Here is a 67,843-nt window from a genome sequence, read left to right as displayed (position 1 = left end):
TCTCCTACTTGTGAGCGCCGCCGACCCTCCATCCACGCACCGGCGACACTCCCGGTAGACCATCTGGAGTTTCCTCTTCCGTTGAGCAACCGATCTTTCTCCTGCAAGCATCTGGGATATTGCATCGGTGACGAGCTAAATATCTAGGTATGGAGTGCCTTGATTTTTTTCTTTTCTTTTCTATTCTTATTGTTACGTGCATGAAGTAAAACTTTAGCAAGATGGCACTGCGAGGTGTTTGGCAACTTCAGAAGCTGATAGTGAGCTATTGTGATTGGGGAGGAAGTAGCAGGGGGATTAGGTATAATTCTTATTGTTTTTCCTTTCGCCAAAGTTATCTGTTGCATGAGTCCATGTAAGTCAAGTTCACCTTTCCTTGCACCTTGTCAGTATCATATCTATTTCATGTAGCTTAGATTTTTTTTTTTTCACGGTAATATATCCATATCCATGTTTGCAGCGCTGCAAGTTTTGGTTGAGTTTGTGAGTTTTGCCAGTGTGTGATACCTGAATTCATGATGATGTTGTTTTTATTAACGACGTATTTACATTTCATCCCTTTCAAATGTTAATGTGGTTTAGATTCATGTTGATTCATGGGTATTTGTTATGCATTGTTAGATCTGTTCATTGGCAATTTAATCCTGACACTTGTCTATCTCCATAACAATACTATGTATCATAGTTTATAATGGTTCCTGTATTTATCTTAGAAGAAACTCTAGTTCACTGGATGCTGCTTCCATGGCTACGTTAACAGGCCAAGAATGTTTAATGGTTTTTTTGGTGTCATTTGACCAATTTGTGGATTCTAAACTCTAAACTTTTGAATTACTGACTGTTGGATTAACATGTAATGTTCGTCCCTGCTATTAATCAATTTCAAATGGCTCAAGTACATAGTATTGTCATGGGAAATATTTCCTTCCACCACAATCTTTATGCGACAAAGTTTTTCCCTAGGCTATTATGAATTTGGACCTTGCTCAGATTTGAACATCTCCATGTCGCACTGGGGATACATTCTTTTATTGTTGTTTTGAGATATTTCTAGGAACACATTTTGTTATTCGCTTAAATTCCATTCTTTTTCATCATCTCAGTGGGGCATTGTATCATTCACTCTGATACTCACATTCACAGTTGGCAATATTAGTCCTATGATTTCATTGACCAGATTCAGACAATTGACAGGGCCTTTATGGAAACACATCTGCCAACCTTCAAGGAAAAGAATCCTCAGCTAGAGGTAGTTACACAGGTCATTCGAAATCAACATCCTCACCTGCACGGCGTCTACAGTAAGAAATTCTTTGCTTTTAGCACTCTGTACATGCACAAACATGAGCTGAAACTTTTTCTTCTGGTGCTTCCACACAATTTGGTTCAAGCAATTAGCTTGAAAGAGCCTCAAGTTAATTATTTTTATGTTTGTTCACCGGCTTGCAGAGAACCATAGAGAACGAGTGGTCTGTGTGAGAAATTTAACGCCGGAGGACGTTCTGCTGCACGCCACCAGACTAAGGAATTCACTGGGAAGGAAAGTCGTGAAGCTGAGAACAAGGCATGTCACAAGGCAACCCAGTGTCCAAGGAACATGGACGACTGCACTCAAATTCTAGGTTGGTGTCTTTTTCTTGTGTTCTTTCTGCGATAAAATGATGTCGAACTTAACGACGTTATCATCCATGTTTATATGGTCATGGAGTGGGATTCCTGCATAAACTTATGAGATAATTGCGAATGACTTCAATCATAACCCAGGCAGATAGCTTCTGTCAACTTCTACAAGTATCAGATTTAGTTAATCTGATGGAGAAGGATAAACTACTAGTTAATTTTTTATTGTACAGTTATTAAGGAGGATAACTATATGGTTTTATCATGCGCATTTGGTGGATCAAGCCTGCTACAACGATATGACATTGAAATTGAGAAAATTTAAAAGGGTGTTGTTTTACTAAATAGTTAACAGGATGATCGATTTTAGATTACTATTGGAATGATATTTTAATTTGTATTTTCTATCAAATATACTAGCCTTCACTCGCCCACCAAAAAAATTGAATAATTCCTAAAATATTGGTCAAGCATCTCTACTAAAAATTAGGATTGGCATTTTAATATGCATGGTAGTTTACTTGTAGATCCTTTTCTTACAAAATTATAAGGGCAAAAATCAAAAGGATGTATAATTATTTAATTATGTTTTATTATATTGTTTTTATTATTATTTCTCTTTTATACTTTTGATTTAAATCTTGAATTGAAGATGTGCTATAATAATTATGAAATTGTAGTTATTATAATTATGAATGTAATTTTTATCTTAGATTGAATATCGAAATTTATTATTTATATTTATATGTCATTCTCACTTGAGGTTTTGGAGGTTGCTCAAGATGAACTTAGATGATTGTCTCTCTCATTGATACAAGACAACTTTCCTTTAGGTATTTTATTATTCCATTAAGAATTTGTATTGTAAGATGAAGATTTCCTCAAATTTATTTTATGAATAATAATATACTACATCAAATTTATTTTATTTTTGTTAGAGCTGTTCATGTTTGTTCTCTTAGTCGGTATTGCTTTTTCAACTAGAATAGTTTACAGATTTACTTTTTATCATGATAAAAAAATAGAAGTAGTTTTGTTTGGGAAGTGTAACTCAGCCAACTGTTTACAACTGTCCAATGCAGTTTGTTGTCTGCCTGACAGTTGACTCAGTTTTCTGATGCTGCATGTTCTCGGGCAGATAACTGAACACGGCAATTCAATTGTGGAATCTCGCAGCTAATAAATAGTTTTCTGATGCCTCTCAAATAATTGCAGCTAACTTTTTGTTGGATCCGACACAAAACTGCCACCTCAAATCTAACCTAAATCTTGCTGCGGTCCATGGAATCTTGCACAACAAAAGTAAATGATTTCTTCTTCTTGTCCTTCTCTCCGCATTGCTGATTATGATACAAAGAACAGCTGGTTGATTTTGGAGTTCGCGGTGGTTAGATACCATGGAGACGGTTAAGAACGTGCTTAGCAGATGGGGGAAGAAAGTCGGAGAGAAAGCAAAGGCCGCTGATGCCTTATCAAGAGATGCATGGCAACACTGTGAGTACCATAAGTTTTTGGATGACTTCTCGCATAAAGAGTTTGATTTTCTTTTTGTGGGCACTTTTCTGAATACTTTTCTGCTTTTGAAGCAAAGGGTGTTGTTTGATAAGATGAAATTAGTAGTGATCTACAAAATGATGGATTTTTTTTTCTTCCAATTATAGCTTATTTGATCTTGTTCCATATTAAGCGGAAGTGTTGGTGTCATCAACCAAATAGCTCCTGCCTCAATGAATGGAGATGAGACGATTCCATTAGGATCACTCGTGGCTGTTTGTCCATGTGACAATGGCGTTATAAAATGCATGCACACAATACAACCTGTAACTAAAACATAAACATTCAATGGAGCAAATAAATAATCATATTTAATCGATAAAATTTATTTAAGAAATCTAGTAGCTAAATATTACTTAGAGCAATCACCTACTTCCCTATTTGACTCCTATAGTCTTCTCCTGAGCTAAATTGAGAGGCAAGACCAAAAAATATCCAGCTACAAAAAAGAGGAAAAAAACTTGTAAGAATGCAACAGTATGTGTGTAGTAAAAGGGTTAGCAAAAAGTTAGTAGGAAATGGACTAATACAACTAACTATACAGTCAATAAAATGATCTCATGTACACCGTCTTATATTATTTTTAATTAGCCTTTTCTTTTAAAGCAAACTTGAGCATGGTGAACCTCTAGATTATCTTATCATGACTTTATCATGGCTACCCTCCAACCAAGATCCACGTGGTGGCAAGAGACGTGGGTAAAGCTATGAAAGGCTTAATTTTGCTACAATGTCTTGCTCTCTTTAGTTTCATCAATTCAAAACATTGTTGTGACAACATCAGAAGCCACTCGACATTGTTGCACTTTCAACAAGCAACAAACATGTTCTTTCCTTTCCACCTTATTTTGCATCTACAATCCTCTCATAGCGTTCCCATAATAAGCCCTAGTTTTGTCCATTTCTGTGTCTTGAAGGTTCTTCCTCCTAAACCTTGATCCCATGCTATTATTATTGGTGAACAAACCTTTGCCACCTCCTCCCGCGCAGACAACAAGCTTGGAAAGTGCTATGCCTATTTTGTGCATATGGAAGTGGTTCCGTTTATATAATTGTAGTGCTTAGCCTTGAAATTTCTTGCTCGTTTATTTAGAATTTGTTGTAAAACATTTGTTCTCCTTGTTTAGGGTGGTAACTACAACAAGAAATTTATCAATGTTTTGGTACCTAATAGGAGGAATTGCCAACTGTGAACCCTAGATAGCCTCTTATACCTATATATGTATCATTGATGAATAAGATATTTTTTATATGCACCTTTACATATATGTGTATTTACATATAAGTTCATAACACTTCTCGCAGGCTAGTTCAAATATATTGTAGAAATTTAGCTTGTTATAAATGTACTAGGCTTTTTCAAAGATCTAGTCAATAGTTCCATTAACTTATCATTAGAGTTACAAATCAAGTGGTGATTTCCTTAGTTTTCACTATCTCTCATGTTAAGTGAATCAATCTCTAAGTGCTTTGTTCACTTATGAAATTTTGGATTCAAAGCTCTATCCGTATAACCTACCCTACCTCAATCATTAGTTGTTTAACCAGATGGGCTTACATATTGCTACGATTATGGCACCATGCTTTGCCTTTGCACGTGATCTAGCTATAATAATAGCTAGAGTACCTCTTAAGAGAACATAAATTTAGATGTAGATCGTGCTACTGTATGTGAACCTGCCTAATCTGTACCAAAATAAGATGACCTTGATGACAAAATAAAATATCTTTCCCTTCGAGTATTTTTTGGAATCTTAGATTTCGTAAGGCTACTAACCAATGGTCATGATACAAGTTCTCTAAGAATTGACTATCACATTAACAATATATGAAATGTTTGATTTGATTGTGAGATAGTTTATGATCCTACCAACCTTTTGTATTTCCTTGGATCATTTAGTGGTGGATCCCCCTATCCTGATACAAATCTAACATTAGTGTTGATGGAGTTAAATTTCCAATTGTGCAATTCTGATGGAGTCATCACTAGTGATGATAATGTTATCCATATAGGTTCCTAAATTATAAAATAGTATAGAAGACTAACTGATCTGTAGTACTCTTGGCCATGTCGTGTTACATAAGAGTTGAGTTGAATTTTCTAAACAAATCATCAAAAATTATTTAATCCATGTAGTGATTTCTTTAACATAAACACAAGACTACTGTCCTCTTGATAATAAAACCTAAAGGTTTCTCTATATAGAACTCCTTAGAAAGATCATTGTAAAAGAAGACATTCTTAATGTGAAGGTGATAAAGGGACTGGTGGAAGACAACAATAAGGATAAGAAAAGAAGGACCGAATTGATGTTGCCCACTAGGGAAAATATACAATATAGTCAATGCCATAAATCTCAATGAAGCCCTTAGTTGTTAGATGAGTTTTAAGATGATCAATAGTGCCATCCAATGGGCATTTAATTGAGAAAGCCAACATTTAACCGATAGTAGACTTTCTTAGAGGAAGAGAAACTAACTCCCAAGTATCATTAGAGTGGAGAACATCCTTTTCATTAATCATAACATGCTGCTATTTGAATATGTAATATCTTAGAGGCATTCTTAAGAATTGACTATGAAGATAAAGAAGTCAAAAGTCAGAGTATTTAGATGACAGAATGCATAGGATATACAACAACAATAATAACCAAACTTTATCCTATTAGGTGGGGTCGGCTATATGGATTCTTTCTATACCATTTGGTTCTATCCCCTACTATATCATCATTTATATTTAAATAAAATTTATCTTATTTTATTGTTGCTAACCAAGTCTTTTTTTGGTATTATTCTTCCTTGTTTGATGTACACATTTGTCATAGTTTCACATCGCCTAACTGGAGTATCTATTAGTCGTCTATGTATATGTTCGTACTATCTTAAACGTGTCTTCTTGAGTTTTTCCTTAATAGGTGCAACCCCGATTTTCTCTTTAATATTTTTATTTTTTATTTTGTCTTTCATTGTATATCCACATATCTACCTTAACATTATCATCTCTGCAACTTTCATCTTCTGTTCATGTGCTCTAGTTATAGCCTAACATTCAACTCCATATAACATAGCAAGTTTAATTGTTGTAAAATTTTCCTTTAAGTTTTAGAGGTACTTTACGATCACAAATAACACCTGACGCTCTCCTTCATTTCAACTATCCTGTTTGTATTCTATGTAAGATATTTCTCTCTCAATCCCTCTATCCTTTTGTAGAAATGATCTTAATACTAAAATTCTTAATTACAAATAATTTATTATCTCCTATCTTAACAATTATCTCGTTACGTCTAAAATTATTAAACTTAAATTTCATATATTCTATCTTTACTCAATTAAGTCTAAAACCTTTCACTTTTAGCGTTTTCCTATAAGATTCGAGTTTAGTATTTTTTTTCTTTTCTTCATTTACCAAAATAATATCATCTGCAAATAACATGCATTGTGGTATCATATCTTCGATGTGTCCAATGAGTTCGTTTATGATTAATATAAAAAGATAGAGACTTATAACTAATCCTTGATGTAATCTTATCTTTATGGGGAATGCTTCAGTTAATCCGCCTGAAGTTTCACTTTTGTTATATATATATCTTTAATTAGTTCAATATACGTTATACTAACACTTTTCTTATCTAAAATTCTCCATATAACTTCCCTTAGGACTCTATCATAAGTTTTTTCTAGGTCGACGAATACCATATGTAAGTCTTGCTTCTGTTGTCAATATTTTTCAACTAGTTGTCTGAGAATTTGTATAACTTCTAATTCTATCGGAATATCATTTAGTCCAATTACTTTTCCATTTTGTATGCCATTTAAAACTTGTTTTACTTCTGAAATTTAAATTTACGATACAAATTTAAATTTCTATACTTATTTGACCTACTTAAATTACCTAAGTTAAGTTGGTCATTTAAACCTTCATTAAAAAGTTGATGAAAATACCTCTTCCATCGCTTTTTTATTGTTTTATCATTTACTAGTACCTTATTGCATTCATCTTTAATATATTTTATTTGAATAAGATCTTTTATCTTCCTTTCTCTCACTTTAGTCATTCTATAAATATTTTTTTCTCTTTCTTTTGTATCTAATTTTCAATATAAATATTCAAAAGTTTCATTCATTGCTTTCTTAGTCTGTTTCTGGGCTGTATATATTTTTTAAGTTTTCCTCGTTCTTACAACTATATAATACATTATAGGCTTTTTGATTTTCTTTCACTTTCTCTTGTACTTTCTCATTTCACCATCAAGATTTTTTATTTGGTGGTGTACATCCTTTTGACTCATCGAGTGCACTTTTGACTACTATTTTTAACTTTGATATTATCTTATCCCACGTCGTATTCGAATCGTCGTATATTTCTCCTAATACTTGTACTACTATCTTCTTTTTAAATATATTTTATTTTCCATCCTTTAACTTCCACCACTTAATTCTAAGAGTCGTGTATATTTTTCTTCTATTAATACTATGCTTGAGGCGTTTATCCAATACTACTAATTTATGTTGGATAGTTAAGTTTTCTTCAGGGATAACAAATCTTCTTCTAGTAAAATCATTTTAGTTGGTGGAATTTTGTAATACCTAATCTAGGTTGTCCCATAATATAGATTTGGCGTGTTCATCTAATCCTACTTGAGGTGTATATATGTTAATTATATTAATAGTTTCTTTCACTACCACTATCTTAAGAGCTATAATTATATCCCCTTTTTAACTACTACTAATTTTATCCATTGGTGAATTATCAACAACAATACCTATTTCATTTCTTGTTTTAATTCTTCTCGTATATCATAACTTAAAATCCGAATTCTCTATCATCTTTGCCTTATCTCCTACTCATTTTATCTCTTGTACACACAAAATATTAATTCTTCTCCTAATCATCGTATCTATTTCTTTCATTATTTTATCAGTGAGTGTTCTTAGATTTTATGTTCCAAACCTTAAACAATTAGATTTTTCATAATATTTGTTCTTACTCAACCTATGATGTGAGAACTCTTGCATATTTAACACTATATCCGAATTCTTATGGAGATGTAGTGGTCCTTGTCAAGACGTTGCAGTCGGACCCTACAACGCATTCCTTACGAGGAACATCCTAGTATTAGGATAATAGTTTAATGAATTCATTCATTGAATATTTGTCTGTAAGTCCATGTTGGCTAGCAACCTAACACACAACTCTCGCTCTTTTTCAACTGGGCTTGGGATTGGCTTTGGCAAGGTTGCAGAATGCATAGGATATAAAGGGAGAAAATGAATGAAAATTAGAACACGTACAAGAGTACCTTTATAAAAAGCAATGGGAATGCCCAAATTAGAAGAGGGATTTAATATGATGACCGGAGGGCGGGAGAGTTTTAGGGAGCCCTTAGATTTTTGTTATGGAGCTATCATTGATTGTACACTCATAAGGGAGGGCCTATAGGTGGTGAGTTAGTAGCAACAAAGGGTGGGTAGAGGTCTACTAGTGGTGGATCGGAAAGGATACCAAAGTAGAAATAGGGAAAATTTCCTGTATAGACCCAGCTAGAGATAATGTAAAGGAAAACAAAGGGAACTCGAAAATAGAGAGGCATGACGTGTCTCAAGAAAGTAACAACGATAAGATAACTTATAGTAGCCAAGGGATATTAGCTAAACATAATAAGTGCATCTAAAGATCCATGGTAGAAGATAATACATAGTATCTAATGTAAAGAAAAGAAGATAGTGAAGGTAATTTAACCATAGAAAATAGTGGATGATATATAATAGATAAGATAATATAATAGTGAAAATAGAATCACCCTAGAAAGAAAGAGGATATGCATATGTTAAAGTAGAATCCAAATAATCTCAATGAGATGTTAGTTCTTTTATTCTGCTACATCATGTTGCTGAGGTGCATATAAACATAAGGAATGATGAACATTACTACTCGGTAAAATTAATTGAAAAGAATGAGAATAGAAAAAATCTAATAAAAAATAGAGAAAAATTTAGAACAATTTTTCATTAGAAAATACTAGGACAGTCCGAGAATAATTTTTGAAAAAGTGATGAAGTATTTGAAACTAAAGGTAGAACTAACTTGACTTAAACTTTGAACACTTGAATGAACCAAAGGGTATAGAATCGTTGCAGAATAAAACTAAATTACTTATAAAAATTTTATTACCATTTTTAAAAGATCTCCTCGTTTTTTATATAATATCAAAGTCCTCATTTTCATTGTCGTCATCGTCATCGTCATCGTCATCATTGTCCAAGTCGTCGTCCAAATCGTCGTCGTCATCGTCAGATTCATTATCATTAATTTCACTTGCATCCACATTTATTAAAATTCCGCTGGGATCTCGTAATGTTGAAATGATATATTCTTCCGTCTGGAATGTGTTCCTAACTTCCTCTTGTTGATATGCAATGTCTTCCCAACGTTCCTCAATCTTTTTCCGTGCTTTAGTTTTACAAACAACCCACCAATCATTTTTGTCACGTCTCAAACTAGGATAGGAAGCATAGAATACCTGAATAGCTTGTTGTGCCAACACAAATGATTCATATCTTTTATAAAATCTCTTATGATTTATTTCAACTAAATTATAGTGTGGATGCACCTTCATTCCTCTAACAGGGTCAAACCAGTGACACATAAATAAAATAACTCATATTTCTGGTCTGGGGTATTCTATCTCTATAATTTCATCCAGCAAACCATAAAAATCATTGCTTGCACTGCCTCTATCATTATCTGATGACTGAACACATACCCCACTATTCATTGTACTCTTTCTCATTCCATATTTTTTAGTATGAACAATATATTCATTTATAAAATATGCTGGCCAAGTGCGTACCAATGCTTTTGGACCCCAAGAAAGATGAAATAAAAATTCCTGCTCAAGGTGAGTTTGATTATCATGAACCTAAAACCAAAAAAATATGTTTAAAAATTTGTATATGTATAAATAATAGTACACTAATGATTGAATACTTACATATGATTTGAACCACGGTATAAATTCTTCATCACAAAATCGATCAAAATCTTGTGCTGACACTACAAGAAAACAGGACTTCAGAAACAGATTTTTAAGACAGAATTAAAATTTGTTTCAGAGTTAGATAAATTAGAGACGAAATTGCTACAAAATTATTAATCCATTTTATTTTAATAAAATGTAATATTTAGAAAAAAATTGAGACGTAATTAAAAAAAATTTGATACGAAATTATATATAAATTTTTATAAACAAAAATAAATACGAATTATAAATGAAACTTAAGACCGTATGATTTTTGTCAAAACTGTAGGGTCCCCAAGGATGTTTGTATCTCCACAATGACATGATATTGTCCACTTTGGGCCTAAACCCTCATGGTTTTGTTCTTGGGCTCTCCCCAAAAGACCTCATTCCAATGGAGATACTTTCCATCCTTTTAAACCCATGATCTTTCCCATGTGTTTTAGATGTGGGACTATGTTTGCACCTTTGCAACCCAACAATCCCCCCTCAAACAAAGGACCACAGACCCCCCCTCAAACGGAAAGCCTCCGTTTGATGTCTGAATCTTCGACCCACCAGGACTTCCTACCCCTCGGTCCACCCTGACCTACTAGGACTTCCTGCCCAGCCGCAACCAGGACTTCATGCCCCTCGGTCTACCCGACCTACTAGGACTTCCTGCCCAGCCTTAACCAGGACTTCATGCCCATCGGTTTATTCGACCTACTAGGACTTCCTGCCCAGCCGCAACCAGGACTTCATGCCCCTCGGTCTACCCGACCTACTAGGACTTCCTGTCCGGTGTTTGGTCCTCTTGATTCAAATACGGGAGCCCCTACTTCCTTTGTTTTTAAGGTTCAATCCACATGGTTAGATCCGGATCATGGCTCATCTGGCGGTTAGTCCGGTGAAGAGCGGCCTTGCTCTGATACCAATTGTAGGGTCCCCAAGGATGTCTGTATCTCCACAATGACATAATATTGTCCACTTTGGGCCTAAGCCCTCATGGTTTTGTTCTTGGGCTCTCCCCAAAAGGCCTCATTCCAATGGAGATACTTTCCATCCTTTTAAACTCATGATCTTTCCCATGTGTTATAGATGTGAGACTATGTTTGCACCTTTGCAACCCAACAAAAACATCCATTTAAAATTTAATAAAAATTTAAGATGGAATTAAAATCTATTTCAGATTTAGATAAATTAGAGACGGATTTGCTACAAAATTACTAATCCATTTCACTTTAATAAAATATAATTTGAAAAAAAATTAAAACAAAATTTAAAACAAATTTGATACGAAATTATATATAAATTTTTATAAACAAAAATAAATATGAATTATAAACAGAATTTGAGACCGTATAATTTCTGTCAAAACATCCATTTAAAATTTAATAAAAATTTAAGATTGAATTAAAATCTGTTTCAGATTTAGATAAATTAGAGATGAATTTGCTACAAAATTACTAATCCATTTCACTTTAATAAAATATAACATTTGGAATAAAATTGAGACGGAATATAAAATAAATTTGATACGTGATTATATAGAAATTTTTATAAATAAAAATAAATATGAATTATAAACCGAATTTGAGACCGTATGATTTTTGTCAAAATATCTATTTAAAATTTAATAAAAATTTAAGATGAAATTAAAATCTATTTCAGATTTAAATAAATTAGAGACAGATTTGGTACAAAATTACTAATCTATTTCACTTTAATAAAATATAATATTTAGAGAAAAAAATTGAGATAGAATTTAAAATAAATTTGATATAAAATTATATATAAATTTTTATAAATAAAAATAAATGTAAATTATAAATGAAATTTGAAACCGTATAACTTTTGTCAAAATATCTGCTTATAATTTAATAAAAATTTAAGACGAAATTAAAATCTATTTCAAATTTAGATAAATTAAAGATGAATTTACTATGCAAATATTAATCCATTTCACTTTAATAAAATATAATATACTATAAGAAATTTGAGATGGAAGTTAAAATAAATTTGAAATGAAATTATAAATAAAAATTTTTAAACAAAAGTAAATACTAATTATAAATAAAATTTTAAACTATATAATTTTTATTAACAAATCTATTTAAAATTTTGAGACAGAAATAATTTTTTTTTTCAAATTTATATAAAGCAGAGATAATTTTTAAAATAAAATAAAATTTGATTCAAATTTTATATAAGTTGAGATGAATTTATTATGAAATTATTAATTTATTTCACTTTAATAAAATTGATTTGTTTTTCTTTATTAGGGGAAAGTATAAATTATTACTACTAAGATAATACAAAAACTAGCCAATTGAATTATAATCACTCGCTTATGGGGCATAGTTAAGTTGGTTATGATGAAGCAGATTTACTGAGGTGGGCAGAGATTGAATCTTGACAAAGCCAGAAATTAATTATTTTAAATATTTCTAATTTATTTGAAATGTGTGATTGTTTGTTATAATCTAATATATATATGAGAGATATAGGAATATTGCACAAGATAGTAGATAGGCTTGGTGTCTTTGGATGTCAAGCTAATAGAAATATTAGGTGTAGACGGATTTAATACAAAATTAGAGATAAAATTTATATACAGATTTATAAACAGAATTTGTATTTGAAATTAATTTCATTTGACAAATTAAAAACAGATTTATAAATAGATTTCAATCCGTTTTTGAAATTAGAGATAAAATATTTCTGTCTTAAAATTAGCCATGGGGTTTTTAGTAACGGATTTTTGAGACAGAATATTCTGTCTCAAAACATTGTTTAGAGACGAGAAAATGATTTTCAGAGACAGAATTTTTTATCTCTGAAACTATGTTTTCTTGTAGTGTGACATTTCAGAATACAGTTGTTAAAAAATCTTTAAAAAAAATTATAACATAAAATAGCCACGATATAAAAAATTTAAAAAATATAAAATATATACTCACTCAAAATATGACGTGACTTCTGGACAATTCAGTAAAATATATATCTGAGCTGCACACCATTCTTGACCAGTTAAATATCTCTGCTTACATTGTCTACTTGATCGACCAAGATAGTTAAAAATTAAAAATGAGTTTAAATTTGGATTAATAGGACCTTCATCATTTCTTCCTGGTTTCTGCCTTTTGCTTTTAACGCGAGGCTCAAATTAATATGATGCAAAAGTTGTTACTTCTTCTACGATATATGCATTAACAATAGAGGTTTCAACATGTGCTTTATTTTTAACCTTTTTCTTCAAATGATATAGAAATCTGCTTATCATATAAGAAGTCATATTAGATATCATAAATATATAATAAGATAAATAAATATTTAACCATTAATCTAAATTCAAAAATGTACCTTTCAAATGGATACATCCATCGATAATGGACAGGACCTCCAACTTTGGCCTCATATGACAAATGAACTAAAAGATGTTCCATGGAATCAAAAAATGAAGGTGAAAAAACTCTTTCTAAATTGCACAAAATGATTGGAATATCTCTCTCTAAAGTCTCCATGTGTGAATGTCTCAAAATTATTGAGCAAAGATCATGAAGGAAAATGTTTAACTCCGAAATTGCACCCCAGACAAAATTTGATAAAAGTTCCTTAAATGCAATAGGAATAAGTCTTTCCATGATTATATGACAGTCATGACTTTTCAAACTAATTAATTTGCATTCTTTCAAGTCAACACATCTTCCAATATTAGAGACATAACCATCTGAAAATTTCAAAGATTTTAACCATTCACAAATAATACGTCTCTGATATCTATTTAATGTATAAATTGCCTTTGGCTTTGGTTCCCTACTATTTTCATCAACATCAAGAGTGAGTCTTTTACAAATGAGTCACATATCTTTTCTTGCATTCAAATTATCTTTTATTTTTTCGGGGATATCCATGACTGTATTTATCAGATTATCAAAAATATTCTTCTCAATATGCATTACATCTAGATTATGATGGAGCAAATGACTGTACCAGTACGGTAAATCCTAAAATATACTCCGTTTAGTCCATTTATGTGTGCTTCCATATTCATAAGTTGTACCATGTGGATCTTCAATAACAGATGGAAAGTTATGGACTCTGTACTAAATCTGTTGACCTGTTAATCTCAATGGTGGAGGTGTTCTTTCAACTCTATTTTTAGTGAATTCTTCTTTATTCCTTCTGAATTTATGATTTGGTGGTAAAAATTATCTATGACAATCAAAATAACTCGCCTTCCTCCCATGTTTCAATCTGAATGATTTTGATCTCTCCATACATATTGGGCATCCTAAAATTCCAATGGTACTCCATCCTGATAACATGTCATAAGCTAGAAAATCATTTATCGTCCAAAGCAGTGCAACCTTCATTACAAACATCTGATTAGTATGAACATCATATGTAGGAAAACCCTCATCCCATAATTGTTTCATCTCTGTAATCAGTTGTAAATATCAATTAACTTTTTTAAATTTTGTGGGCCAGGAACAACCAATGTTAAAAATATATACAGTATTTTCATATACATCCCAGGTGGAAGATTATACGGAGTTAATATAACTAGCCTACAAGAATAATTTCTTCCTGATTTTAACAAATGGAGCAAATTCATCAGCACAGAGACCTAATCTTATATTCTGAGTTTCCTTCACAAAATCAGGATATGTTCTATCAAAATTTTTTCATGCCTCTACATCTGATGGATGACACATTAAACCCTCTTCTATTTGATGATTTACATGCCAAGTCATGTGTTTAGCAGTGGCTTCTGATGCATAGAGTCTTTGTAATCTAGGAGTTAAAGGTAAATAAAATAACTGACTGTATGCTTTACGTCGTTGTTGACTCTCAGTGATTCTCTTATACCTAGCTTGATTACAGAATTTGCATACATCTGCTGTAAAATACCGGAGATATGGGCGTTTTAATTGAAAATAAATTAAAATTTATATTGAGTAGGTTTGATTAATTAAATCTAATTCAATTAATATGATTAAGGTTGATGGGTTAATGGGATAATGGATATTAGAGGTTAATGGGTTATTGGATGTTAATACCCAACCCGTTAAGAAATCCTAACCGGCACTGTGCAACCCTTATTAGCGATTTCCTTCGTTGGTTTCCCCACTCGCACGAACGCGGCCGCCTCCTCTTCTCTCCTCGCTGCCGCCTCCTCCCTCACCAGCCGAAGCTGATGCCGCTGTGCCCTTCCTCCGTCGCCGCCCCTATAAACCAGCATCCTTCGCCGCCACCCTCGTCGCACTCGATCGTCGCTGCCCCTGTCGCCGCGAACCAGCATCGACGCCGCCGGATCTCGATCGGCCTCTGCAAAAGCCCGACGCCGCCAACGCTGCCACCGCCACCGCCGCGCCTCCTCCTCCCCAAGCCGCGAGACCCTCCTCTGTTTCTTATCGCGCCGACGCGGTGCTGTTCGCGCCGTCTCCGCCGAAGCCGGGTGAAAGGGATGCCCGACGCTGCCGCCCTCTCTTCCACCTCTTCCCCTCGCTGCCGACGAGATCTCCTCCCCTAGCTGCACGTCTAGCCCTCCACCGCAGCACCTTCACCGTCCACCGCCGGTGCAGAAGAGTTGGCTTGATTAGGCTTTGGAGCGGAGCTAGGGCTTGGACCGACTGGACCTTGAGGCAGGTTTGGATTTTTGTGGTTTAGGAGATGAATGTTGTTTGGAATACTTGGTTTCTCTTGGTTTTATTGCTCTGTTCCCACAGCTCGTGAAGGGGGCTGATTTGGTGTTGTTTCGGGATCGGCTCAAGAACGAGGAAAAGGAGAAACAGATTTAGGGCTTCAAGGCTTTAGATCTTGAGGTAAGTTCTTATTGAGATGATTGTATCCTTATACTTTGTCTAGTGCCGATAGGATTAGATCTGCCCTGTTTCCTTTGAATAGAGCCGTGTAGGCAAAGTTAGTAGGGTGAGCTTGAACACGATTACTGTTAGCTGGATGCTACTTTGTTTATAGGAAATTAAGCATGATATTACTCGATCAGTTTTGGTCTAGAATGTTGTTGATGCATTGATCGGAAATTATTTAGGGTTGTTGTGAATTGAGGATCTATTGGATCTTTGAATTTCTGTTGTAGTAATTAGGTTAATTAAGTTGGGTTTAATTGGATTAACTATCGTTAGGTTGATTAGATTAATCGAACCTTGGGTTAGGTTAATTTGAGGTTGAAACTACTTAGGGCTTTGGTATGATTCTATTAGTTTAATTGTTGTAATTAAGGGATATTGTTTATCCTCTTGCAGGACCTTGACTTATTTGCGGTCCTGTATTTCTGGGGTTCTAGTTGTCTATGATCATCTGATCAGGTGGGTACCCTGTACTTGGTCAATACAGGAATTCCTTTTCTGTGCATGTATTGTTGCTTTTCTATCTATTCTGTTAATTATCCATGCTCTATAGATAGTATTTAGTTGATACCCTTGATGATCACTTCTTGATACCTGTTGTTTGATCTTATAATGATCTATTTGATATCATGCTGATACCTTTGTTTCAGTAGAATTTACCCAGTTGGTACTCATCTCATTCATTGCTTATTACCTGTTGTATGATCTCCATTTGATCTATTCCTGACTAGAATAATCTTAACCATGATATCATTGACCTATGTTGATCCCTGCTGATTCTTGTTGAGCATGCTAATTAAATTAGTTATTACATGTTGGGATGATCATCATGCATCCATAGTAGTTGTAGGTGTTGGTTGTTGTTGGATCTTACCTGCACCGTGTTGTGGTGCCACATAGGTAAGAGGTTGCACTACAGTTGGGTGCGACCAGGACTGGCTACATTGTCCTCCTGCCACACTGTCCCTCCCCACTTATCTTTAGTGGTCAGTTGTTGGAGTTTGCGCAGTATGTCCTGTTGTGCGCCCCTTGTTCATTTCCGAGAGGAGTGGCTGGGGACGACGAGTGCAGACAGTGACTTGACTTGTTATTTTTGATTGCGATGGTTGATGCATATTACATGCATTCGTTGGTAGGTTATTACATAGTTTACTTTATTCATATGCTTGTGGATTGTTGCATTTATTTGCTATGATTGTTGCACTTGTATGACATTGCATACATGCTTACATGTACCTGATATCTATACCATGTTGCATAGTTGATCTTTTCGTATCGTCTCAGTTGATATACCCTGTTTGATCAGTTGATACTTTTGATACTCTGTTGATACCTGTTGCCATGTATATCTTGTTTCTTCTATACTGGATTATCCTGGTTATTATATCCTTGTTATCCTTTCTTATATCTCTACATGCACTATTTTCTGTACCTACTGAGCATTTAATGCTCACTACCCAGACCCTGTGGTTATTTTGTTTTCTTTCCAGGTAACAGATAGGTACTTGGAGCTTGGAGTTTCGGTCGGCTGCTGCTGTCTCACCTCGGAAGGTTTTCTTGTTGGTTTGTGTTTGGTCTGTCGTTGTCTCCGGTTATATTTTATATTTCGTGGACATGTAGTTATGGTTTGGATTTGGTTATGACTGTAATTATGTTGGATTGCATTGTGGGTATTCGTTACTTCGAATTTTCGATGATTTGACTTTATGGACTTTGCATATTCTGGTTATGGTGCATGTGATAGTGTTATATGGCCGTGTAGGCCTTATATCCTGTCTGGGTTGTGTAGTATGCATGTGTTAGTGGTGTATGACCGTGTAGGCCTTTATTTTATAGTTGTATGTGGTTGGGTGTATTGATTGGACAAGTAGTCCTATTCCAGCCGCCTGTGGCTGAGTATATTTGCATGTATTCAGGGAAATTGTCACGGTTACTGGGGAGATGTTGTCGAAATTTTTCGGACGGCCTTCTCGGGGCGTGACATCTGCATCTTGATCTTCTCTCTAATATATCATACAACCATCTCTGCAAACATCAATCCTTTCCATCGAAAGACCTAAATCTTTCACAAGTTTTTTCATACTGTAAAATTCAGTAGGGGCATGTTTGGTAAGAGGTAATCAGTCTTGTAATGTAATCAGGATTACATTACAAGATGATTTATTTTGTTTGGTAACATTTTAGAGATGTAATGTAATGTAATTGCATTACAAAAAAGAGCCAAGATATGTAATCTCGATTACAAAGGAAATAGTGTAGAATCTGATTACATTACGGATTCTATTTTTATCGTACCAAATATACCCTTCCGCTCCTCACCGTCTCAATCCGCACGATGCATAGCCTTCTCTTCCCCACGACGGAAAACAACCCTGACGAATGACCTCCTCGCCGGACCTCCTCTCCGCCTTGTCCAACCTCTTCTGCCTAGAGGACACCGGCGACGTGGCCTCTTGGGACGCCTCCGCCGCTCCCGAGGACGAAGAGTGGGCCCCGTGCTGCTGCGCCACCGTCGTGGTGCTGGCAGACGACACTGGACTGACCTCCCTCCTCACCGTCGAGGCCGACCATCCGCCTCCCGGCGGCGCCCACTTCGTCGCTTGCTCCCTCTTCGTCGCCGCCCGCAGCTGAGCCGTCGAGTGGATCCTCAAGGCACGCGGTCTCCTCCGTTCTCTCCATTTATTGAAAAATACAGGTTGGTTTATTAAATCGGTGTATATAGGTGAACGAGTTCTACCGATTCCGAGTGGTGACGACGTACCTCTCCGTCACCTACCTCGACTGCTTCCTCTCCTCGCATTCGCTTCCAGTGAGTTCCATTAATCGCAATCCATTCAGTCAATCGGCTGCCTTTTCGTTTAATTCCTGACCGAAACGTCGATCGATTTGGCTGGATTTGTAAATAGAAGGCAATGGAGAAAGGGGGCGGCGTAGGTTGGTCGATTTCTGTTATTGAGGTTTACTCCTCTCCTTGCCCTGCTGACGCTATCACAGGTGATCCCTCTCCACGAGCCCGATTAGGGAGGAAGGATATTATTGGTATTTTATAATAATAAAAATTATATTCCTTACTGAAAATAATGGATACCAAACACTATAATGTAATCATCTTTGTAATCAAAGATTACATGCATTCCTTCAACCAAACATAGTAATGTAATCTTGATTATATTACATTACATTACAAACTTGATTACATTACAAGCGTGATTACATTACGTCCTACCAAACGTAGCCTAGGCAAGTTGTGATCACGCGGAAGTGCCTCTCATATAACTTGAACAAAATTATTAAAATAATCTTCAGACACATTATGCTCTACCTTAACATTCAATAGTCTTGCAGTGAGAGATAATTTAGTGTGAGTGTCATAACCATCCCAAACAGGTTTATCTGTAGCACTTAACATTTTTAAAATTACTGATATGCCTCATTATTTAAATTTTCATGAGCATTTTGTTCTTGTACCCCCTCCAATGGTGATGTATAAGTAGAAAATATTTGTTCATCTGATGGAGGACAATTAGAACTTGCAAAACTTGGATCAGGAAAGAAATTATGACCTCCTATATCAATTACCATCCTCTGATATGGATTGAATTGATTATAATAACTTTGATCACCACTTACTGAGACTTGTATGTTTTATCCATAATTCTCATTAGATATAAATGGTTCACCATGATATGTCCAATTATAATAATTTGGGGTAAAACTAAATCTACAAAGATATTCATGAACTTTGTCACATTATAAAAATTTACCATTGTGACATTTTCTACAAGGGCATCTTATCTTATCTCCATCCATAAATTCAACATTAGTAGAAGCAAATTTAAAAAATTATTCCATTCCAACATTAAACTCATCAGTTAAACTTTTGAGAGGTAATCCTTGTCACAACAGATTTCCGTCACAAATTTGTGACGGGAATCTGGACCGTTCGATTTTAAAATAGAAGATTAAATTCAGGTCATCGCAATCATCCATTCAATCTACGGCCTGGATTTAATCTTAACTTTAAAATCGAACCGTCCAGATTCCCGTCACAAAATTTGTGACGGAAATCTATTGTGACAAGTAGCTTTATTATAAACTTTTATGTTTAAGTTTGTTCTTTTTATACATCCAACTCCTTTCTTTCTGTATTTTCCTGTTTTCAATTTATTAAATTATTAAACAATCATAAGATACACAACCATTACATATAAATCATTAACAATCATAAGATACATCATTCATGCCAGAACTGACCACGGGCCGGGTCCAGCCCGGACCCGACCCGAGTCAACGGGCCGGGTGGTCCATTGACCCGGTTAGCCGGGCCGAACCGGAACCGGCCCGGCAGGATGCCGAGCCGGTTCCGATTCAAGAGGGTGTGAAACCGGCGGGTTGAACCGCTGGTTCAAAATTAAAATTTTTTTTTTTGTTTTCCCGTTGGAACCGGCGGTCCCAACGACTCCGAACCGCCGATTCCAACGGCTCCGAACCGCTGGTTAACCGACGGTTCAGAGCCGTTGGGGTTTTTTTTTATTTTTTGATTTATTTTCAATGGCTAAGATCATTTGATCGTTTTTTGATCAATGGCTATGATTTAGTGTCCGTTATGATCCAAATTCTATAAATAGGGAGTTCATTTCATCATTTCCACACACTTTCTCTACTCTCTAACTTTCATTCTCAACTTCGCAAGTTTGCATTCTCTAATCTCTATGCGTTTCCGAGTTCCGACTCCATCTTTCGACTACAATGGAAGGAGGCTGCGGTGGAAGTTCTTCACATCGATTTCGGAGGGGAAAAGAAATAGCGCACGAGGACCCCAACATTCAATCCACCGATGATGAGACCGAGGCCCAACACCTTCCGACGTCCGAAACACAAGGAAGTACTGATGCAATTACTTCTAAGGTTCGGGAACATCCTCCTCTAAAATCTTCTATTTTCACTAAACATTTTGAGAATGTCACTCTTCCATCGGGAGAAATGCGTGCAAAATGCAAGCATTGCAATGCTTCCTACAAATTCCAAGCCGGTGGCGGCTATGGATCGTTAAAATGATATGTAGAAACGAAGCACCTGACAGAATATGGACTCGACTGTTCGCAAACACAATTATCTAGATTTTTTAGCGGTAGTAGTACTGATTCTGATTTATTTTTATATTCTGATAATAAATTAAGAGAGTCATTAGCTAAATTTGTTTCCGTAGAACATCTTTCTTTTAGTTTTGGATCTAAATGCACATTTGAAGATTTTTGTAGAGAATCTCTTAATCCATGTGCTAAACGTGTTCCTAGGACTACACTTGTACAATTAAAAAATTAGTAAAACAAGAAAAAAAGAATTTAATTGATGAATTTAGTAAATTAAATAATAAAGTTTCTTTATGTGCCGATATTTGGAGTGAGCATTGGCAAACTCATTCTTATATGTGTGTGACTTGCCATTGGATTGATAGCTCTTGGATCCTCCAAAAAAGGTTGATAGCTTATAGAGTTTTTGATGAATCATATATTGCCCATAACATTGCACAATTATTATGTTTAATTTTAGAAGAATATGGATTAACTCATAAAATATTTTCAATATCATTAGATAATGCTAGTTCTAATACCGCTTCTATAGATGAACTAAAATTTGTTTGCCAACCTATTATTGGTAATTTATTTTTTCATATTCGTTGTGTATGTCATGTTTTAAATTTATGTGTTCAAGATGGATTAAGACTTTTAGAAAATTATATTAAACTAATTAGAATCACAATTTCATATTTATGGTCTCATCCATCTATGATGAAACAATGGGGTAGATTTTGTAAAGCTAATAGAATGAGACCTAAAAAATTTCTACATAATGTACCAACACGTTGGAATTCCACATATCAACTATTACAAGATTCATTTCATTATAAAGATTTATTATATTTATTTTTTACAGAAAATAGGAATACTAATATATATTTATTTTCACAATAATGGAATATTTGTAGTAATATTTGTGAAAATTTAAAAGTATTTAATGATGCAACCGAACAACTTTTCGGTGTTTATTATCCCACTGCTCATTTAGTTTTAGTGAATTTTTCTAGTATAGTATTAATTTTAAATGAACATATCAATAATGAAGCTTTAACTTCTTGTATATTAGCTATGAAAATTAAATGGGAAAATATTTTTATTTAATTCCTAAAATTTATTTAGTTGCATTTGCTTTAGATCCTAGATTTAAATTAGAAGTTTTACAAGAAATGCTAACTTTATACTATGACGCTTTAATTCCTGTTAAAGATCCTTCTTCTCTTGATATAGCTAATATTATATATAATATTAAAAATTATTTATGTGATATTTATAATCAATATTATGTGAAATATGGAATACAAATTAATATTTCTGAAACACAACAATAAACTATTAGTACTAATTTAAAACTTTCAAAAGTATAACTTTTATTAAAAGAACGGACAAAACGTCCACGAGGATCCTCAAGTTCCACACAGGAACTTGAGAATTATTTTACCACTTCTTTTGATTTTAATGAAGCAGATAGTGAAAATTTCGATATTTTAAAGTGGTGGTCACAGAATGCTCAAAGTTTTCCCGTTCTCTCCGTAATTGCCAAAGAAATTTTAGCATGTCCAATGTTAACTGTTGCTGTGGAGCAGACATTCAGTGCCGGCGGCAACATATTAGATGAACGGCGATCAACTATGTCTCTCGACTCATTGGAAGCCCAAGCATTACTCGACGATTAGACTAGAGCCGAGAAAAGAATCCAAGGAATGCAACTTTCAGAAGATGAAGCCGAAGAATTTGATATTGAAGGAACGAATACAACGAGAGGAAATGGAAGTGAGTGATGTAAAAGGATGAAAATATAAAAGAACTACGTGGGCTTTGATTCCCTAACTTAATAAGTGCAAGTCCTTTTTTAAATAAATTTTAAATTTTAAATTTTTTAATATAATAATCTCGAACCGTCGTGAACTGTGAACCGAACCGTGAACTGGCGGTTCCGAACCGTGAACCGTAACCGTCTTGGGCGATTAAGGTTAAGGGTCGACCTGCCATGAACCGTCGAACTGGCGATTCCGAACCGTCGGTTCTGAACCGTGGTCGGGTCTAATTCATGCTAACTTCTTATAACAATAAATATAATTATACCTAAAACAGGTGAACACAACCAAGTGTAGCCGAAAGACTTGAAGCACATCTCCAAATAGGACATGCACAAACAAAATTGCAAACTTATTGTTTATCCCATCACCAAAAAAATTGTGGTTATTATTGGCAACTACACTAATGCATACAAGGCACTAGGGAATGCTACTAAGAGGAATAACAACACACTAATGCATACAAGGCAATAAAGAATGCTACTAAGGGATGAGACATCCTTTTAACAACACAGGACTCATTTTTAAAGATTCGGTAAAAAAAAGACGCCATTTTGACTTTTGGCCTAACAAATACATGACTTTGTTAGAGGTTTTTTTAAAGTGCCTTGTGATACAGGACTCCTAAAACTTTGTAGGGTATCTTAACAACACAGGACTCACTAGATAGTGATGCTAGAGCTATGGAGATGCATGCCTTGTCTTGCTCTTCCAACTTTTTTTTGACAAGTAGGCTAGTTCTTATCTCTTTAACTTTCTTCCGGGATACTTCCTCTTAGGTGAACGATCGATCGATCTTTCGTAAGAATAAAGCTGTCAAATGAGCTAAGCCGGCAAAGACTTGGCCTAACACATGGGCTTACGTTTGGTATGACTTGAAGTGCAAATGCTAATTCACTCGTCATGCTTAGCATTGCTTACGGGTTCGTGTTTAGACATAAATTATTAGAGGTGAAATAAGAGTGTGATTGATCATCACCTCTATGGATCGCGATAAACAAACCGACCGTATCATGTTCAACAAGGTTTGTGACATGATGGAACTCAAAAACAATAAAGTATTAAGTACTCATTACTCAAACTCTATTAAATATTTCTGTTTGACCATCACAAGTTACAAAACTTCTTACTTTTGAAGGAGGAAGAACATCCTACAGGTAAATATTTATTTCTTAGATCTCACTAGCAAATTTAGAGTTATGAACAGAATGTGTATGCTCGATTTTAGTTTGGACATAACATTACAAGTATAGAAAAATAAGCACCATCAAACATGATGGACAAAATCTAGACTGTACCTAGCCAGTCGATTTTTGATTGCTAACTCACGGCGACACCCCGCAATCGGCCGACTCGCAAGCCACCGGCAGCGGCCACCACCCCGCAACAACAAAAACCAACAGGAAGAGACCCAACAACGAAAAATAACCAAGAAAAATGGATTTTATCGTTGAGGACAATCGCCTAACACTTCGCCGTCACCGTCGCAGTCGCCGAAGGGATCAGAGAAGAAGAAATCGTCGTCGTGCAACCGCAGAAGAGCTCAGATTGGGGAGGAGAAGAGATAAATCGCGGAGGAAGAAGAAAAGGAGATCGGGGCGTGATAAAATTCAGCATTCGTCACCAAATTGGCGATGAAACCACTGTTTCGTCGCCAATTAGCGATAAATTTGAATTCGTCGTCGCCAAATATCCTAAAGTTATCATGCACGGTCCGACCACACCACCCGATTTCTTCGTTAAACTAGCCAACTTTGCGACGAATAAATGGATTCGTCGCCAAATTGGTGACAAATCCATTAATTCGTCGCCAATGAATCTACATTTTTCTCACAACCCGATCCTATAACTCCATTCTCCGTTAAATCTACCTAACGTTGCAACGAATTCATGAATTCATCGTCAATTGGTGACAAATCCATGAATTCGTCATCAAAATTAGCGGCGAAACTTGAATTCGTCACCAATTCATGAATTCGTCACCAATTGGCGACGATTTTCGCGACAAAAATGATTCCAGAAATTGACAACGAAAAAATATTCATCATAAATGTCGTTGTAAATTGACAACCAAATTATTTTTCATCGCAAATTTTATCACAAATTTGCAATAAATATTTTTCGTCGTAAAAATTCGTTGCTAATATCCTATAATTTTGTAGTGAGAATATTTGAATATAAACAATTGAATAGTAAAATGAAATGGCCATGATTTGAAAATAAAAAACATCTTTTTATTTTTGCCCAAATAAATTTGGATAAAAAATTTTAAATAACATTAAACAGCAAATCTATATGGAACACCTTTGATGATTTAAAAAAAATATTTTTTTACTTTTGCCCAAATAAATTTGGATAAAAAATATTTTAGTTTTTTACAATACTCATAAACATGTATTTCAAAAAATTAAAAACCTGGCTCAGAAAAATGAAACGTCTTCTCATTGATATCGAAATATCTCTGAAGTCTGACATGGGTTATTGTATTTCATTATTCATCATTGCACAAGCAAATTACAAATTAAAATTTCAAAATAAACAATTAAGTTAAATCCAAAGATAAATTTAATAGGTTCAAAACACTGATAAAAAAATACTACAATAATCAAGTTAATAAAGAATTAATTACATCAAAAGAAAAAAATAAAAAAAAATAGAGACGTCATCAGAGACTTATAAGCCAAAATCATAAAACACTTCATTACTTTATTGCAGAAGTTTCTCTTCATCACATGATCGGATGCCTCTCGACAAAGGAAATATACAAACCTTAAACACAGCGAAACAATCTACGAGGACACAGACACGGAGAAGAAAGAAGCAAAACGCAGCAGAGCAACCGAGCGTACGAAAGGCAACGGCGGACTGAAGGAGGGGGCAGGGAATCTGAAGCCTGAGGTAGAAGTTATTTATAGCCAGTTGAGGAAACCCTAAAACCCAATTCTTTTCGACCGGTCCACTGGCGGCTGTATGCTGCTGTCTTATATCTGAGCCGTCCGTTAATATCGTAATCAAACTAATAAATTAAGCAACGTGGCAAAAAGTATACGTTGACGTTGATCCAGACGTCCAAAAATAAAATTGATCCCCCGTTGGAGAGGATAATTCTCCGACTTCATCAAAAATTAATTTTTATTTAATGTTGTAAAAATCTATCACGTGATTACCAATTCAATCATGTTTTAGGTATAATCATCCATTTGAGTTACACCCGTTAGATTGATCCGCTCCGTTAAATAATTAAGATGGATTACGTTGAAATTTTATCAATCCATTTTAAAATAGGTTCAGATGGATTGACTTGTTTAGGCTCGCGGTGGGCTTGGGTTGGTTGATAGATTGATAAAGTTTATTTATTTATTTTAAATTTTAAAATTAAAATAGAACTCAATAAATTAATGGATTTGATCCGTCTAAATTACAATTCAAGCTTAAAAATTATAATTTAAACTTAAAAATTTCAACTTAATCAATTTAAATTATAATTTAAATTTAAAATTTTAAAATTTTTTTATTTTTTGATAGACCCGTGGGTTGTCCTGTCTGATCCGCGGCCCACCTTGGGTTGGAGATTTCTCAACCCGCTAAGTTGGTGGGTCGATTTGTCCCACGTCGTCATATGATAAATTTTTAATAAGTTGATCCACCCTGTCATGGATTAATCCGTTTGACCGCTCTAAATTTAGGATAAGAAAGTGAACTAATAGATTAATCAATAATTGGATTTAAATAATTTTCAAATTTATTATAATCAATTGTTCCTGTTGAGATCGGCTTCCGGACGCGTCGCCGGACCAGTCAGCTTCCAGGGGAAAAGAGGGGGGGGTGCAACTCCCGGAGAGAACCACCACACCGAAGAAGGAGAGAAGACCAGCCACCTGGAGGCCCTGAAACATCACCGGAGAAAGAGGTCATCCTGGCGCCGGGGAGTCCCCGGACGGCCACTCCGACGCTCAAGTCAGCCCAGTCCAGAGGAAGAAGAAGTACAGTAAAAATAAAAATACTGTAATGAAAAGTTCAGCCCAAAAAAGAGAATGAGAGAGAGACAAGGGAGAGATCGGAGCGGAGCCCCCTCCCCTTTATAACCTTGAGAAGATCTTGATGAGATCTATGCTGACAAGACATGGTCTTTGATAAGATCTTGATATGACAAGATATGATCTTGAGAAGATCTTGATAAGACCTTTTCTGACAAGACACAGTCCTCGAAAAGATCTTGATATTGACAAATCATGTCCTCATTTAATATCTGACAAAGTTGTTTAATAGAGAGAGAGAAACACTTCTAACAAGTCACATCCAAGCTAAGACTTGTCAAATCTGATTATTCTCCTTTGACAGTCGGAGGTATGAGTGCAGAGAGATGTAGCGAGACTGACTTGTGACCTGAGGAGCAGAGCTGAGCTGCTGAGTGGGCTGAGTAGAGCTAAGCTGCTGAGTGGGCTGAGTAGAGCTGAGCTGCTGAGTGGGCTGAGTAGGGCTGAGTAGAGCTGAGCTGCTGAGTGGGCTGAGTAGGGCTGAGTAGGGCTGCCGAACCGAATGGGCAGGCTGTGCTGCCGAGCCGAATGGGCAGGCTGTGCTGCCAAGCCGAATGGGCACATGGCCGAATGGGCAGGCTGTGCTGCCGAGCCGAATGGACAGGCTGTGCTGCCAAGCCGAATGGGCAGGCTGTGCTGCCGAGCCGAATGGGCACATGGCCGAATGGGCAGGCTGTGCTGCCGAGCCGAATGGACAGGCTGTGCTGCCGAGCCGAATGGGCAGGCTGTGCTGTCGAACCGAATGGGCACATGGCCGAATGGCCGAATGACCGAGTGGGCTATTCGGCCATGAAGGAGACGGAGGGGTGATTCGGCTCTTTTGAAGTAGGGGGAGAGAACCGGGTCAATCGAGACTGTGGTTGTGGCTGACCGGACTTGCGGGAGGGACCAGGATCGGACTCGAGTCAAACCAGGGGCCCCCATGGGTTATTCCCGGAACATCAATCATCGAAGGATGCATATCTAGATGATGAAGTGCAACGTTAAATCTTCAATGATTTATTTAAGTATTCATGATTTAAATTTTAATTATAGTGTATTATAAGATATCTTTTTCCGATCGAATAAAAAATTACGTGAAGTTGCACATTAATAAAAAATTTTCATGAGACTGATTGATCATTTTTAAAATTAATTAAATCGTAATGATTAAATATTTGAATTATAAAAATAAAAATAAAAATAAAATTGTTTCGGCTTCTTGCCGACGATAGCCACACCACCAGACAATAAGGGCTGCGTCAACCTGCAGTTCCACGTCGATAGGGGAGGCCTGGAGAGACAACCACTGAACGCACTGGTTAGCAGGGCGCCGGGGGATCCCGGCGTGGCCACTCCGACGCTCAAGTCAGGCAACGAGAAAAGAGGTAGCTTTAGTGAAAAAAATCTGCTTAAATTATCATACCTGTGGGGTTTATATAGGAGTTGTGGGAGCAATATCTTAGGATCTCGGCGCATGTGATTGACTATTGATCCGCTATTAATGGGGTAAGGATAACCTTGAAGGGTTTTCGAATATCCAATGGCTCGGATTTGTTGATCTTCGTCTGACGGCTCTGACCACGCGAGTTATCTTCTTTTGATGGTTGGGATTATGCTAGACCCAGTGGGGGACTTAGTATGCACTTCCCTTCTTGCTGAAAAGGTCGGCGTGAGAGCTCGTAGATATCTATTCCGCAAACGGAGGTCGGGAGTGGCTGATTTGGGAAGGGCAACTAGGATGCCTAAGTACTGGTAGCCTTGCCTCATTCGAGAGATCTCCTTAGGGATGTCCTATGCTTCTTGCTGGATTTATATCTGGAGGTAGGCAGGTGCTGCTAGGACTTTGCCCTGAGGTAGGCGCATGATGCCATGATTCCATCGTGAGGTAGGTGTTAGGATCGGTTGGTTCACTAGAGGGGGGGTGAATAACGTTTCTCGACTTTTCTTGTTCTTTCTCTATACAGAGATTAGCGGAAGCAAAAATATAAAAGAGAAAGAAAGAGATCAACGCTAACCCGGTTTGTTTACTTGGTCTCCACCTCCGCAGAGGTGACTAATCCAAGGATCCACACGCACACACACACCCGATGCACTATGAATCTTCTCCTTCTCGAAAACCTCGAAGGCGGAGAAACCTTTACAACTCTTTCGATCTCCTCAAAGATGATATGAAATAGTGTTTGTGAGGAGAGAAAGAAAGCAGAGAATGGAGAACAAACAAGTTCTCAGAAGAAGCACAAAGCAATAAACGTATATTGAAAAAGATGAGTTATTCTCGTGCAGGCTTCTTCTTATAACTCTGCAACATCAGTCGACTGGTGAGCCAGTCGACTGATGCCTTCAATCGGCAACAAAATCTCGCATTAAAGCGCATTAAATGCTTGCCAATTTTCTGCAACGTTCAAATCACAGTCGGCTGTTCTAAGACTAGTCGACTCACCATAACACCAGTCGACTGCCCAATCGACTCTTGTCTTCCTCTGGCTCGACTGATTTTTCTGTGTGCGTCTGATTTATGAGCAGTCGACTGCTGGCAGGGCCAGTCGACTGGTGAAGTTGAAAAATAGGAAGTTCAGGCCCGACAAGACGAGGCGCGCGTGGAGAGATGTCGCGACTCGGCTGTTCCCCAACCTGTACGCGCGGCACGATTTTGGGAGAGAAAGAAAAGAGAGAAAGGATGGCGGCGGTAGGGTTAGGCGGATAAACCTAATTCCAACCTCACTCTGATACCATGTTAGAAAAAAATAATATTATTGATTGATTACAAAGGATAAGCCCTTATTTATATACAAACATAGGGACTTATTCTAAACGAATTATTCTATAAAAGAATATATTTATTCTAAATATTTTAACAGGATCGATTATAGAAGGAGGTGTGGGATCCAAACTAATACTAAGGACAGGAAGAGTATCTTCATCATTGTTTGAGGGAGTTTTACTGCCACAATAGTCGTCACCACGACTGTGTGATGTAACACGGTCAGACCATGTCGAACTCTAGAGATCGTGATCATAACTATCATTGTTGTGTGGTGTGACACCGTCCAGCTATGACACACTCTATTTCTTCTCTTCCACAACCTTTAAAACTTCATCATCCTTTCCCTCTTGAAGTAAAGTATAAGAGAAATACGGAGTACCTTCAAAAAAGATGATATCACAAGTAATATATTTTATTTGTTTGCGGACAATAATATCGATAACCTTTTTGAGCATGAGAATGCCTGACAAAGATAGTTTTAAGGGCTCAAGGGTCAAGTTTATTGCACTTATAGACATGGATATGCACAAAAGCCATACATTCAAATATCTTCAATGATATATTATTGAAGTTGAAAATTTATAGATATGTTTAGGTGAGAAGAGATAAGGTGTGGTAAAGTTTATGGAGCGACTAGGAAAGTGATTGATAAAATACACGGTTGTGAGGATTGCATCGCCCAATAAATATTTTAGAACATGCATGGTGAACATAAGGACACAGACAACCTCTAACAAATGACGATTTTTACATTCAAAAATTTCATTTTATTTTAAAGTATTAACACATGAACTTTGGTGAACAATTTTATTTTCTATTAAATAGTCACTTAAAATAGTATTGAAATATTCTTTGCCATTGTCGATTCTAAGAAATATTCTTCTGCAAGTCTGCTACGTCGTAACTAACTTATATACCGTATATGATCATCAATGAATGAGATAAATCATCTTTTTCTATCAAAATTAATAAATAAGGAAAAAATATTCTATCAAAAATAAATTATTCTCAACAAAATCAATCTAATTATAACTTTTATTCACTCATGATTTGATTGACTCTCTATAAAAAAAGATTTAATTAGTTTCTATATTATTCATGATTTGATTGATTCTATTTTTTACAGTAATCAACAAGTATGAGAATTTCGTTAAATGATGGATTTGTCGCTCATTTGTTCTTTTGTAGATCCGAGCTTCTTGACAAATGGATACCTCGATACCCCAATCGACTGGATTCCCGGCTTCGAAGGCATGCGTCTGAGAGACCTTTCCAGTTTCATCAGAACAACAGATCCTAACCATATTTACCTCAACTGTGAGATGGAAGAAGTAGCTTGCGCCCAGAGAGCTTCTGGTGTAATCCTCAACACATTTGATGAAATGGAAGGCAAGGTCTTGGATGCCATCAAAGCTTCCTTGCCTCGAGTTCTAACAGTAGGCCCTCTGTTCCTGCTACTTAACCAGATGAAAGGTGTTCCGAGGAATTTGAACCTTTTCGAAGAAGATCGCGGGTACAAAGAATGGCTAAACTCTCAGAAACATGCCTCAGTTGTTTACGTCTGCTTCGGAAGCTTGGCACGCATAAGAAGCGAACAATTGATGGAGTTTGCATGGGGTCTTGCTGATAGCAATCATCCTTTTCTGTTGAGCATCAGGCCGGATCTCGTTGAGAATGCTGATGGTGGATTGCTTGAGGAGTTCATCAGGGAAGTCGAAGGGAGGGGTTGGGTCGCGAGTTGGTGCGATCAAGGCCAAGTGCTTCGCCACCCCTCCATTGGCGGCTTCCTCACGCATGGCGGTTGGAACTCCATGTTGGAGAGTGTTTGCAGTGGAGTGCCAATGCTCATTTGGCCTGGCTATGCCGACCAATTCACAAACTGCAGGTTTGCTTGCATGGATTGGGGGATAGCAATGGAGATCGAGAAAGAAGTGAAGAGGGAGCAGATCAGGAAGCTCGTTGTGGAACTAATGGAAGGGGAGAGAGGGCAGGAGATGAGGAAGAAGGTGATGAAGCTGAAGGAGATGGCAGAGCAAGCTACTAATGCAGAGGGAGGAAGCTCTTATGCTAACTTGATGAAATTAACCAAAGCTTTGTGCCGAAACAAAGATTGGCAAATCGAAGAATAAACTATGTTAGTTGAGTATGAAGGATGGCAAAAGCAAGAATAAACTGTTCGAGTGTGGCTTCATGGTGCTTTCAATCTGTTTCTTTCAGCAATTGTCTCAGAAAACAGAATGCAATATTGATAAGATTGACTTGAGATCAATTAAAGATGCACATGAAAATGATGTCTTACAAAAAATAATGAGAATGAGAAGAAATAAAAATAAATCAGAATCAAAGAGTTTGAAGTCAATTAGTGCTCATCACAAAGGAGAAGGGCTCCCAACAAAGTAGCTTTGATCAGTGAATTCAGTCACCCCCTTGAAATATTTCCAGACAATGAATAGACAAGCAGATTGTTTGAGCTTTATCACAGCTTATTCTTTGCGAATCAATCGAGTTTGCTGATGAGCAGGAGAAGTCATGCTTTAAGCATCTGGGTTATCAGTGTCTGCTCCACTTGTGGAGGGTTCATGTTGAGCTTGTGAATCTGCAAGAGTCCAGCAACAGATTCTTGTAAGGAAAACAAGAAGAGATAGATAAACTCTGAGAAGATGATTGATTATATTACCCAGTGTTAAGTTCACGGGTGCCATTGCATGTTGTGGGGCATGGAGTTGGAAGAAGTAATTGTGAGAAGAGGAAGGCATGGGCAAGCCTTCGATGTGGGGGGCAGGGTGCTGCTGCATCAAAGGTGGCCTTGAGCCTGGTGCCATGGAAGGGAAAGCTGCCCTCGGAGACTGCATGGGGTACCCTAAACCCAGGTTAGGGTAATGATGGTGTTGATAGGGCGAAGGGCCAACGTTTGTTGGTGAGGTTGGTCCGTAGAGCTGCGGGTAGTAGTAGGGGGCTGCCATTTGAGGGGAGTACAATGCAGCCTGTAGTCATGCAAGCATTAATCATGTCCTCTTAGTGGAATGTGCCAAATTTACTACTTAACACACACACAAGGTAGGGGTGTAACTTAGTCAAGTTATTCATAAACTATTCAATTCAAAAAATTTTTTATTTAAGTTTATTTGATTAAATTAATGAGTCGAGTTCGAATTTGATTTCAAACTCAAAAATATTATCAAGTCAAACTCGAACTTAAAAGTATTTAATTTACGAGCTCGTGAACATGTTCATTTAGAGTCTTTTAAATGAGCTTTTTTTTTATTCTGCTCGAGGCATAAACTATTTAATTTCATTACAAACAAAGCTTAAGCTTAAGAATTAAAGTTTGAATCGAATTCAAGCCGAGCTCGAGCTTAGGAAATATCAAACTGAGCCGATCTTGAGCCTTTTACTATTCGTCTCTGTTCGATTTGATTACACTCCTAACACAAAATTTTAGAGTTGCTTAATCAACATCCCAAATTTCATTTTTTTTCTTCACAATGGATATACTTTTTTCTTTTTTGATAATTAAGGCATCCAGACTCTTATGAATTTTCTATTTTTTTAATATTTAAAAATTTCATTGATTCTTTATTGTGAATCGTACAATTTTGATTGATTTTTTTTCGCCATTTTTTCGCTACTAATACTAATCGAGACCATTTGCTCTGAGATAAATTGTATGCATAATTACCCTTTAACCAGTTTTTCCATTCATTCATTCCAGGCTTCTTTATTTTCTTATACTTATACCTTGATTTGGAGTTAAATATTCCTCGGGTTATAGAATAATACTTTATCTTGTCCTTAATAAAAGGATGGGTACCGCGATATTGAAGTACAGATCTAAAGTGATGGTTGTTAAGTAATTGGGTTTGTGATATTTTGTAAAATACATATGCTTGGGACAAGGAAGATAAATCGTAATAAGTATTTGAATTATTACTAGGATTAGAAAAGTCCTTTTCTTTTTCTATAGTCGAAATCAAGTTCATTGTATGTTGATCTGTTTCATCAATTCCTTCTTGATTTCTTTCATCGTTGTAAATGGATTCATTGATAATTTTTTTTGTTGAAAGTTGTGCATTGACCTTCGAAATGCTAACCATACATAGCAGGATATCCATGTATATTTTTTCAATGAAAGATTTCATAAAATAATGTGATTTGCATATTAATCGAGTATTTATTCTTTTGAATATCCGCCAAATATCTTTCTTTAATTCTGGTCTTTTATCATCATAGGCTGGAACTTTTTTTTTCTTTTCTTTTGCGATTTCTTCTATTTGATTCCTGATTATGATTGTCTTATCAGCAAGATCTTTCATTTCATTTTCTATGAATAAAAAATTTGTCCAATTCATAGATTGAATTTGCATGGTCGATTCAGGAATAATCTTATTATTATCTTTTGAATCTTTTGCATTTTCATTTGGTTCATATACTTTCACCTTCTTGAATTCAAATAAAGAAATTGGGTTTACTTTTTCAAGTTTATTCATTATTCGTTTTAGAACTGGAAAAATTTTGATAACCCATGGTTTTGAAACTTTTACTTTTAGAGGTAGAAAATAATTCTTTTTCACTTTTCGAATATTTTTTTTTAGTTCTTTATATATGGGTTCAAAAAAAGAAGGTAGGGTTCGGGCAGGACCAAAAGGAAGTTCTGTTTCCGTTCCCCAAACTGTTAAAAAACTAGAATTTTCTTGTTTTACTTTTTTTTTCATTGGATCTCCATGATGAGATCGTAGTTTAGATCTTCGCCAAGGTTTTAAACGGAAAGGAAATAGAATTTTTACCTGAAGACCATCTGTTAACCAATCTTGAGGAAATTCTGTTTCTGATAGTGGAATACCATTATACGTACATTTAACATGCATTTCACTCTTCCAGTCCTTAAAATCCTCATACCACTCGGGGTATTGGAATAATAACATACGTCCAACATTTTTAGCTATTATCAATGAAGGCAATATAATGTTTTTTCTAAGAAAAGCGTGGATCAGGAGTATCAAACTTCTTATTGCTTGAGCAAATATAACGCTATCCCAAATTTCTGCTATTGCCATTCGTTCATTTTCTTCTTCTCTCTTCTTCTCGTTTTCATCGAGAGCCTTCAGAGTTTTCTTCATCTTTTCTTTCTCAAAATCGTCAATTTTTAATTCCGTTTTTGGTTTTTTCTTCGCAAAATTCCTAAAAATAGACTTAATATTTTGATCGATCTTGTTTAAAAGAGAAAAAAAAAATATGTTTTCTACTCGATCAAAAAAAAGCCGTTAGTCTCGGGATTCACGCTGTAGTCAGTATAAATCACCACTCGTCTGGCTTTTCTTGCTTCAAAAGGTGAAAGATTTGTAGTAGAATGCACAGATCTATTATAATCAAATTTAACATGTGGTAAACAATCTTCCCAATCTTTTAAATTCTTTATAATGATAGCTCGTAAGAAAGTAGACAAAGTTCGATTTACTACCTCAGTTTGTCCATCTGTTTGTGAATGACATGTAGAAAATAAAAGCTTTGTTCTCAACTTTCCCCATAAAGTTTTCCAAAAGTAGCTTAGGAACTTTGTATCACGATCAGAAACTATGCTTCTCAACACTCCTTGAAGTCGCATGATCTCCCTAAATAATAGATCAGTAATATGTTGGGATCGTCCAGGTGCAATGTACGTGTTTACACATTTCGCAAATGTGCGCAGCGGAAATATATAAATAATTAAGACTAATTATTAAACAACACACACATGCATAAGCAGGAAATAACATGTACAAGACATGACAGTAAATTAAAATTTTCAGAATAGTAAATTATTCTAAACGTTTACCTCACGGTTGATGATGTTGAGCGGTGTTGGCATCAATAAAGCGGTCCTTGTCGAAGTCCCGTCTCTATTGGTGATCCATGCCAAGCTCTCGTCTGGACGACTTCGGAAGTCACGAGTCTTGTCATCGTCTTCGGTACTAGTCGATGATCGATGATGATTGAATCGAGAGAAGCCTTATTCCGGAAACCACACAACAGCGTTTGTCGCGATCGTTCCGGGGCTTTCTAACTATCACCGAGAATCGTATTTTTGATGTAGTTTTCGGTGGTCAACCTTTGATCGCTGAACTAGGACAAACAACCGGAAACTCTTTCCGACAATGATGGAATAATTTCTAGAGCGCTTCATAAGCTTCCGGCTATGATGAATCCCGATGCCAAAACACTATGGTTAAATCCTATTTTACAGCGGTGCCTCGTGGCAATTATTCTGACAGCAATTTCATAAATCGCTTTAAGAAGAAAACAAAACATCCTCTTTTCTTTTCTTCGCCCACTTGATCAAAACAGGAGACGTTCTCCTCCTCTCCCACACAATCGGAAATAGGAGTCGGCCGACCATGATCAAGGGCAATCAGGCGTTTAGGGTTTATTCAGTACTACTCCCTTCAGCGCCACACACCAGAAGATGTCCAGCAATCAGCTTCTCCACCGAAGAAGAAGAAGAACTCAGTTCCTCTGTTTTCACAATTGAAGAAGAAAAACAGCGTGGTGTCGGGCAGAGAAACAAAGGCTCATCAAGGTTTCTCTTGCGCGACAGCCGGTGGCTTTTGCCTTTTCCACGTGCATCGGCCGAGAGTTGAAGAACAGAGGCGCGGCTAGAAGAGAAGTCCAACACCGTTGGGAGTTAGATGAACACCAGCATCCTCCTCCCTAGGCCGGCGATGAAGCTGGCATTTTCGACATCTCCGGCAGCTCACCGTGTGGATGGCCAGCGAGCGACGGCGCCACGCGTCGCGAGAAGGAAGAATAACATAGACGCGCGATCGCGTGGAGGTCACCGGCAGAAGCAGGATCACGGGAAAGGGCTCGCGTGGAAGAGACTTCTCGCCGGGAAGAACCAAAAGAAACTCCTCGTCGGGAAGACCCGGAAGAAACTCCTCGCGAGAAGAAGCTGAGAGGCGGCACGGGGAAGAGGAACAGTGCTGCGATCGTATCTTCTGAGGAGCTACAGTGTTCCTAATTTAAAGGCTAGGTTTTAATTAAACCCCAGGTTGGCAGCCAAAAATCAAGAAAACCAAATCTAAATCGGATTGAACCGGTTCAGATCTGCACTGTAGCAAATCAGGTTGATTTTGGTTCACATGATTCACTAACTAAACGAACTCTGATTTGATTCAAATTAGTTTTATTCAATTTGTCTTCACCAGACGAATCTCCTCATCACATCCGTTCTGCCAAAATCTCTTATTTTGGTTCACTAACCAAACGACTTCTAATTTGAACGAAATTAGTTTCATTCATTTCGTCTTTGTAAGACGAATTCCATCATATTGTCCGTTGTTCGGTCTGATCGAATTTTATTTCTCTCGTTCTAAGAATCCAATTCTCAAACTCATTTTAAGTCCTTCGAAGAACTGATTGTGCGTGTGACCCAATAGGTTCCCGATTATGTTGGTCGTCCATAACTAATAATTAATTATGGAACGATCATGAGTGGCACCTAGTAGTACATTATGATCTCCAATTGATCAAAAAATCAACGATTGACTCCAGAACAATTCAAAATCTTTCAGCAGCTCCACTAAATCATGCCTCGTTCCTTTTACCGTATTATACTCGCTTGGTTCAAGACGTGGTCTATGTGTCGATCCCTACTAGGTTAACTACGTCACATCTATCCCAAGCTGTTTTCTTGTCCTATGGATTCAAGTTACTTGTACATGTGTTCAAGAGTACCATACTCTTAACATGTAATGCTTTGGCTAAAGACTTTTAGTAACAATCCTGACAAGCGGCCGTAGGGTATATGTCTCCTTTTTCAAGGAGCGGTGAATCCTCTATGAGCTATTCAAATACCTTCGAGCACTTTGACTTATACCCAATCTCAGGTCCACACCTCCTCGGAGATACTTGCTTAAGACGTCAAAGTATAAGCCTCAATGACCAAGGTGACTTGAATATCGCAAGTCAAAGAAAACTCGCACTTAAGCTGCACTGAGATCTTCATTGACATATGTATCGAACCATATGAAGTCTCAAGGCAGGTCACTCCAATGAACTGGTTACCTTTAACCAGCATCCACCTTTAACTCTCAACCATATGAAAAACTCTCTTGACCACTCTTTCTTTTGCATAAAAGCTCACATTTTTACTCTCTTGCTCTTGAAGTTTTTTTTCTTTTTCATTCTTTTTTTCACCCCTCTCATCCACACTTTTTATTTTCTCACGCTCCTTTTCTTTTCCATTCTTTCTTTTTTATTTTTTTCTTTCTCACACTCTTTTCTTTTTTCACTCTCATTTTTTATCCTCAATCGATCTTCATATACTTGCTTAGGAGTTAATGGTACAAGAGTTACATGTTTACCATGCATCATAAAAGAATATTTATTTATGAACCCATCATGGCCTTCCTATCAAATTGCCACGGTCTACCTAAAAGTAAATGAGTTGCATGCATTGGCACTACATCACAAAGAATCTCATCATGATATCTACCAATGGATAATGAAACCAATACTTGCTTAGTGACCTTAACATCCCCGCAATCATTCAACCATTGTAATTAATAAGGTCTAGAATGTTTAGTGGTAGGTAAGCATAATTTCTCAACCAAGAGAGTAGTAGCTACATTAGTGCAACTTTCACCATCGATAATCATACTACATACCTTCTCTTTGATGTGGCAACGTATATGAAATATGTTCTCTCGTCATTGTTCATCTTCTTCGTTCATTTGCACATTTAGAGCACGCCTAGTGACGAGGGCTTCACCTTCAACGGGAGACTCTTCTACATCACATTCCAATACTGGTGGCAACGCACTATCATCTTCAAACTCACTCTCAATTTCAATATCATCATTTTCGTTCAAAATCATGCCATGGTTGCTTCTCGGTCCTCCTCCACATTGGCTTGAATCATAGCAATCTCTATCTCTTTGTGGTATTCCTCCACAGTCTTGGACCCTTCAGTTAGACTTTGTAATCATTGGTACAAATCTCGATAGTAATGTGAGGGAATGAACCTTTTTCTCATTATAGATTTCATCTCTTCCCAAGTGTCAATGGGTCTCTTTGTTTCTTCTCCTGTTTAGAATAATTTGATCCCACCAAATAATAGCATAGTCCATAAACTCAACAGCAGCAAATTTTACCTTTTCTTCAGAGTAATTGTGACAATCAAACACTAATTCCACTTTCTTTTCCCATTCTAAATATACGTCTAGATCGATTTTGCCTTGAAATGAAGGAATCTTCATCTTGATATTGCCCAAGTTTCTATCAACATAATCATTTGTCATTCCTCTTCTACCATCAATTCTAACATGACTAGATCTGCCACTAGAAGCTCTATCATCAATGTCCTTAAAATGTCATCATCATCATCACGATTATATTGCCTTGGACTTCGTGTAGGAACTCTACCAATTTGACTATTTTGTAATCTAGTAATTATAACATTTTGCCTCTCTAATCTGTCAAGGATACTCCTTGATGGTGCTTGCTGGCTGGTAGAAGCTTGATCCGAATACTCCATGCCCTCTAAGAGTACCTGATAGTCTTGGTACTTGCATTAGCTCAGGTGTAATAATTTTAGTAAAAATGATCTGAACTATGGCCTCGCCCCTTTTGAATGAAATTACTTCAAAAGTTAAATTGAATACCAAAATTTTAATTTCTCTACGGTAGTCACTATCAATGACTCCTACTCCCACATGGATTCCTTTCTTCTAGGCCACACCTGACCTGGGAGCTATCCTGCCATAATAGCCTTCTAGAATTGCAAAAGCCAGACTAGTAGGAAGTAGATCCCTATCTCCTGCGCCAATTGAAACATTATGAAGTATATGTAAATCATACCCAGCTGAGCCTGGTGTACATTGAATCTGATTTCCATGCATTCCAAATGTTGTCTCAAGGCACGTTGTTCAAGGATTTCTCTAGGTCTTGCTTCATCTCCACTTGTCGCCATTAAAGTAAGTTGTTGTCACTGAATCACTCAACTCACTAATGTTAGCTCTTTAAAGAACTTAGAATTGAGACAATTCTCTATAAGCATTCTTTGACTAATTGAAAAACTCTAAGGAAATTAGAATAAAAAATAGGAATTGAAGAAGAATGTAAATTGTAGAATTGAAAACTTGAATTAAGTGTCGAAAGGAAATTTGCCAGAATTGAATCTAGATAAAACTTATTAGAATGCAAAATTGAAAGATATAAATACTGAAAATGAAAGCTGAAAGAAAAATTGCCAGAATTTATCTAGGCAAAACTTGTGTGAATGTTAAATTGAAGGATACTTGAAATAAGTGCTGAAAGAAAATTTACCAGAACTTAATCTAGGCAAGTGCCAGAATTAAATCTAGGCAGAACTTGAAAGAAATGTGGAATTGAAGGATACTTGAAATAAGTGCTGAAAAAAAATTTATCAGAACTTAATCTAGGCAAGTGCCAGAATTAAATCTAGGCAAAACTTGAAAAAATACAGAATTAAAAGATAAAGGACAATAAAAAAAATACAAATATAGAAATAACAAGGTCTCTACACTCACATTTTGTTGTTTCTTTTCTTTTACTTTTTTTTTTCAAAATTTCAGCCTCCCCTTCTTTCCTTTTGTTTTGGCAGAAAAAAATATTTTTTCTCTTTTTTTGCTGAATTTTTGGCCAAAACTCTGATACCAACTGATGTGAACTCGTGAGAGAAAATTCTCAAGAACCCACAACTAATTGAAGAAAGAAAGAAAGAAAGTCTAAATTGATAAGAAGGATGAATAGAACCTCAACCTGATACTTAAGAAAGTTAAACCTTGGTATAGAGGAAGAGGGAAGATGCCACAACCTTGGGAAGGAGGTTGATAAGTCTTTGAACGCCAAAAAGGGATGTCTTGATAAGTTCTTGTTCAATGAAGAACCAATAAGTGAGAGCCTCACCATGCTTTAGATTAAAAATATGTCAAAGATACATGTGTGGTCGTCACCCCCTTTATTTATAGCTAAAGGGTAACCTAAAAATCATAAATGGCCAAAAGAAAGCCCATTTAGTAAAGGCCTATGTAGACTACTTAGCCATTTTAAGCTTATGACATCATTACAACCCAAATAAAGCTAGAAATTGAGCCTATATATCTCTACTACATAAACATGAGACTAAGTGACTACTTAAGCCCATCTAAGGCTTGAATTAAGTTGACTAAGCTTTTGACTTGCTCTTGGTTAAACCTTCTTCAATTGTAACTTTGGCCTTTACTTCTTCAATTAGCACATTAAGTGCTTCCTTCATTTTCTTAGCCTTAGCCCTTGTAATTGGGCTTCCATTGATGCATCATCAACAACATCTAGAGTGGGTTGAGTATGATCTATATTAGTTTGTTGGGCAATTTGTTCACTTGGTTTGACTCCATCAGTCTAGATCCTCAAACTCGGACGGTTGACTTACATAAACTTCTTCCTTAATGAAACCATTAAGCAATATGAATTTTACATCCATTTAATGTAGCTTGAAACCATTATCTGTTGCACAGGCTAGTAACATCCTAATGGATTCTAGTCATTCTACTTAGCTAAATCATTTAGCTACTAATCTAGTTTTATTCTTAACAATTTCACCTTTATCATATAATTTGTTCCTAAAGACCCATTTGGTGTTAATGATTGATTTATCTTTTGGCATGGGTACTAAGTCTCATACTTAATTTCTTTCAAATTGGGCTAGTTTTTCTTACATCGCTTTGATCCAATCAGGAGCAAATAGGGCTTCTTCTATGGTTTTGGGTTTAAATTTTGATATTAGAGCTATTTAACTTAAGTTTCTATAAGATGAACTCCAAGATTTGAATCACCCAAAATTTTATCAATCGGGTGATTAGATCTTAATTTGGGTGCTCGTGTGATATTATCAACACTTGATTTTTTTGGTTTAGGAATGTTTGATTCAGGTCTTAATTCATCATCTTCTAGATTTATGATAGTTTTTTTAATATTTGGATTTTGATTAGGTTGTTCAAAATTATTTTCTTTATCAAATGTAATGTTAGTTGTTTCTTCAACTTTTAGAGTATTCTTATTATAGACTCTATAAGCCCTACTAGTTGTAGCATATCCTAGAAATTCTATTTGATATTTTAGAAGTAAATTTTCTTAAGTAGTCTTTTGTGTTTAATATATGTACTTACATTAGAAAATCCTTAAGTATCTTAGGCTGGGTATTTTATTGTAATAGATTTCATAGAAGATTTTAATATGATATGTATTAATTAGGATTCTATTTTGAATATAACAAGTTGTGCTTGCTGCCTCAACCCAAAATTGATTAGATAGATTAAATTCATTTAACATTTTTCTAGCTATTTCTTGTAGGGTTCTATTTTTTTCTTTCCATTATTCCATTTTGTTAAGGGGTTCTAGGATATAAAAATTTATGGTGGTAACCATTATTTTGACAAAATTTAGTAAATTTATGATTTTCAAGTTCCCCACCATGATCACTTCTTATTCTATTAATTTTTACATCTTTTTCATTTTCTATTAATTTTCATAGATCGGTATATTTTTTAAATGTCTTATCTTTAGTTTTTAAGAATTTTACCCAAGTAAATCTTGAGTAATTATTGATTATTACTAAGCAGTATTAGTTTTTGTTTAATGACTTAGCCCCATGTGAATCAAATAGGTCTAAGGGTAGAAGTTCAAGTATTGATTTAGTTTGATTCATATTAGTTGATTTGTGAATTAATTTGGTTTGTTTTCCTTGTTGACAAGCATTACAGATTGTATTTTCTATGTTTACTAATTTTGGTATGCCTTTAACCAAACCATTTTGACTCATTTTTAAAATAAGTCTTAGGTGAGTGTGACCCAGTTTCCTATGTCACAATTTAGTTTCCTTTTACTATCTCAGTAAACACTTAATTGAGGAACTTGGTAGATTAATGATGTAGATGTTATTTCTCCTAATTCCTTTAAGTGTTATTTTGGGATTTTTAATATTTTAAATAAGCATTCAAAATTTGAAAAGGTTACTAAATCATTAGCATCACACAATTAACTAATGCTAAGAAGATTAAAGTTAAAATTTTTGACTAACAGAACTTTACAAATAACGAAATTTGAACTAGTTCAATATTACCTTTTAAAATTACTTTAAATTTTCCATTATTGCCAAATGCGATTGATCCTAGGTTCTTGAGTTTCAATTTGGTAAATTTTAATCTATCTCCAGTCATGTGCCCGGAACATCCATTATCCAACATTCATTGATCCAAATCTTTGTGTTCTACACATAAGATATATAATTTGGATCCAACTTGTATTTGGATTTTAAGATAGATTGATTTTCATTTCTTATTTTCCACCTCACCGATTCTAGATTGTCAAATATGTTAGTCGTATGGGTTGTGTCAGATGGTTGTTAATTTTATTTTTGATTAATTCAATTGTAAACCTAGAGGTTTACCTGAACTTGTGTTAAATTTAGATTTAGCTTGAGTATGCCAAGTTGGTATTTTTAGTATAAGCTTCAATGTTGTAGTGGGTCATAATAGACATTATTAAAGTAATCACGTGCCTAAAACAAAGCTTTTCCGAAATGATCAACCCAAGGGACTTAATACTAACTCTTGGTCTAACTAGCTTATGTTGAACTGGGGCTGAAAAGCTTTTCCGAAATGATCAACCCAAGGGACTTAATACTAACTCTTGGTCTAACTAGCTTATGTTGAACTGGGGTTGCTTCAGTTAGTTCTACTAGACTGAGTGCACCAAGTAGAACACATATGATTCAAACTTGACATGCTTCGACCTAGCTTCCCTAATCTAGGTTGACCTTTCGATGGTAGGTTGTCACGGTTAGGTTGACCTTTTTCTAATAAACCATTCTAATTTAAGCATAAAATTAAACTAAGAAAATATCAAAAATAGTAAATCAGATAATCATGCAATTTATCTAATTAAAATAATTTTTTATTAGCTCACTCTAGATCATGACCCTAAATCGGTCTGGTCAGATAATGAATCTGATCTTTGAAGACCCAATATTGGTTCAGTCCAACTTGATTGGTCAAGATGAACTTGGGAACCCAAGTTTGGACTCGTTGTCTATTGGTTCGATTCACTATGACAAATATGATTTGTGTTGTGATTTAAGCCTTATATTCGAGTTTGGATCGATTGTACATGACCATTTGAGTCCGAAGCATCATATCAAGAAGATATTTGGAGTTTGAAGTGAACCATTCCAATGAACTTTTAAGGTCCTTGAGTTTTCAAGGTGGTATTTTCTTCCTCAAGTTGTTGAGTATGAGTTGAAGTTCCACTTTTGATATAAATCCAAGAGAGAAAAATCTCAAGAACCCACAATAAATTGAAGAAAGAAAGAAGGAAAGTTTAAATCGATAAGAAGGATGAATAGAACCTTGAGCCAATGCTTAGGAACACCGAACCTTGGTATAGAGTAAGAGGGAAGATGTCACAACCTTGGTATGGAGGTTGATAAGTCTTTGAACTCCAGAAAGAGATGCCTTGATAAGTTCTAATTCAATGAAGAACCAACAAGTGAGAGACTCACCATGCTTTAGATTGAAAATATAACAAAAGGTACATGTGTAGTTGTCTTCCCCTTTATTTATAGCTATAGGTTGACTTAAAAACCCTAAAAAGGCAAAAAAAAAAAAAAAGTCCATCTAGTAAAGGCCTGTTTGCCATTTTAAGCTTATGACATTATTAAAACCCAAATAAAGCTAGAAATTGAGTCTAAATTGAGCCAACATATCCCTACTATATAAACATGAGACTTAAGTGGCTACTTAAGCCTATCCAAGGCTTGAATTAGGTTGACTAAACTGCATGACTCGCTCTTGGTCAAACCTTCTTCAATTGTAACTTTGGCCTTCACATCTTCAATTAGCATATTAAATGTTTCCTTCATCTTCTTAGTCTTAGCCCTTGTAATTGGGCCTCATTTATTGATCATTAACAACATCTAGAGTGGGTTAAGTATGATCATATTAGTTTGTTGTACAACTTGTTCACTTGGTTTGACTCCATCATTCCCCCTCTCCTCAAAAGGATTCATCCTCGAATCTTGATCACCTACATCAAAGGGAGAAAGATTAGAAACATTAAAAGTAACACTCACATTATACTCACCTGGTAAGTCAAGCTTGTAGGCATTATCATTGATTCGAGCAATGACTTAAAATTGTTCATCACCTCGTGGATGCAACTTAGTAAGACGTTTAGTAGGAAATCTTTCCTTTCTCATATGAACCCAAACCCAATCTCCTGGTTCAAAGATCACTTTCTTTCATCCCTTGTTGGCTTTCATTGCAAACCAAGTGAACAAGCTAATATGAATCATGCTCAACCCACTTTAGATGTTCTTGATGATCCATTATGCATCAATGGAGGCCCAATTACAAAAGCTAATTGAAGATGTGAAAGCTAAAGTTACAATTAGTCAACCTAATTCAAGCCTTATATGGACTTAAATAGCCACTTAAGTCTCATGTTTATGTAGTAGGGATATGTAGGATCAATTTAGGTTCAATTTCTAGCTTTATTTGGGTTGTAATGATGCCATAAGCTTAAAATGACAAACTAATCTACATAGGCCTTTACTCAACCTAACTTTCTCATGCATTTGTCTCACAAACTCAACTTTTCTTATACCATCTAAACTAGATGCTCAGAGATAGGCAAATGTGACAAATCCAACGGAGTTAAGGGATTGAACCCTACCACTTCAAAAGGTAAAAAATTAGTAGCAGAATGCACAAATCTATTATAAGCAAATTCAATATGTGGTAAATAATTTTCCCAACCTTTTAAATTCTTTTTAATGATAGCTTGCAATAAAGTAAACAAAGTTTGATTTACTCAGTTTGTCTATCTGTTTGTGGATAACATGTTGTAGAAAACAAAAGCTTTATTCCTAACTTTTTCCATAAGGTTTTTCAAAAGTAGCTTAGGAACTTTGTATCACGATCTAAAATTATGCTTCTCGACACTCCATGAAGTCGTACGATCTCCATAAAAAATAGATCAGTAATATGGTTAGCATCATCTGTTTTCCTATAAGGAATAAAATGAGACATTTTAGAAAATCTATTTACAACAATAAAAATAGAATCCATACCTCATTTTGATCTATGTAAGCCTACAACAAAGTCCATAGAAATATCCACCCAAGGTTCACTAGGAATTGGCAAAGGTGTATATAATCTATGAGGTAAAGATCTAGATTTTGCTTGCCTACATGTAATACACTTCTCACAAAACTTGACTAAATCTCGTTTCATATGAAGCCAAAAGAAATGCTCAACCAAAACTTCTAGAGTTTTTCTTACACCAAAATGTCTCATTAGTCCCCACCATGAGCCTCTTGGATTAATAATTTCCTCAATGAAAAATTAGGCGTGTCAACCTATTGACCCTAAAAAGAAACCCCTTATGCCTATAAAACTTCCCAAATGCAGCATGTTCACAAACTTCAAATACATTTCCAAAGTCAAGATCATTAGAATATAGATCTTTAATGTATTCAAAACCTAACAATTTAGTATTCAAAGTAGAGATTAAGGTATACCTTCGAGACAAAGCATCTACAATAATGTTTTCCATACCTCGTTTATACTTGATCATATAAGAAAATGACTCAATGAACTCCATCCATTTTGCATGACTCTATTCAACTTACTTTGGGTCTTCAAATGATTTATGATTAGTGTGAATGACAAACTCCAACAAATCCATTTATCACCAATGCATATATCTCATTATCGTAAGTTGAATAGTTCAAAGTTGCTCCGCTGAGTTTCTCACAAAAATAAGCAAGGGGTTGACCTTTTTATATTCGCACAGCTCCAATACCTATTCTTGATGTATCACACTCAATTTCAAAAGTTTTAGCAAAGTTAGTAATGCAAGTATTAGTGCAGAAGTTAACTTCTCCTTAAGTAAGTTGAAAGTTCAATTTTGTTCACTATCCCAATGAAAACTAACATTCTTTTTAACAACTTCAGTCAAGGGTGTAGCTAATGTACTAAAATTTTTAACAAACCTCCTATAGAAACTAGCCAAACTATGAAAGCTACATACCTTAGTTATGATTTTTGGTGTTGACCATTCACAAGCCTTAACCTTCTCTTCATCCACTGCTATTTCCTTAGCACTAACAATATAACCAAGAAACTCAATCTGACTAGTGCAAAAAGAATATTTTTGAAGGTTAGCATGCAATTTTTTATTTCATAAAATAAGTAGAACTTTTTGTAAATGATTTAGATGCTCATCTAAATTTTTACTATAAATCAAGATGTCATCAAAAGATACCACAACAAAGTCCCCAATAAAAGCACACAAAATATAATTTATTAATCTCATGAAAGTATTAGGTGCATTAGTTAGCCCAAATGACATGACTAACCATTTGTATACACCATACCTAGTCGTTTTTCATTCATCTCCCTCACGCATTTGAATTTGATGATAGCTAGATTTCAAATCAATTTTAGAGAAAATACAAGAATTATGTAGTTCATCTAGCATATCATCTAATCTAGGAATATGATGATGATACTGTACCGTAATCTTGTTGATAGCCCTGCAATCAATGCACATTCTCCAAGTTTCATCCTTCTTAGGTACAAGCAAAACAGGAACAACACAAGGGCTTAAACTTTCTCGGGCGTACCCTTTCCTCATCAACTTTTCAACTTGCCTTTGAAGCTCCTTTATCTCCGTCAGATTACTTCTATAGGTTGGTCAATTAGGAATTGTTGCTCTTGGGATAAAATTCATTTGGTGCACTATTCTCCTAATTGATGGCAATCCATCAAGAACCTCATTAGGGAATGCATCATCAAACTCCTGCAAAAGAAATTTAACAATACTAGGCAAAGAGAGTAGATAGTTAGTGTTGAAATAAGCCTTCTTTTACAAAAGTACAATCATCACCTGTTGAGAATAAAAAATTCTCTTAACCTCTCTTTCTTGCATAAAAGCTCACTTTTTTACTCTCTTGCTCTTAATGTTTTTTCTTTTTCATTCTTTTTTTCACTCTTCTCATACACACTTTTTATTTTCTCACACTTCTTTTATTTTCTCACACTCTATTTTCTTTTAATTGATCTTCATATACTTGCTTAGGTGTCACGCCCGGGAGATGACTGTCTGAAAAATTTTGGCAGCATCTCTCCTGTAACAATTCAGGGCCTACTTGGCCACTTAACAAATACAATACATGTATTTTTGTACTACTAAACAACCTGAATAGAGGCCCACATGACCATAAATCATCCAAGCACATGCATGTAAATAATAGATCACCACAACAACACGTATAAGTCGTAAAGCATCACAACAAAGTAATAATAAAACTCCATAAATCTATAATAACAGAAACTCCACAACAGAGAATTAATAAAGTTCATGTCCACACGACTACGAACATAAATTCAAACCCCTACAAGTAAGACGACAAATAGTCCACAACATATAAGGAAACCACGAACATGAGAGCAGAGATGCACATAATGCTGAAACTGACAATCCAATATAGTCTGAAAAAACATGCAAAGTAAAAACAACGAACTATACTCCTACTGTGAGATGATGGAGTAGTTTGGTAGACCTCCAAGCTTCAACCAACATCCTATCTACAACTTAGGGAGCAAGAAAAGAAAATCTCAGGGTCTGGGTAGTGAGTATACAATACTCAGTATGTATAAACAAGTAAGTGCACAACATAACAATATATAAAAATGAAACAACATGATAGCATACGGTACATCAATGATACACACAACAACAGATATCATACAATCATATAATAACAAGTGAAATAGCCACTGACATATAACAACTAGTGCAATGATTATAAATGCAGCAGACTACTACCAACAATGTATACACATATGCAATGCATGTCACTGTATGCACTCGCCACCCCCAGACACTCACCCAGTGCAATGAACTGAGGCGCACGACAGGAAAACTGCACTCACTCCAACAATAAACCACTACTAATAAGTGGAGAGCGGGCAGGATCAGGAGGGTCAGTCCTGGTTGCACCCAACTTAGCGCAACAACTGCTCTCACTCTTGTGCCACTATCACACAGCGACAAGTGAGACTAACAACAACAACAATGATGAATAACATATCTACTACTATCATGTATGTGTCATGATATTCAGTGCAACAGTTAAACCTATGTCTAATCAGGCATAATCAATAGGTCATACAGTGATATCAAACAACAAGTAACATGCTAATCACAATAAAGCGACATCAATACAAATCAACAGTAGGAAATCCATAGCAAGGAATCATACCGGATCAACAATTAAAAATAACAAGATGTTCAACCAAAATAATTACAGTAACATAAATCTACACTTACAGACAATCCTGTGTTGACCAAGCACAGGAGTACCCACCTAATGTACACACGGTGATAAAGAACCTCCCTCGTGTGTAACAGGATCAACCGTCAAGGTCCTGCAATTATAATAATCATTACCCACTAAATACCAGAGTGTATTTTAAATTCTACAATAAAATCAAATCCTAATCAAAATAGGGTTAACCTTAACCGGTTCAAGCCGAATCAGATCCATCAATAGGTCCAACTAACTTGATCAATCGAGTCCAACCAACTCCATTTAATCCGATTAACCTAACCCAACCAATTGATTTGGTTAAGGTTAATCCATAACCTTAATTAAATCTTGATTAACAATAAATAATTCCCATCCTTAACCGAACACAACCACACTTGAACCAGTCCCGAACTGATCAAATAGAAACTCACAATCAATCAATAATTTGATCAATCTTGGTATCTAATAGAGCAAAACCAGCCAATAACCAATCAACCCCTATCTACAAATTAATATCATCACCTCCTAAAATCCCAACTTCGGCAACCGATCAACAAATCAGTCTACAACAGATTCAACAGTACACATATCGAACTGTAACCCAACACATATAGCAAAACCCTAACAAACTCTTACCTCAGTTCAAGCCCTAGCAGCAAGCTCAGGCTTCGATTCTTCCATCGCAGTCCACACCACCGAGAACCTCAGTCGAAATCTAAACACATTTCATAAATTCAACCAATTTAACAGCAACCTACAATTTCCCACAAATCCCAACAACAACCACAAAATCTTACCTCGGTTTGATGCCCTAGGTCTTGCCCACCAGCAAAGGAAACGACGGATGGGTTTCCTTGCTACTTTGTCCCTCTCCAGCGAACCACCGAACCAGGCAAAGCCGAACAGCGCTTCGCGAACCAGAGGAAAGGAGAAAAAGAGAAGAACACGATGACTTCTTCTTCTTCTCCGCTCGCGCACCACCGAGCAGCTCCTTTCTCGCCCCTCCCATGCTTGCGGCGATCGCGATCGACGAACAGCGACTGCGAGCGACAAGCAGCGACGGTGGTTGTGTTGGTGCCCCGGTTAGTTTTGATGTGATCAACTAGATTAAGTTAGGTCCTGTGTTGTTCTAATCCCTTTGCTAAGTGTGCAGGAACTTAGGTACGGAAGAAGTCGAGCGTAAGACGTAGCGGACGAGAAGGGTTGCGCAGGGAAGTGAGCCGACAGGCTCGGTGCAATCCGAGGGACGCGGAAGCTACGGAAGAGTATACCAGTGGAGTGAGAAGGATGTGCGCGAAGTCCGAGGGATGAGAATCCGGGAGGAAGCACACTCGAGGGGAAAAGGCCGGAGTCGGGTTCGAGTGAGTCTAACTCCGGTTGGCTAGAAATCACCCAATCGAAGATTCCACAAAAAGTCAACAAAAGTCAAAACTATTGACTTTGACTTTGGTTGTTGACTTTGACCGTTGACTTTGCCCAGAGAATAAGACTTAGACTTGGACCGTTTGGACGTGACAGTTGAAAAAAAAAGAAGAAAAATAATAAGATTTATCTTTTATCATATAAAAGATAAATACTTATTTTTTATTAAAGATAATTCTTTTTATCTTTTATTAAAGATAAAGTTTATCTTTATTTACTCAACGGCTACGATCAAGCCTATCTTTGATCAACGGTTAGGATCGCATCAACGGATCAACGACCAAGAGAAAGTTCATCTACGATCAACGATCTAGATCTATTCTCTTGGGCTATAAATAGACTTAGAGTTTTAGAGTTAGATCATCAATTACTTTTGTCATTCTCTTTAAGTCTCTGTGCTACAAGTGTAAAGGCTTCTCCGCCTAAAAGAGTTTGTTTGAGCGCCAATTGCCTTGGAAGCAACGACCGAATTGCAATCAAGTTTTTTTAAAGGAGTGTCTATTTTGCGACTTTGCTTAAACCATCTATTCACCCCCTCTAGCCGGTCCAACCCGATCCAACAATTGGTATCAGAGCTAGGTTCTCTTTTGAAGGACTAACTACCCGATAAAGCAACAAAACGATGGCCGGAGCACATATCCATCCATCCAAATTCGAAGGGGATTTCACCGTTTGGAAAAAGAAAATAGAAGTATTTTTTCGTACTGATTTTGATATTTTATTATCTATTAAATATGATTTTGCAGTTTTAAAAGATACGAACGGGAATGAAAAAGAAGAATGTCTATGGAATAAGAAGGAGCAATCTGAGTCCGTCGCCAATGGTAAGGCTGAGTTCCATCTACTAACGTCTTACCTACTCAAGATGTAAATCGAATCGGCACCTACCACTCCGCGAAAGAACTGTGGGAGAAGTTCTTAGAACTTCATGAGAGTACCTCAGTCGCCAAGTCAGCAAGGAAGGACCTTCTACGGAATCAGCTGACAAATCTATGAATGATGGAAGGAGAAACGGTGGCAGAACTTCACGCCAAAATTAAGAAGCTAATCTCCTGACTCACCCAACTCGGTGAATCGGTAAGTAATCGCGATTCTATTCGATACGCCCTCAACACCTTCCCGAGAACCCAGGAGTGGAGTGCAATCGTCGACGCTTATTATATTTCTAAGGATTTAGAGGTAAGTACGCTAGACGAAATGTTTTCTATTTTTGAATTACACTAGTCTCGGTGTGCAGGATCTAGAAAGATAAATAACATTACCCTGAACACAAGAAGAACAGAAAAGGGATCAAAATCCTCGACGAACGACGAAGAGACAACACAAATGGTAAGGACCTTTAAAAGTTTTTTTAAAGCTAACAAATTTTCAAGGATGCAGAAGACAAGGTGATCTCCAAAGAAACGTAATGTCCGATGTTATAACTGCAACGAGGAGGGGCATCTAAAAGATCAATGTCCTAACCGCAAGAGTAAGCCAAAAATGAAGAAGGCATTGAAAGCCACCTGGGACAAGACCTCGTCTGACGAATCAGAAACTCAGGAGTACGCTGGACTTGCGCTGATGGCAAGTCATCAAGAAGAGAGCACTGATGAAGGGGGAGCAACATCAGAAGAAAGTAACGACGAAGGGGGAGCCTCTCTTTTCGAAAGCGACCCGGTAAGTGAGGTATGTTTTCTCCCTCACGATCAATTATACGCTGGAATAAAAGTAATGCTCAAGGCTAATTGTAAATTAGAAAAAGAAAATTCACAATTAAAAAATTAACTAGCGCTTGCATTTTCGTCTGATAACTCTAATATTTTGAAGAATGAGAATGATAACTTGAAAAACTTAGTTAAAAAATTAGAACTTGATATTTCATGCTTACGCCAAAAGAAAAATAGTTATCCTGATAATTTGAACTGGTATATTAAAAATCACAGGGGACAACTTAGAAAAGTGCTCAATCAAAAACTATATTCTCCAAGATTTTTAATCAATCCAGTAGATATGAACTTATTTTGGGTTCCCAAATCTGTTTTAAATTGATCTCTTTTGTGTTATTACATATGAATGCACTGGTTAATATTTTTTTCCTTTTTTACTTAATTAACATTATTTTCTTGTTATCTTAGAAAATTTAGTTTGATTAATTTTTTAGTGATAAAAAATTATGTTTCTATTTTTACTCGATGCATAATTATGTTGTTCATACACTGAGAATTTTACAAAAAATTTTAAATATTATTTCGATTTTTGATAATTTTTTAATTCAAAATTTAAATTTAAATTTTAAAAATAGATAAAAAATATTATTTTCATAGATCCGATTTTTCAGGATTCAAATACCATCATTAGAACTCAGTATAATTTATATACAAATTTTTGAAGTGTTTTTAAATTTTAAAATCTTATTTTTCTAAAGATTTCTCTCTGTGAGTATTTATTTTATCTTCGGACTTAAAGAATAAATTTAAAGTTGAAAATTTTTGTACAATCTCAAATCTCTATTCTCGATTTCTACAAAAAAAGTTTAGATTTTTCTAACAGTATTTTAATTTTCCATGATTTTAAAAATACAATCTTATTTTTAATTTTGAAAATTTGATAACAAAATATTTTGACCAGATCCAATTTTTTCGAATCTATATATCATATGTTGACTTTGTCAAAAATTATTTTTCAAATTTTTTCAATCAATTTTGAATTAAAAAAATTTTCAACTTTCACAAAAACTTTCAAAATTTTCTCTTAATGAAATTATTTTTCTATTTTTTAAAGTAAAAATGCCATTTTAAATTTTTTTTGAAATCCTTAGCAATGCTCATTTTTTGAAGACCAAATTTTTTGTGATCTACTGTGTATTAATTGAACACTTAAAAAAATTTTTACTTTCTCTTGCATTTACACAAATGTCTTTTTTTCTTCCCTAATTTTATACACCCTATTTTTACTGTGATCAAAGGGGAAGAGCAAGCTGAGGTTCAGGGGAAGGTTATAGTTTTAACATGAAACATTTTTTTTTGCTTAACCTGTTTATTTTATTTTATTTATTTTCCTTATTTTTTTTTTGTTTAGGTACGGAGGAAGTCGAGCGTAAGACGTAGCGGACGAGAAGGGTTGCACGGGGAAGTGAGTCGACGGGCTCGGTACAATCCGAGGGACGTGGAAGCTATGGAAGAGTACGCCAGTGGAGCGAGAAGGACGTGCGCGAAGTCCAAGGGACGAGAATCCGAGAGGAAGCACGCTCGAGGGGCAAAAGGTCGAAGTTGAGTTCGGGTGAGCCTAACTCCGATTGGCCAGAAATCACTCAATCGAAAATTCTACAAAAAGTCAACAAAAGTCAAAACTATTGACTTTGACTTTGACCATTGACTTTGCCGAAAGAAGAAGACTTAGACTTGGACTGTTTGGACGTGGCGGTTGAAAAAAAAAGAAGAAAAAATAATGAGATTTATCTTTTATCATATAAAAGATAAATACTTATTTTTTATTAAAGATAATTCTCTTTATCTTTTATTAAAGATAAAGTTTATCTTTATTTACTCAACGGCTACAATCAAGCCTATCTCTGATCAACGGTTAGGATCGCATCAACGGATCAACGACCAAGAGAAAGTTCATCTACGATCAACGATCTAGATCTATTCTCTTGGGCTATAAATAGACTTGAAGTTTTAGAGTTAGATCATCAATTACTTTTGTCATTCTCACTAAGTCTCTGTGCTACAAGTGTAAAGGCTTCTCCGCCTAAAGGAGTTTGTTTGAGCGTAAATTGCCTTGGAAGCAACAACCGAGTTGCAACCAAGTTTTTTTTTAAAGGAGTGTTTATTCTGCGACTTTGCTTAAACTGTCTATTCACCCCCCTCTAGCCGGTCCAACCCGATTCAACAGGTTGAACCAGAGTAGAGGGACTCTGGAGATGAGGTAGCGCGGCGCTTAGGGTTAGGGTCTTCCTGATCCGCCAGCCCCCTGATAATTAGCATTTTCTACGAATAAATCAGGGTTATATTGGACCGATTTGATCGTATTTCATATCATAAATAGGGTGTTTTGAGCTGATTCTTTATTTGGATGAAATTTTATTGTTATCTTATTTTTTCATTGATTTATGGCATTTATGGATATTAATTGGTGGTAATTCATTTTACAGGAAATCCAATTTGAAGAAAAATCAATTCTGACTCAAGTTCGGGTCAATTCGGATTCAATTTGGCTCGATTCGATTCGAAATCAGCTTAGTCAAGTCAAGGTCCAGCTAGATCAGTTTAATTTGGCTCGAATCTGAGCTAAGCTCAAGTTTGAGTTGAAGTCAGGTTGAGCTCGAGTTTAAGTTGGGTGCAGCTAACCATGTTGGCGGCAGCAAAAGCCGCGATGCGAGGCCAAAGGAAGCAGCTCGGTTCTATTAGGTCTTCGACTCCTCTCCGCCACCGCAACGATTCTTCTGCCGGGCTCTGTCGCGCGCCACCGTCCCCCTCATTCAACCTTCCGGTCACACAAATCAGCCTCATCTCCTTAAGATTTCACCGTCACCGTCGTTGGATCTGCGCCGAAGTGGTTCGGAGGCGCTGAGATCCATTTCCCCGTTGTCGCGGAACGGTGGTCGTGGGTGGTTCTCCGGTCACCGGTGCTCGACGGTAGTTAGCCCAGAGAGGTTGGGTGTGAGTGGTTCTCCATTTCTCCTCTCTGGCACTCCATTTCACTGAACCCTAGCCCCTGTTCCTAAGCCGAAGTGGTTCAGAGGCTGTGGGATGTGTGTGCTTGGCTTCAATCCATTCCATCCACCATAGATAACAAGGTTAAAGGGTTTCAATTCCTTTCTCTAACGTTGGTTTGCTAGTTGCAAATGACGAAGGTTGAAGGCTGGATTCTGAGCTTTGTTCTCTACCATGTTCAACCTAGGGTTCTTTCCCTGGGTTGATTCACTTCCCTCTTGGTGCGGTGTGAACTGAAGAAGGATGAGTTCTTGTTTTGTGCCGATTTGGAGAAGGAAGAAAACCTCCACATTTTCCCCTGTTCTTTGTTCTTATCTGTTTTCTATTTGTTCTTATTTTTTTCTGTTCTTTCTATTGTATTTCAATTACGATATAAACCCCCCTATGAATAAATTGTTGCTAACCCTAATTCTGATCTAACATTGACTCTAATCTTAATTTCTAATCTGACTACTAATTGTCTATGGTGATGTTGTTTATCAAATGATTCTTCTGTGCAAATTCCTCCAGGTTACCTGTTTTTCCTGAATTTGAATTCAATTTGGTTGTTGTGATGTTAGTGCACTAAATGAGAAAGTTGTTTCGATTTGGAATGTTTAGAGAGTTTGAATATGAAGTGTTTCGGTTGATCATTGGATGACATGATGTTAGTGTGTGTTAGGATTGTGTATTAAGTTGTAACTTGTGTTGGTTGTGTGAGCATATTATTGATCCAGTTGATGCTTATTATTGTAGTTCTTGCATGTTGAAATCTGAATGTTTGATGAATCAAGGGTAGTTTATCATGTGGTCGAATTTGTGATCCTGAATGCAATTGGTGTATGTTGAACCATGGACTAGTTGGATGATTGATTGGTAAATAAGCATGCTTAACGTTAACTTGTAGTGATTTTGGAAGTGAATGGAAACCGGTTACATGATGTTGTATGTATAGAATTCATGTTGGATGTTAAGTATGTTGTTGTATAATTCGTAAAATACATGTATACAGTGTTGTGTGATTAGTGTAAAACTTGTGGGACATTGTGTGAATCTTGTATGGTTTATGTTGTATTGTATATAAGAAGTGTAGATTGTAGTTTGTTTGTATGTTACTGTAATTTAGTTGTCGTATGTGATTGTAGAATTCATGTTGTATGTTTCATGTTAGTTAAGTTATGTTGTAGGATGTTGTGTTTATTGATGTATGTTGCATGATTTGTATATTTGTATAAATGTATTGTTATTTGAGTAAATGTATTATTAGGAATGTGTACTTATTATTCTTTTGTAAATTGTAGAATTAAATTGAGAATAAGAGGATTAAATAGATTGTTAGGAATAAATAAGATCTGCAATAATAAAAACTCTGCACCATATGTCTAAATTTCCTATCATTGAGTCCAAGAGAGATGACCTGGACCTCTCTATACTACTTTAGCGATAGTTAGGGATTTGGTAAATAAATAGATAATTAATTTGATGGGTGTTAGTGACATAATAAATAAGAGAAATTATATAAATAAAATATTTCCAACAAAACACACACATCACCCCCCCCTCTCTTATCCCACATCCTCCGCGTTCTTTGCCGACAAGGTCGCAACTGTTGGGTTGCAAGGGTGCAAACATAGTCCCACATCTAAAACACATGGGAAAGATCATGGGTTTAAAAAGGATGGAAAGTATCTTCATTGGAATGAGGCCTTTTGGGGAAAGCCCAAGAACAAAACTATAAGGGTTTAGGCCCAAAGTGGACAATATCATGTCATTGTGGAGATGTAGACATCCTTTTAGACCCAACAATTGGTATCAGAGCGAGGCCGCTCTTCACCGGACTAACCGCCGGATGAGCCATGATCCAGATCTAACCATGTGGGGACCATCGGGGAAAACAAAGGAAGTAGGGGAGGCTCGGACCATAAGGGACATGGCAGCCGGACCATGAGAAAAGGTAGCGAAGCTTCCAGTGGTCCTTTGTTTGAGGGGGAGATTGTTGGGTTGCAAGGGTGCAAACATAGTCCCACATCTAAAACACATGGGAAAGATCATGGGTTTAAAAAGGATGGAAAGTATCTTCATTGGAATGAGGCCTTTTGGGGAAAGCCCAAGAACAAAACCATGAGGGTTTAGGCCCAAAGTGGATAATATCATGTCATTGTGGAGATGTGGACATCCTTTTAGACCCAACAGCAACCGTGCTGGGAAAATCGCGACTCTTTCTCCCCTTTTGTTTTGTTTTTTTTTAAGAATTCCTAACGGGTTTCGGGTTTAACCCAAAAACCCGACCCATTAACCCTCATATCTTATATATATTATCATGTTGTTGGTTGAAGTAAAAAAGAACACCGTCTACGGCCTTGGCTCCCATGTACAGATTGCATATGATCGTGTTGCATATGATTGTATGATGACTCCTAGGATTAGAGGTTGACCCTCCAATTCTTCATCCACTAAAGTGCAAGAGTTATGACTAGAAAATCAAACATTGAGGGATTGGGTCATGACATTAGAGCATCAGAGCGGTCAATAGATGATCGGATCAGGATGGCAGTAGAGCAGTCGAAGCGGTTGATGGATGATCAGGTCAAGACGATAGTCGACTGAAAAATGTAAGAATTCTTTATTTGCTATTCATTAATGAGTCTTTCTGCTTTTCCAACATCGCATGATTTAGAATCATAAGAGACTCAAGACCAAAACACTCTTGATCATAAGTAAAAATCCTGAGGTGTGAGACTCAACTTAATTTTTGTATTTATCACTCATTAAACAGTATAATTGGTTCCATTAAATTTGATATTATATGCAATTCTATTTATATTATATTTTTTCATAAACAATGTAGATAGAACATCAACACTAAAATCATTGACGATTTGATACTATATTTTGAAATTAAGGTATGTATGCTTGTAAAGCATATTAAACTTATGTTATGCTAGTTATTTAATTTATATATTTTTCTAATAAGTTACTTTAACTTTGTGTATATCTATTTTAATATTATTTTATTTGTGCATTATTCTTATAATATATCATGTGTTTGTTTTATTTAATAATCTATCATATTCTACTTTGATGCAGGATTAGATGATAAAATTATTTTATTTTTAACACGATGGCATATTTGTGTTAATTGTTTGGATATGGTTTATATTATGAATATAGTTTGTATCAAAGTTTCGATACATGATATTATTTTATGTATTGTTTGGATATTATTTGTAATATAATTTAGGGGTGTGAATGTTAATTATATTTTGTTCATCTATCGTGTATTGTTTGGATATGGTTTATATATATTATGAATGCTAATTGTATATTTTGATGTAAATAGGGTATAAATTAGAAAAATATAGTGTGACGTTGAAATTTATAGAAAAATTAGGGATGGAAATTTTATTTTCGTTGCTAATTTCAAAAAAACTATCTAAAACATAGCGATGAAAAATATTTTTTCGTTGCTAAATTAGCAATGAAAATATATTTTTTATTGTCAATTTTTAGATAGAAATTATTTTTCGTTTGTAAATTAATTATCAAAATTATATTTTGGTCGCTAATTTAGTGACTAAAAATATATTTTGATCGCTAAATTTGTAACTGAAAATAGGTTCCATCACTAAATCTATTTATAATAGAAAATTTTATAATTTTTTTTCCATCGTAAAAACCGTTGCTAAATGGGTTTAGTGATCAAATAGTGATGGATAATTTCATCGCTAAATTAAATATGGATATTTTTTTAAATATAAATAAGTATAATTCGTGCCGTATAAATAATATAAAGATGAATTATAATAAATTAAAATAAAATATTAAAAGTAAATCAAAATTAGGTAACTTATTTTAAAATTGCAATTATTATAAAATCAATTGATATATTTTGAATGTAAACATACTTTGGGATTAGAAATTAAATTTAAAGTATTTAGAAAATTAGACATTCATATATAATTGTTATCTTATTCATCCACAAAATGATAAATCTCAGTCAGTCTCATGGACTCAATCCCTGGGGATGGCCGATTCGGTCCCACGGAAGTTTCCCACCGACCACCAGGGTAAATCGGGAAGCGCATACGGCAGTTAATCCAGATGTCCAACATCCATTGATTGCGTTCCCCATTTGGAGGAAGAAAATTCTTGTAAATACGTCGTAGTTGGGGATCGAAACGTGAGTCCCTGGGTCACAACTCGGATGTCCTACCGTTGCACCATTGCCCCGTCCATGGCACCAATTGATGTGGCAAATTGATTGATTATATATATATATATATATATTTAGAGCACTACTAGAAAATTAGGTTTTTGATGTAGTCGTCCCCAATATAAGCGTCTCAAAAAAATATTGAGACAGTTGTACTGTCTCAAATGCGATTTAAGACGGTGATGAGACAGTTGTTAAATTGTCTCAAAAGTATTTAAGACAGTTATTTTTTGTCTCAAATGTTATGTCTTATCCTGTAAAAAAACTAGAGACACCAGATTGAGATGGTAATGTGTCGTCTCAAATAAAAGTAAAAACAGTAAATTACTGTCCCTAATATTTTCATTTGTTAAATACATCATTTGTGACGAAAATTAATAAATACTTACTATACAAATTAATCTAATCAGGATTATTGAATTATCATTTCAAAATAAAAAGTTTCATATCGACATTCATATCCAATAATAGAAATGTGTGCATATCCATCATTTTAAAAAATACCGAGTGCTTATATCCACGGATTCATCGTGGGCATGTGACCACATACCAAATTGCTACCTTGTCTGGTTTCGTCTCTCTCCTGAATCCGGTTTATGGTTTTGACTCATCCGGTTTATGGTTTTGACTCAAACTAAAAAAAACTAAAAATCATAATATACAAAAAAAAAAAAAAAGAAGGCCAAGTTGTGTCGATGCGTCTCCCTCTACGTACGTGCATGCATGCATAGGTCCAACCACCCCCTCCCTCCTCATCTTCTCACCATATATCCAGATCATATTCTAGTCAATTCGATCCATTCGTACATATTGAAACATTTAATCGATCAACTAATTATCCACAATTCACATGTTTCACATACCAATATTATTATTATATGTATTTTTGTGGTCAACCATCAGCTAGCCATGCATGCATGCACAACTAATCATCGATCCTTGCCTATAAATAATCCTCCCTGGAGAACAGTTAGTTTCATAATTAAAGAACTGAGGTTGGTTTTCATTTTTAACACCTTAATTCTTCTCATCGATCGATCAGTGGAGTTGCATTGATTCCATAAAGAGCTCAGAGAATATACATACATACAAAGGCTGAGGCTATATGTATATCTACCTGATGGGTTCTGCCTCAATTGAAGCTCTGGCCATGGCTGGCGTTGACTATTTGGAGAGTGGCATAGATTTGGATGATCAGGAGTCCGACAGTATGCCTCCTCCCTATCTGTTGGCTGTGGATCAAGAGGGTTGCAGAGAGACCGATGGTGACGACGACAATAACAATGACAATGATCATAAGGGGGAGAATGACGATGATGATGAGGAGAAGAGGATGAAAGTATTGTTGGTATCGTGGGCAAAAATGGTGGGGTTCTTGGCTCGAAGGAGTTGTTTTTAACTTGGATTAATTTTTCAGTAGAGGATTTAATTTGTAAATATGTTGTAAGTGTTCGATCAAGTCTATGTTTTTAATGTTTGGATAGTTCATTGAACTTAACTAAAGTGGAGATTATATGTATTAATTATAATAGTTCCTGTATATATGATTATAGATGTGTATACGTGCTTCTAGATAATGGAATCCTTTGAGACAAGTCTTATTAGTCCTTGAAACTAATCTTCAAGATTTGTTCTGATTTTTAATCTATATATACATAATACATGTGTATGAAATTCTTCTTTGACAATATATATATATATATATATAATAAAAATTATTATTTTTAAATTATTGCTTAATCATCTAGAGATCAATTAATATCGAAAGGTGAACTCCCCTTTCCATTCTTCCTCCTCTGTCTTCACCTTATGTTTTACCTACTATATAAGAGCGGAGTTAGGTACAAACATATTTGGGCACTCGAGGCTTGCTCGGAAATTTCTTTGACCTTGATTGGAGATTGCCTTGATCTTGGTTGTTAAGCAAAGATTATCGTAGTGTAAGCCTAGGTTTTTTTATTATTTTTCATTAAAAAAATTAATCCAGATTGATTATAATTCCTAGCTCCGTCGCTAATATGGTAGCTACATCACAACCATCAACCTCGCCTCCTACAACGTGTTCGACCCCTCTTGCTCTTGAACCTTACTTTCTTTAATTTGAATTTAGCTTTGATGTTTTTCTTTGTCCGAGCTCATAGATTTCTCCATAACTAACCACATCTAGGGATTCTTCTCCAAAAAAAAGTATATTTGGAGTTCAATAATCATGAAATCATTGTAATACATAAATATTCCCGTGGTATGGTACCTTTAGAGTTTTCTTTATGTTTTCAGTTGAAGGGGAGGTTGCAAAATGGTTATCTCACAACCTTCTTTGTCACTAAAAGGCACTCTTTATCTCAAATTAAAATTCTAAAGTTATCAATTGCATGTCTTGGCACACAAGTAAAATTCAGGGTTGGCCCTGGGCCAGGGCGACTGCTCATGATCCACAAATTGATAGGGTCCTAATTTTTGGATTAAATTTCATATTCTTAGCTTTTAATTATTACCTTTCAAAAAATATTAAAAGTATTCTTTGATCGAATCCCAAAAAAAAATTAAACGGTAACTCTATAATTCTTTGTCCATCTGTCCATAAAAAAAAACTGAATGGTCAACTAGTTTTTGAGCCCTAATCGCTGATTCTTTTTCTGTTCATTTCGTCAAACATAAGCACCAGATCTCGACAAGTTGTGGATCTCTTCACGAGATCCTTTTTCTATTCATTCCATGTGTTGTGGATCTCTGCCGCGAACTGCCCCCACAAGCCACAACCGCTTCTACAGTTCCACAAGCCGTGAAAGTGCCCTCTATATTAGGTTTTATTGTTCTTTACTTATTGCTTATTGCTTATTGTTCATAATTATCTATCATCATGAAACAATTATCTGGATACCCGTAACAGTGACATCTGCCGAAAGAAATTTTTCAAAATTAAAATTAATAAAATTTTATTTACGGACTATAATGACTCAAGATAGGCTAAATGGATTAGCAATTTATGCATTGAAAAGAATATTTTAGAAAATATTGAATATGATGCTATCATTGATGAGTTTGCCTCTAAAAATATATTACGAAGACATTTTAAATGAGTTACCTTTGTGTTTTTTTATTGGTTCTCAATTGTTAGTCATTTTGGCTTGTCATTTGAATCTAAAGTTCAAATAGATCATCTTGCTGGCACTTGAAAGTTATTTAAATATTCATATCTTTAGGCCAGGTAACTAAATCTCCAATAAATTCCCATAGCAGATAATTTTTTTAATTGCTATCATACAACTTTTAATGAATAAGTTTAGTATCTTTGATGTATTTATAATAGACAGACTTAACTTACTTTCTATTCTTCCAATAGGTGGCCTGATGCTTTAGCACGTAACTGTGAGGGAAAGGATGCATGAGTTGCTGAACAACAACTGGCTCAGGTTTGACTGCTAAAATTACTTTTAGTAGTTTGGAGTTGAAATATTTAACTTGTTTTTCTTATTTTCTTCTAATTAACTACCTTGTCAATCATATAACTACTTCTTGAGATAGATAGTGCTAAAAAGGAAAAAAGGTGTATTTATTATCGCAATAACAAATTTGTTATCGCAATTCAAAAAATCCCAATTTTTTTTTTCCTTTTTGTATGTTCTAAATATTATTTAGAGTATCGTTATCATTTTAAATATGAAACTCCTCCCCATCCTTCCATGTAACCGTCAGTTTCGATGATGATATAAGCATCTGCAGGTGGTAATTCTAAGTCTGGTAAATTCTTGACCAGGGCTTTAACTTCCCTGATGATTGCCCAATCAGAGGATTTAAACCTTCGATCTCCATGCGGAGAGGTTTTTGAATATAAAGGTCCCAATAATTTACTCAGATTAGGAATGTGGGACCGAGCATAATTAAGAATCCCCAAGAAAGACCTCAACCCCTTTAGAGTAGTGAGAGTTTCTTCATTGAAGTCAATTATCTTCTTGATAATATGTGGTTGAAGCTTAATTTTCCGATTTCCCACAATGACACCCAGAAATTCAATTTCTGCTTGGGCAAGCTTCATTTTGGTTGGGGAAAGAACCAGTCCCTCCTTCTGACATATATCCAGCATTCTGCTTAGATGCTGGCAATGTAACTCCTCATTAGCTGAAAAGACCAGAATATCATCAATGTAAACGACCAAGAAATCCTGACAACCTTGAAAACAGTTGTCCATCTTCCTTTGGAAGACTGCTGGTGCATTTTTTAGCCCAAAGGGCATAACCAGCCATTCATATAATCCCTGTGGCACTAGAAAAGCCGTCCACGGGATAGACTCAGGGTTCATCATGACCTGATGAAATCCAGATTTCAGGTCAAATTTTGAAAAGATCTTACTGCTTCCAATTTTCTTGAGAATAAGATTAATGCCCGGTAGGGAATACTGATCCTTATGAGTGTTGTCATTAAGAGTCTTGTAATTGAAAACCAGTCTTTCTTTTCCCCTCTTCTCTTCTCCTGTCACCGGGTCAACTGTGGTACCAGATTGCACAATAAAGGCCATTGTTCGATGCCTGACTTTCACTAGGCCTAATTACCTTCATCTTTAATAAAGCTTCTATGTGTATTTTGAAAGATGCTTCCATTGCAGGGGTAATATGTTTCAAGGGTTTATCCTGTATAGTAATGTCAGGATTAATAATATCAAGTGTACATGTTACCTTGTTCCTTGCCCAATGTTTTAGAGGGATTTCCCCGATAAACCCTGCTTCCTTTAACTTCTGCATTACTGGTGCAAATTGCATCTTGAAGTCTATCCCTGCCAATACATGTTGCTTTGGTAGGAATAATTCTTCATTAATATTGAGATATTCATCTTCATCCATTTCCAATTCCGGTATTGCTCTTGCTGCAATATGTACTTCAGGAGAGGTATTGATTGTAGTAATTTCCTTATAAAAAGTTACCTCTGTTCCTTCTATTCTGAGACCACCAGATACTGCCCTGATAAAATTACACCCAATCAGCATTTGAATTCCGTCTCGGAGATTCATGGTAAGCTGAAATGTAAAAGGTATGCGAAATTTATGTCTTCCGATGCACATGAATCCATTCTTCACCTTCTTGGTTGATTCTTGCTGAGAATTTATCCCTGAAAATACTACCTTGTAATTGATATCCTCAAATGCATTTTCTGGTAATGCACTTTTACAGATACAGCAAGTAGTGGCTCCCGTATCTAGTATTGCTTGTACCTGCGTGTCAGCTATACCAGGGATTTGTATAGTTACTACCATGTTGTATAATCGGTTCAAAAAGGTCTTGCCTGTTGCTGAAAAAATTAGCTCCTGACTTGTTGATGGCTGATCCCTTGTCGTTGAGCCAAAACATCCCGAGGCTCTCATTGTTTCCCCCAGTCTTCTACTTCCATGATAGGTGGGGTCATGATTTTTTCAAACACTAGCTGTGCAATACAACTTCCATGTCCCAGAGAGAGGGTTAGATTTGAACAATTGTAAACAAGTAATCGTACCTCCCCCTGGAAATCTGAATCAATGACACCAGCATTGATAAGAAGGTTGAATCGAAGTGCTGCACCGGAACGAGGTGCAATTCTAGCATAGTATCCTTCTGAAAATTCTATGCTTAGTCCGGTTTTAATAAGACATTGTTGTTGGGCTGATATATGAACTTCTTCATCTGTAAAAATGTCATATCCAGCTGCTCCTGTAGTTCGTCGCTTTGGTAGTATTGCTGTTTGCGACAACCTTTTTACTCTGATAAAAAGACCATCTTCTGGGATTTCTCCTTTTGTTCAATTGTCTTTCTGTCTAAAATACTTCGCAAATACTGAGTATAATCTAGTAAGCCTTGTATCATCTGGTCCTCCTTTTCATAGGGTGGAATCATATCATTTTTCTTCAAGACCAAAGTCTTGTTTAAGTAGAATGGCCCACAAGCAGGACATACCGTCATTCTGCATAATACACAATGTATACGCATGTTATCAGTAGTAATTAACTTACAGAGGGTGCAACATACGTATTTGCTGTCAGCAATGATTTGATTTTCTTCCCATTCATGTTGACAATTTTTCATTAAATCTCCCACAAAGACTTGACTTCTCCATCCACAATTTTCTGCTCCCAGCATGAAAGCTGCTTCCTGGACCCATGGTGTATCATCCAATGCAATATTAACATAATTGGGACCTGTTTCTCCTTCTGAAAATGAGCAAATAGCATCAGAGTCTTCCTCATTAAGATCTACCGAAAGAACATCATAATCAGAGGGAAGATCCAGCTGATCCATTACTGCTGCTCGTACAATATTTCCTGTCTTCCTTTTACAATCTCTGGCAAAATGACCTGGTTCACCACAAATAAAACACTTACATTTCTTTTGTTGTTCCCCTTTTTTCTTCTTGAAAACCCTTATATGAGAATCATGAGGTTTTCCCTTGTAAGTCTTTGATTTTCTGAGACCATATTTCTTTTGCTTGTTGTAATATCCTGGTATTGGTATTTTGCTACAGAACGCCAGATCCTTGACGACCTTTTGTACCGCCACTTTCTTGCATATGTCTGCCAAATACTGATAAGTAAAATGAATTCTTGGAATAATGCCTACCTGATTAGCCGGATACCTTTCCTTAAAGGCAGCAGCTATTTCCTGGCCTATTAGAGGTGGCATTTTCTTGAATATTTTGTCGGAGAGTTCAGGACTAATAAACATCCGACCAGATTTGGCTGCAAGAACTTTGAAGTCATTTAAATAATTAAAAATATCTTTCATGTTATTGCAAGATAACCTTTCAATGTCGATATAAGCCTGATCTTGCTCCACAGTGGAGCCTTGATAGGGGTCTTCTAATAGAAATGACCTTCTGATGGCTGATAAAATATTTTGAGTTTCTCCAGCCATTTGAACAAGGGCTTCATATTCAGCCGCGTATGCCATACGCCATTGTATCCACATTTTCTTTTCATTTTCACCTAGAAGATTTTCAATAAACTGTACCTTTTGAGCATTGTCCAACCATGTCTTCTGGTTTACCAAATTATTGGTAATGGATTCCCAACGAGATATTACTTCAGAGTATTGCCCAATGTCCTCGGGCAAAATTAAGATGGCTCCATCATTTGTTTGAGCTGATGGCAGCGTCCATGGTTGATGATTATAGCCTCGAGCTTTAAACCTTCCGCTGAAAACCGTAGTTGGTTCTCTTGCTTCTGTCCTCACCTGCGCAGGAGGATAATTTACTTGACCCATAAGAGGTTCTTGTGGCGGATTATACCTGGATATTGCACTTGTGCTTGATAGGGCCTTTTCAGTCGTTGCTTGCTGCATCATATTTTGTAGTATTGGATAATCCAGGCTTTCCAGCTGCTCTATTAGGGGGGAATCTATGCCCACATGCACTGCTTCCTCTGTTGCGTCTTGAGGACTTTCTTGATTTTGTGACTGGTTTACAAATGGTAACCAGTCATTCGGTTCTCCTTCCTCTGCTGAAGTTGATTCTTCTTGGATTGAAAGTTCATTCATTCTTTGTGTTGCAAAGAATTGCTCTTCTGTTTGCTCTACTTCTTGGACGACTTGTTGCCAATATTCATCTGCTTCAGGACTAGATTCATCCCATTGAGGTGGTTGCTGTAATTCTTCATTAGGTAGCACCGAAGTAGGAGAATACATGGGATAATCCGTTTCCAGATTATTGAGTCCCAAAAAGTAAGAGCTTCAAGTCTTCTTCATCATCATCTTCTTCACGACTAATCAGTGTTGACTTGAAATTCTTCATCATCCCTTGGCATGTCATCACAAGGATCATAATAAGGATCTTCATCCCAGGGTGTATCTTCCCATATACTAGGAAGAGCACATTCATCTTCCTCTTCACTTTCACTTATCCAGCCATAACAAGGAAATTTTCTTTTTTGTTGGGATGTTGAGGCTGGAAGGTCTGGCCTTTTCTCCTTTGAGGGTTCTGCTTGGACTCTTAGATCCTTCTTGCTGTTTGAACCTTCATTATATTCCCATCCTTCTGGAGGGATTTTTGGTTGTAAGTTTGAAGGTTCTGGTTTATTAGGCTTGACTTCAGGGTTTTCTTTCCTGTCTGGGACTTCATCATTATCATCCTCCCATCCTGTTGGAATGATAGGGAGGTAATATTCAGGTGGTCTTGATGGTATAGAATAGTCCACATAGTAATCATATTTACCACTGGGTTCACCCAGTGTATCCCATATAGGTTGAGGTTTTTGAGGATGCTCGACATATTTGCTTGAAAATATAGGTTGAGTTCTTTGAGTCTTCTGAGTTTTTGGGATATATTCACTTGAAAACATCCCAATAAATTCTTCCTCCCCTTCATCTCTGATTTCTTCAATATCAAGGTTGCTCATCCTCCTTGGTTGGGAATGCCTTGCTGATTGGTACCCCTGAAAGGATAAAGCAATTGAACCATCTAATAGAGTAGTGGTTCTGACCTCCTGGGGAACTC

The 67,843-nt window shown here is 36.0% G+C and overlaps 3 protein-coding genes, 1 long non-coding RNA gene, 1 other non-coding gene and 2 pseudogenes across 7 annotated transcripts; 3 read left to right on the top strand and 4 right to left on the bottom strand.

Moving 5' to 3' along the window:
• Positions 1–16: 16 nt before the first annotated feature.
• LOC141848085 (large ribosomal subunit protein mL43-like) lies at positions 17–1,852 on the top strand. 3 transcript variants are annotated; one of them, XM_074736213.1, is made up of 4 exons: positions 17–147; positions 222–301; positions 1,195–1,301; positions 1,450–1,852. In XM_074736213.1, the coding sequence occupies exons 2-4, from the start codon at positions 222–224 to the stop codon at positions 1,620–1,622; spliced, it is 360 nt and encodes a 119-aa protein (XP_074592314.1). In that variant the 5' UTR covers positions 17–147; the 3' UTR covers positions 1,623–1,852. The 3 variants fall into 3 exon arrangements, with proteins under 3 accessions (XP_074592314.1, XP_074592305.1, XP_074592322.1); XM_074736204.1 differs by having other exon boundaries at positions 218–301; XM_074736221.1 differs by having other exon boundaries at positions 207–301.
• A 7,122-nt stretch (positions 1,853–8,974) lies between these two features.
• On the bottom strand, positions 8,975–14,495 carry LOC141823101 (uncharacterized; annotated as a pseudogene).
• Positions 14,496–15,329: 834 nt separating this feature from the next.
• On the top strand, positions 15,330–17,780 carry LOC141814267 (uncharacterized). Its single transcript, XR_012600474.1, has 4 exons — positions 15,330–15,830; positions 15,911–16,006; positions 16,448–16,510; positions 17,542–17,780. It is a non-coding gene; the product is annotated as an uncharacterized LOC141814267 (long non-coding RNA).
• Positions 17,781–25,360: 7,580 nt separating this feature from the next.
• On the bottom strand, positions 25,361–25,456 carry LOC141814679 (small nucleolar RNA R64/Z200 family). The gene has a single exon (XR_012600510.1). It is a non-coding gene; the product is annotated as a small nucleolar RNA R64/Z200 family (small nucleolar RNA).
• A 5,419-nt stretch (positions 25,457–30,875) lies between these two features.
• On the top strand, positions 30,876–32,103 carry LOC141842668 (7-deoxyloganetin glucosyltransferase-like). The gene has a single exon (XM_074730709.1). It carries the CDS (start codon positions 30,884–30,886, stop codon positions 31,856–31,858), a length of 975 nt encoding a protein of 324 aa, XP_074586810.1. The 5' UTR covers positions 30,876–30,883; the 3' UTR covers positions 31,859–32,103.
• Positions 32,104–65,254: 33,151 nt separating this feature from the next.
• LOC141823082 (uncharacterized) lies at positions 65,255–66,696 on the bottom strand. The gene is made up of 2 exons (XM_074710356.1): positions 65,386–66,696; positions 65,255–65,320 (listed from the first exon to the last, which is right to left on the bottom strand). Exons 1-2 carry the CDS (start codon positions 66,694–66,696, stop codon positions 65,255–65,257), a joined length of 1,377 nt encoding a protein of 458 aa, XP_074566457.1.
• Positions 66,697–66,749: 53 nt separating this feature from the next.
• Positions 66,750–67,843, bottom strand: part of LOC141823072 (uncharacterized) — a 1,926-nt pseudogene continuing 832 nt past the window's right edge.

This window comes from Curcuma longa, chromosome 1 (assembly GCF_044706935.1).
Source record: "Curcuma longa cultivar G26 ecotype Majalengka, Jawa Barat chromosome 1, ITB_CL_G26_1.1, whole genome shotgun sequence".
In the NCBI taxonomy this organism is placed as follows: Eukaryota; Viridiplantae; Streptophyta; class Magnoliopsida; order Zingiberales; family Zingiberaceae; genus Curcuma; species Curcuma longa.
This window is presented reverse-complemented; position numbering and strand designations above follow the sequence as displayed.

Excerpts from the sequence above, each read along its gene's own strand:
- LOC141823082 (XM_074710356.1), bottom strand. The coding sequence starts at position 66,696 with ATGATGCAGCAAGCAACGACTGAAAAGGCCCTATCAAGCACAAGTGCA. Across the intron at positions 65,321-65,385 it reads TCATTGCTGACAGCAAATAC|AATGACGGTATGTCCTGCTT; the intron begins GTATGTTGCACC and ends TGTATTATGCAG.
- LOC141842668 (XM_074730709.1), top strand. The coding sequence starts at position 30,884 with ATGATGGATTTGTCGCTCATTTGTTCTTTTGTAGATCCGAGCTTCTTG.
- LOC141848085 (XM_074736213.1), top strand. The coding sequence starts at position 222 with ATGGCACTGCGAGGTGTTTGGCAACTTCAGAAGCTGATAGTGAGCTAT. Across the intron at positions 302-1,194 it reads GGAAGTAGCAGGGGGATTAG|GGCCTTTATGGAAACACATC; the intron begins GTATAATTCTTA and ends GACAATTGACAG. Across the intron at positions 1,302-1,449 it reads TCACCTGCACGGCGTCTACA|AGAACCATAGAGAACGAGTG; the intron begins GTAAGAAATTCT and ends ACCGGCTTGCAG.